Source organism: Gymnodraco acuticeps, unplaced genomic scaffold (genome assembly GCF_902827175.1).
Source record: "Gymnodraco acuticeps unplaced genomic scaffold, fGymAcu1.1, whole genome shotgun sequence".
NCBI lineage: Eukaryota > Metazoa > Chordata > Actinopteri > Perciformes > Bathydraconidae > Gymnodraco > Gymnodraco acuticeps.
This window is the reverse complement of record NW_022991180.1, coordinates 1,806,609-1,878,697: the sequence shown is the minus strand read 5'-3', so window position 1 is coordinate 1,878,697 and position 72,089 is coordinate 1,806,609. Positions and strand designations below refer to the sequence as shown.

Here is a 72,089-nt window from a genome sequence, read left to right as displayed (position 1 = left end):
GTGCCAGTGACACCTAGGAGGTCTGAGAGGCGGGTGAGGAGGATGTTGTGAGAGATGGTGTCAAATGCTGCAGAGAGGTCCAGGAGGATGAGGATGCTGAGGCGGCCAGAGTCAGCAGCAATGAGGAGATCGTTGGTGATCTTGATGAGGGCGTCTCAGTGCTGTGTTGCTGTCTGAAGCCGGATTGGAAGGGCTCATAGAGCTCATGGTTGGACATGTACAGATGGAGTTGGCCGGCGACCACTCTTTCCAGAGTTTTGCTGAGGAAGGGAAGGTTGGAGATCGGCCGGTGGTTCTGGAGGTCGTCAGGGTCCAGGCCAGGTTTTTTGAGTATGGGGGTGACTGAGGCAATTTTGAAGCTGGTGGGGACTATACCAGGAGCCAGAGAAGCGTTGATGATGACCACCATGTAGGGACAGAGGGTGGGTAGGCAGTCCTTGACCAGGGCTGTGGGCATGTGGTCCAGGGAGCAGGTGGAGGTCTTTGCCGAGCTGACCAGTTTGGCCACTTGGAGAGCATCCACAGGGGAGAAGGAGGAGAGGTTGGAGTGGGTGAGGCGCGGCGCTTGGGGTGCGTTACCAGGTGGCTGAGGTGCAGATAGGGGGCAAGGGCCAGTCACCAGGAGCTGCTGATGGATGGCTTCGACTTTCGCCTGGAAGAAGTCGAGGAATTTGGAGCACAGATCGGGAGCCCAATGATCTGTCTCAGTGGATTATTTAAGTGTGATATGAATATATTTACTTTGGTGGAAATTAACTAAGTGCATTTACTCAAGTATTATACTTAAAGGTGGGGTAGGTAATTTTGGAGAAACCAGCTCGTGTAAATACACAGCCGGAAAAATTCTGCCACTTCCTTACAGAGCCCCTCCTCCAACACACACGAACGCGCACATGACCAATGAGGGCACGAGATAAGTTTGTGCACAGATGGAAGGCTGACAGGCAGGTAGGCCATCCAGTTATTTTAGCCAGGCCGGCTCAGATGATTGGTCGTGCTTTTTACAGAACTACGGCTTCCACAGATGACGTTTTTTGTGTATTTTTTGTCAAAGCACTTGAGATATTCATTGCTATCGGGATGTTAAGAGCATTCCATGGAATATAACAACAAGTGTATCTCGAGCCGGTTTCTCAAACTTACCTACCCCACCTTTAAGTACCTCTTTTGACATATTTGTACTTTACTTTAATATTTCCATTTAATACTACTTTATATTTCTACTCCACTACATTTCAGAGGCAAATATCGTACCTTTAACACCACTACATTTATTTTGACACTCACAGTTACTTTGTGAGAGTATTTTACTTTTGATACTTGAAGTATATTTTGCTGATAATACTTCTGTACTTTATTCTGTACTTTTAGTTTTCTACTTTCAGTATATTTTGATGCTAATGCTTTTGTATATTTACTGAAGTATCATTTTGTAATCAGGACTTTTACTTGTAGTGCAGTATTTTAAGACCATATTTGTACTTTTACTTAAGTAAAGGATTTGAGTATGTATTCCCTATACACGTGCGTGCGTGCGTGCGTGCGTGCGTGCGTGCGTGCGTGCGTGCGTGCGTGCGTGCGTGCGTGCGTGCGTGCGTGCGTGCGTGCGTGCGTGCGTGTATTCAATAGCAAGTGGAGAGGTCAGGGGAAGATTCACTGTGTATCTACTGTATGTCTTTGTGTGTTTTATATTCACTTCCTGACGTAAACAACGTAAGATAAATATGTTCCCTCCAGCAACTAGCATGTTCCTCGCAGGGTTTTACGTGCACACACATATGAAACCTCAACTCTTTTAATGACGGGATGATTATCGACAAGTCAGTCATTTAGCACATTCTACACATCTGCTCTCTGTCCACCCAGGAATCTACTAGTGTGTACACACACACACACACACACACACACACACACACACACACACACACACACACACGCACACACACACACACACACACACACACACACACACACACACACACACACACGCGCACACACACACTCACACACACAGACACACACACACACACACACACACACACACACACACACACACACACACACACACACACACACACACACACACACACACACAGAGCTATAATATATATAATACTCAGAGCTACATATCTGTATGTCTACACATTGTATTTTGATGTACACATGTTGTAGAGGTGTGTGTATGCTTAATAACACCAACATTTAGTACCCTTATACAGCTTTACCACAAATCCATATTTGATTCAGATTTCACAAATGCAGTTAGACATGATAAAGTCTTGTTCCTTCTTCCCCTTTCCTTCTCATCTTTCCATTGTCCTCCTCCTTTGCCTTTTCCCTTTCTCCCTCTCCTCCCCCTTTCTCTCTGGAACTAATTTCTTCCTGTGTAGCCGGTCTGTTTAAGTTACTTCTAGATGTTCACAAGCGAAACCTGCCTTATAAACACCCGCTGGTCACAACCGTTTTAAAATCAACCTTGTAAACACACATATCTAAGTTGTGGACGGATGGTGTCGGAGGAGGATAACTTTTCATTTGCTCTGAAATGTAATTTCATCTGTCAGGCAATAGGTGTTTTTGAAATATGGACATGTTACCTGGAAAATAAATTGACAGTGTCCAAAAAAAATGAGCTTAATCATTTCTCATTAAGGGATTTGTAAATATGGCAGCAGACACACACACACATGCTGGCACACAAACAAATACACACGTCAGCTGCAGCAAAGTGAGCATGGCTTGAGATTTTGGAGAAACACAAATACACACACATCTAAATGGCTAACGTCAATGTCAGCATGAAGTGTAAAGACAAATCTGTCAGCAGCGTACACACACACACACACACACACACACACACACACACACACACACACACACACACACACACACACACACACACACACACACACAGGGAAAATTGACTCTTTGCTGTCATGTCTTTTAATGTCCAGCCAAGAGACACACAGCTAAAAACTCAGGCTGACATTTCCAGAATGTTATGGAGGGGGAGAGCAAAATAAACATAATAAATAGTGGGATTGACATCATGTGTCTACTCTGGAGCGGCAATATTAAAAAAAATAACGTGTTCACTCAGAAAGAGCTGAGAGAAACTGAACAGCACAGGAGAGAGAGTTTATTTGTACTTTATGATTCTTTACCTGCATGACCTAACCAACATTCCCACAACGACTGATTGATTTATGATTTATATGTTCACATGTTTTACTATCACTTATGTGTTATGAGCTCTTCGTGTTTCTTCTTGTTTAGTCAGTGTCATCTGGTGCCACAGGTGGCGCTCAAGACAAGTTTAGCACTCAACTCAATAAAATGTTCTCCAAACCAGACATGTACACTAGACTTAACCAGAACATCTCGGTTTCCTTTTTAAACTCTAAATATGAATGGAGAGGGTGTGTTTGTGTGTGTGTGAGGGTCTGGTGCTACAAAAACATGTTATTATCTCTTGCTCCTACAACTTAATTGATCCTCCGCTGGATTTTTATCGTCAATTTGCTTTCCGTCTTCACTTTTATGGATGCTCTTTAAATTTAAAGTATGCCTTGATGTGTGTGCGCGTGTACATGTGTGTGTATTTTTGTCTCGATGCAGAGCAAGTAGTATTTTTGTCGTAGATGAGATAGAAACTGGTTAGGCACCAACGTATAGATTTGAATCACTGGAAAACTGAAAGGAAAGTGTTTGTGTGTGAGATAGACAAAACAAGAGGAGGAAGAGGAGGGGTGAGAGAGGGAGGGGAGAACAAGGAGAGCGTTGAAAGATTCATAACAGCCAACCGAAGCCCTGAATGTTTATATTCGCTAATTATGCATATGAGCCGTAACGTGATACGCTGTGCTGTGGGAATGCCACAAAACTAATTATGGTGTAACTCAAATCCTAATTAGCCCATAAACACACACTCACTCTCACAGAAACAAAGACACACACACTCTCACACACACTTGTACACATGCAGTTAAAACTGTGTCTCCATTACAAACTGCTAAAAAGCTATTAGCATAGCTCTTACTGTTGTACACACACTAACACACACACACACCATGAGTTGCCTCATTTACGGTTTACGGCTTAAACGCAGGCTATGGTATTTGGTGTTGTCGTTAATGTGAGACTGTAAAGCTCGCGGCTGCTGTTTAGGTACGTTTAGAAGACTGGGAGCTCCTATAAGCCACAGTATGTGGACATCTGATACTTAAGTGTCTAGACGATCTTGTACTGACTGTTTTTTGTTGAGAATCCTCTAATAATGGCCCATCATGTACAGTATCAGAGGTAAAACATATGTAAATAAAAGAAAGAATGCTGTTTCTTTTATATGAGACTTTATTTTAAGTCACAGTTTTTGTATACAGTATATACTGTATACCATCAGTAAATACATCTTTAAATTATTTATCCTGCAGCTCTTATTACATATTGTTTATCATAAATGGACAAGAAAAAAGAGAACAGCCTTAAAGCCAAAGGTCATGACTTCACCTTTATAGAGAGGAACAAGAAGATTTCAATGTTTTTCAGAAAATGACCGAACATATCAGATGTTTTTGGTGGCATTTCGTGTGATTTCCCCTACAACAGTGTGCGAGACGAGCTCCACTTGAGCGTTGCAGTCCTCATGTGTCACAGTATCCTCACTTCTCCTGTTCCAGACATGGGTCCAGTGTAAACCAGCATGACAGACACTCTATACTCTGGTGTTGGGTTGCTGGCTTGGCCTGAGCTACACTCAAATGTTCAAATCACTGGTGAACCATACGCAAAGCTGATCAGGCCTTGATTTGAACAGATACAGTATATCTTTGGGTACTTGTTGTTATATATTTTCAGTTTTTTTATCTGGGAGGCTCAAGAGGTTTGGAAAGTGTGGATGCTGTAAATGACTTAATGTGGCACAGCGTAGGGTCTTGTACATCTCCAAACATCTGAAAACAGAGGTTCTGAAAGACTGATTGATTGTTGAATAATGCTTGTTTTGTATTTGCAAAGCAACATAATGTGGTATAAATGCCTTGTTGCACATGCTTATCCCAGCCGTTTCCTGTGTTATGAGAGTTTGTTTATGCTTTTAAATCAAGATAGACTGACATTTCAGCACATAATCCACTGTAAACTTTGATTAAATGTTTACAAGACTTGGTTAATTCACTTGAGCTACTGTAAAAGCATTTTAACAAATCTAATTCATTTGAGTGGATTATCTTCATCAGTTGTTATCCTATCTTAAGACCCAACGCATGTAAAGAAATATAGCACCATAAGGTTTGCAGAAAGCCAGATTGGGTTAGATTAGAGGCATGTCATTCAGAAAGGGGCACAAGGTGTGTAATTCTATCCAACCCTCGGCTCTCAGCTTCAATTTAACTGAAAACGCTGCAAGCGAAAGACCCTCCTCGCACAACCCAAACTCTGTAAGAGAATAACTCAAGTGAAACACCTTAAGCCTCTTTCAAACAAATTTGCCCCGAATCAAAGTGGCACTTATGAATAATTACACCGGGTGTTTTTAGGTTGGAATAAGAAGGAATACAACAATTAACATTGAGAGTATTCCCTCTTTTTCACCCCTCAACCTCCTCCTTGTAGGCAGTTTTGTCAGCGTGTGTGCCCTGATAGCTTGGGGAAGTATCTATTTACTTAGTGATTAGGACAATTTGACTGTCGTGGGCTAGTAAATTCAAACCATTCACTCCGGCAGATTGGCCCAGACAAGATCATCAAGCCACACACACACACACACACACACACACACACACACACACACACACACACACACACACACACACACACACACACACACACACACACACACACACACACACACACACACACACACACACACACACACACACACACACACACACACACACACACACACACACACAGGCTGAAGCCGCTTTCGACACGCATACAAGACCCTCATCTGGATTTCTGTCCGTCTGTCTTTTTTTTCTCCATGTTCCCCTCAAACTTAAATAAACCTTCACATATAATTACAGCCAATTCTGTATATTTTCACGTCCATTTTCTCGAAACACTCAAAACGATAGGCCTCTTAGAGCAGAGCAAGTGCACACGTCTTGATGAGCGAAAGCACACACATGCTTTTCAACTCTGGGGAAACTGAAAGAGCGTCTTTTATTGATTCAGAGGTAAAAAGGTAAGAGCAACATTAGCCGTTCTGTCCTTCACTCACGAAGAAGTGGACCTGTATTTAGTCTGAGCCAAACGCTGTTCATCTGATCCGGCGTTGCCACGTAGTGATGAAAACATTATCAGAGTCAATATTATGAGTGAGAAAACGGTCCTCTTACGCAGAATGTGGTATTGTGGCCACGACTCGATGTCTCACTTGTGTTCGTGCCAAAGCGGGTAAAAGGGAGACAGTGGAAAGTCAAATCAAACACTCAATCTGGAATCCAGTTTGGCGCCACGTTTGACCTTCTCACCCAAAACACCCTCACACACATGCGTAAGATTTACACACAGAGACTTAAAATCCCTTTGCTGCATGACTTTATTTACCTGAATAAAATACCTTTTTTAACTTTCGGTTGATTGTTTGAGGTCCGTATTTTGATTTAAGATGTTATATGTTATAGTGGCAGCATCCACTTCCATCTGCCAGCTACAGTAGCTCCCTGAAGTAGTCAAAAGTAAACAAGAGTTGTGTGGATAACCTTTGCTGTTTCACTTTCTGGGGCGACCAGTGCTTGAAAGGGATAGTTATTAAACATGGAAACTCTGGAAGAAGACTGATTTAATTGTTGCTGAATATTGTTGAATGGGGTTCACATTTTCATTTGATTGTGAACTGAATTTGTCTAGTTGGGTTTTGTTCTGCATTATTGAGTGATTGCTGTGCACTCGACTCAGGACAGACAGTAAAATACTGATAATATTAGAACACATTTGTACTGATTTGTTTAAAACGTATGTGGTATTTACGGTTTCTAAGAGTTTCACAGTTTGGACAGTATGATTGAAAAGAAAAACAACACCTCAGTAATGCCCCCTGTGCTTCATGCAGTTCATGATTCATGCACAAACATTAGCTTTTCAGTTTCATAAAACTCAGGATTATATCTTGATATATCTAGAGTACAATGAGGCCATTTCTGGGGACCTTTGAGCTTACAGAGAAGACCACGGAGCTTTGTAAAAATGGGAAGAAGGTGGCCTTTAACATTTCAGTCAGACTTACAGAGAGGAGGCATTTTGCCCCTGATTCTGTCCTTACTGCGTCGATCTGTCTGACTTCTTGTTCTGGCTCCGGTTGATGATTGTTAGATTGGCACTGGACTGTGTATTTTGTGTGGTGAGGGTTTGACTGGTGTTTATATCATGTGTGGGTATTTGTGTGTGTGTTTGCTGCGCGCCGTAGAGGGGGGCAGATAGCTGGACAGTGTCCCTCCCTCTGGCCAGAGAAGGGATGTAAGTACTTACCAATCTCTCCAAACCTACTTTTTCCACTATTTAAACATATGACATGCCCTCTCACAGCCACCACAGGCTGTGAACATACACAACACCCACACCACACACACCCCTCCCACCACACACAACACCCTCACACAACTCACACACCCACACCCAAGCACACCACACACAACACCCACACACACACACACCACACACCACAGCACACTCACACACACACACACACACACACCACACACACACACACACACCCACCACACACTCACACTCACACACTCACACACTACACACCACACACACACACACACACACTCACACACACACACACACACACACACACACACACACTCACACACTCACAACACACACTCACACACACACACACTCACACTCACACACACACACACACACACACACACACACACACACACACACACACAGAGAATAAGCACTTCACTGCACTTGCAAGCTGCCTGCAATTAACCAATCATCATCACCGTCATCATGGTCATCATCATCATACAAGTGAACATTACACACACACTAACACACAGAGGGTGCACGCCACAGACTCAGCTCCTCATTGAGAGTTAATTTACAGCAGTGTTGTTTTTGTTTAACTTTCACTTCATTCTCTGGAGGGTAATCTGTTTTGTAAGCTCGGTAAACTGCTGGCCGTGCAGCCCTTACCTGTCCTCCACAGTTTACTTTGTATCCCAATATTGATTGGTTTAAAGAAGTGCCACATTTAGCTTTTTTACTTTTGTGTCTTTGCCTTTTGTGTGTGTGTGTGTGTGTGTGTGTGTGTGTGTGTGTGTGTGTGTGTGTGTGTGTGTGTGTGTGTGTGTGTGTGTGTGTGTGTGTGTGTGTGTGTGTGTGTGTGTGTGTGTGTGTGTGTGAGACGTGACATGGTACGTGTGCAATTATATATGTCCATAATGTATCACACAAGGTCGCTGCAGCCTCCCAGAGAGACATTTGCTTTAGTGGATTGTTTGTCGATGATAATGTCGATGGTGTGTGTTTGAGTGTGTAACATATCTTTCTCTATACTTTAGGTTTATTTGTTGTTGCTTCCTTATTTTATCTTGGTCTGCTGTTCACTAAAACTAGGAGTTAGAGACGATTTACTATTAATTACACAGGCAAGTAAACTGGTTCATATGTGAACACAACTTCTTCACATATTCTTACAGTTTTGCATAACATTTGTTTAATTTATTCAGTTGGACAAATGCCAGAGAGGGCAACGTTGCAGACTCATACAAATGGTTGAAGTCAATTTTGAAAAAGTTTTTAATATTATTAATATTTCTCCAAATATTAAAGTTCCCATTATATGTGTTAGAGTACACAACGGATCAGATCCTATCCATTTTAAGAAAAGTGAAATAATAAAATAAAAACATTAATCCTAGGCATTGGATTTAGTTACCAAAAGAATACAACTTTAATTTATTCTAAATTAGTTTCACATCATGGAAAAACATACATTTGCATTTACTTTTTTGCATACTACTCAAGTTTTTAAATAACTTTATTGAGTAACGTAGGATAACTTATTTCAATTGTTGATACATTTTAGTCGCAACATATGATATAAAACCCTTTAATTACCATTAGCATTGTGTCACCCTCACACTGGCTGGAAACAGCAGCTGGAGCTAAAAGCAGGAGAGAGGAGCGGCTGACAGACTGCGCGCTAACGTGTGAGGCAGGAATGAGGAAGGCCAACAGGCTCTCTCTCTGCTCTGCCCACGGCCTGATAACTGATCCATCTGCACAGAGAGAGAGGATGATTAGTTTAAGAGGGCCTGAGGGCTTCATTACAATATCACAACAAACAATTGTCATGTCTCTTGAGGGATAGAAACACATTATATGGTAGATATCGTAACACACTCCGTAACAGCATGGGAACATTTTAAGCCTTACCATCAATATATCATTTATTTTAGTATCATTGTTTTCTATATTTATAAATCTTTAGTATTTTCACCGGCATGGTTTAAAAATTGTAAAAAAAGTTAAATATCAGAGCATCATAAAACGGAGGAGAGGTTTTCTGGACTTCTTTCTCTCTGGGGAAAAGCTGTGAACTCTGTATAGCTCATTAAACTTGTGAATTTTATTGTGAGTGATGAAATACATTTAACAGCATTAGCACTTTTTGTAACACTAAATATAATTATTTAACCAAAATTCAAATTATAACAATTTAATTTGAATATTTTTTCAGGTTCGGGTTTAGAGATATACAAATATACTTAAAGTTGAAACTAAAGAATGTTACAAGAAAAAAATAATCTATAATTTCTTAAATAATTGATGCTCATGTAATTTTTACAGGCAATTTGATAGGAAGATGATACTGTATACACTATTAAATAATTGCATTTGGAAAAGAGTGAATCACTGGTTTGCAGTTTGGGCTGAGCTGCTGCTCGGACAAAGAGCTGGTGTTGGGTTGCATTGCAGTGGCCTTTGTGCAACACACTCGACATGCAAACACACACACACACACACACACACACACACACACACACACACACACACACACACACACACACACACACACACACACACACACACACACCCTTTAGTAACCCTTCGCTTAGTCCCCAAGCAAAGGTTATGTCCCACACACCACTTAGCTCTCATTCGTGGGAGCCAGACTCGAACGGCTCATTCATAAATTAATGTAGCCCATACAAACCTTTGTGAATAATGTGTTTTGTCACACGTGAAGCTAAGCCAAATATATATTTAACAAATGACGAACTTTAACTGTGAATATTATTTTTTTTTAACAAAAAAAATTAAATATATATTTTTTAGATTATTTGGAATATTTGTATTTAAATGTTCAGAGTTCAGAACAGGAGACACACTCACACAAAAGTTTATATAATGGTATTGATTTCTGGCTGCAGCTACAAAGCTCTCAATCTCTGTAGACAAAAACTGTAAGAAATGAAACAGAACTTCTGCCTTTTATCATTGCCTAATGACCCATAATCACCAGAATTGATGGCATACAGAATATTTTTGATCTATCATCAGAGTACTAATTATCCACCTGACTAACAGCAGCCCGAATGTATTAAAGGTTATGAATGCGCTCATTACTCGTCAACAAAGTCCAGAGCTCTTGTCAGCCCCATGATTAATGAGCCTCTCACTTGGACAATATTGTTTTAACAGGATTTCTAATAGAGAAACTCGAACTGCCAACAACATGCAGAGGAAAATGGAGAGTAATCTTTGGATAAAACACAGAACATTGACATTTATGCAACATCAACTAAACTGCAGTGGACAAAGCGCAGACAAACCAGCTTAGTGTGTGGCACATTATTGGCTCATATCTCCATGTGACTGACATTAAATGGTGTTTTTCATTAACTGTAGGTTTTCTATATTACCACTGATCTTTTGGTATGTTTATTGAAGCCAGCTCCTAATTACTTACCAGAGTATCTTGTGTAATTAAAGTAAATAACGCTCCTTGAATTCAGTTTGACAATTTGCTTTTATTCCAGAATACAAACTTATTCTAGACACATTTTCCAACAGCAGTTTATTTTGAAAATAAAATAAGAAATAAACACACCAAATTGTTTTAACTTGTTGCTATTTCAAGAAAGATTCATGCTAAGAAACGTATTAAAAACAAACAGTTTTTTGCATTAGAAATTATTTCTAAGACAAAGACATTCTCCATGGCAACACCGTTCAGGTAACCACCAACATATAATTTAAAAAGTGCAAAACAGTGAAAATCAAAGGACTGTTTTCAAAAGCTCTTGCCAGCATTATAGACAGTGCACATGTATCTTTGTCTCTGTTTCAGCTGCAGTGAATTAACATCGACAGAGTTTCAAGGCTGAGCTGGCCTCATCCTACTTAAAATATTTCCTGGTAGTACCCTCTGCAAGTGTGTGTGTGTGTGTGTGTGTGTGTGTGTGTGTGTGTGTGTTCTCTGTCTTCTAACTAATTAAAAGAATGCATGCTTAGTTTGTCATTAATTTAGTCCTACGTGTTGATATCTATGCATCTTTTTTACATATGAACTTGTATGTAAACGATCTGGGAATGCACAGTGTGTGTTAGTGTGTGTGTGTTCCAGAGCAGTGTAGGGTGTTCAAGGCGTTGGTTGGGGGGCTCAGCAGGGACTGCACCATGGAGTCTTAATTCAATTTAAAGCTCCGTGTTTTGACAGGAGTTAAGAGTTAGCTGGGGATGGCGAAAAATCTCAGCAGTCTGCAGCGTATATAGATCAGAAACACACACTTATATATATGCATGCACCCACACGCTCGCATACAAGGGAGCACTAGTGCATCACGGTCAAACTTGTACAGTAAGTGCAACAAACTGTTGAAAAATATTTTTGAAAGAAAAATGTGTCACATGAAGTTGTACGACCATGTTTAGCATTGTCTTTGAATTGAAAGAAGTCCACATTTTTCCCACTGTATTATCAGTTAGTTCCATAACTGTGCCAGGATCTGATACCGCTTAATTTGATCCTGAGGAATAGAGTTAAATAACCGGCAGCACTCGAATTCCAATAAGCGCCTGGAGGAGAAAACAGCGATGTTGTCCAGCATAAAACGCTGACGATAAATGGTAATAAAATAACCACAAATTAATAAATTTAAACGAGACAGCTATTCTCTGTCTGGCCTCATTACACATATCTTGGATGAGGGTGTGTGGTGTGTGTGTGTGTGTGTGTGTGTGTGTGTGTGTGTGTGTGTGTGTGTGTGTGTGTGTGTGTGTGTGTGTGTGTGTGTGTGTGTGTGTGTGTGTGTGTGTGTGTGTGTGTGTGTGTGTGTGTGTGTGTGTGTGCCTCTCAAATGCACATCCAAGTATAATCATGTGTGGGAATGTGTGGCCCCCTGGAGACAGAAAGCAATATGTTTGAGATTTGCATAGAGCTGGGAGATAATATATTCTAATTGTGTATATTATTAGTCGTTCTCCCATAAGGAGTAGGTATGCATGCAGCCTGAAGGAAAGCTCTGCGTAATCTGAGTGTTTGTGTGTTGGCCTATCTGAAGCAAGGTACTGCTGTGAGAATGTTTGCGGTCAGATGCGTGTTTGTATGTGTGGTGTCTGGACTGTGTTTCAACAGAGCAGTGTGTGTGTATGAAGTGAGAAATAGATGGAGAGGGAAAGAGAAGTGATTGCGGTATCCCGGTTGGTAGGTAGGTTATGGGGCCTATCTGTTTCACGTCTTCCCTTCCCATCGTCTGGTTTCCTGCCATTGATCAGAACAACCCTCCTCCTCCTCCTCCTCTCCCTCTGCACTGATGGACAGAGAGAAACCTGATCGTGGAGGTGGGGGGGAGACAGAGCGAGGGAGGAAGGAGAAGAGAAGGGTAAAGGCATCAGTGCCGTCTGCAGCCTCCTCTTGTCAACCGTGCAGAGAACCCTGCAAAGAGCCACATCACAAATGGAGTATCTTATTCTGCCTAATTTAATTTCTCCATTCCTCTCGGCTTTACTGTAAAATGAAGAGATCATCTAACCGTGTGTGGGGGGGGGGGGAGGCGTGGAGGAGGGGACAGGCAGGGAGCTCTTTAGTGGAGAAGTGAGGGTGAGAAAGAGAGTTTTCCAGGGAACAGATGTTGGAGGAGGTGTCAGTCGTATCATGGGGACCCTGTTTGCCGTAGCACCCTCAGAGCCATAACACGGCCCCCCATCGTCCTCTGACACACAAATCCACACTCGCACACATCCACACGCTGGGATTTTGAGTGGCAGTTGCGCCACTGCTCCCGCCCGCCGGGGGGGTCATCACCCCGTCCATCTGTTCCTGATCGGCCTCCGACGTTGAAGGCAGTTGCCTCACGAAGTCCTGTCCCCTGAACACACAAAAAGAGTATAAAGTAAATCAGTGAAATCGACTCTTTTGAGACGGTTTGAAGTCTCAGAGCTTGATGTAAATGTTATACATCAGAACAGAGAAATTCAACAATGGACGGGGGTCAGATGAGCTGCACAGCGGGGAGGACTGCTGTGCAGAGCAGCACGTTGTACATCTGGTGCAACAGGTCTCTGAGCCATCAAAAATATGTGTTCCTCCTAGTGCATCTGTAGCTCCTTAAGTGTCACCAAATGCTGTGAAGGGAGAGATAAAGGATCTATGTCGGGTGCATATTTGCATTGTTAACAGAAGTATTAACTATAAGATACGTTTCTGTGAGTTGGATGGAATCAACATTTAAACACCAATTTAGATGTTACTGGGAAATCTTAAGTAATATTATTTTCAGGGAAAAAGATTCAGTTCAGTACATTGAGTCCAAATCGAATTGCCCCTATGCAGACCAATAATTAAATACATTAATATTTCTGTCCTACAAAGTGTTTTCAGACATTTCCTTTTTTTCTTGCATAGAGAATATATTTCACTCAAAGCTAATGTTAAATTGTCTACATTTCACTAATTTGGGGTATATTTTCCACTTACATGAGCAGCGTGAGCGTACCACTATGATTCTAACGTTTTATAAGGCATACAATATGTCGTTGAAAGAATACTGCATTCATTGTATTTACTAGTAATTATGGCATGGATACATTTTAAACGGCTCATCACGTTACGTGTAGAATATTCCTGCTCAACTGTCTCTTTCATCTGCAGCTTCCCTTTATGAGAGGGAAACTTGACTTATTGTATTAAACAAAGACACCATATTGCAGAAGTATATTAGATGTTTATAGATTTAGCAAATGATACTGTAAGTTATCGTTATCTGGGAATTGTTGGGTATTTATTTCAGCCACAAAGAGTCACGCACACCGTTAAAGTGCTGTTATTGTTTGACCGGCTCATGTTACTGCAGTCTGTTCCTCCATTTTTTATTGCAGTAAATATGCGTAGTCTTCCCATTTTGCTTTTAATATCAATATTCTTTCCTTATATTCAATTGAACATAAAGAATAGTATTTTACATTTTTCTCCTTACATTCCTAATCATCCTTCACACACACACAGATTTTTCTTTATTTCATGGATTTCCTTCTCATTCTGAGCTCAGCTGCGGCCAGACCTCGGGTCAATACTGCAACCTGATAGGCCCACAGTCTGGTCCCTAAACCCCTGCAGGCTCACACACTGTCACAGCCGCACCGACACATTATTCACCTCCAGTCTCCGCAGCGCAGTCACAGTACGGGAGAAAAAGGGAAAGTGGCAAAGAAGTCACATGTTGATGAGGTTAAATGAGGCATGATAAGGCTGTGTTCCTGTTCTTCAGATAAGGATTTCTCTCTGTGCTATGAAATGGTTGAGTGATTCTTATGTGGCGCCGGAAGCCGTGACAAAACAAACTCTACCTCTAAGTACTTGTTAAAAGGTGTGACTTTTAGTTTACTTTTGCTGAGGATTGTTAGTCTTTACTTGGACTGTAATGGCATATTCAAGTTTCAATTCCTAGGGCAGTGTTATTACAAGCTGTGGATTAGGAGTGTGAGTGTCAGCACCCTTAACACAGTTTCCAACTCAGAGAAATGTGAAGAAAGATCAGAATGTAACCTGTACATCAGTAATACAGTGTAAGCACGTTTCATTGTGAATACTCATAGTATTATTTAATTCTCAAACAATACAGTCCAATATCTTTGATGTATAGTTTCATAGATATTTAACTTGCAGCTGTTGGGATAAATAGACTAAGGCTAAAGTGTTCATTATAACTCCAGAGGAAATCTCCGCAGATGTGTGTGCATTTATCAAACTGAGCGATCGCCTCCTCTTGCCTGTACTTCTTGCTGAGCTGCCATTCTGTTTCTGCTCTGAGAGCTGGGAAACGCAGGCCATGAGAGGCTTTTTAGGGGATTATTGTGGGTTTTAAGGAGGTACAGGCTGGTAAAAGTAGAGATCTGGGTAAAGTGGAGATGAGTGGATGTTCAGGGGCTGAAACTGTCTCTTTGCTGTAAATCCAAGCAGGATGGGAGGATAGAGAAGATGAGCCGAGGATTGTCTGTTTCCCCTGATTTAGATGACTGTATATGTATTTATGATAAATGATCGCTGAGGGCCACAAGTGTGTGGGCGAGTGTCTGAACATATGGTGTGTTTAACTGTAGAAAACACAAAAGTCAAAATATACACTCATTTCTACCAATCAGTGTTCTTTCAAAATCCAAGCTGTTTTTAAAGTTTACAACTTTTTTGTGAGGAGCCAAAAGAATGTTATTTATAACACAAGATGGATCTTTCCCCCCCCCCCTCCTTTTTTTACTATAAATCTGCCTGACAGGACCATCTTAAAGTCATCATCTCTGTTTATAAAGAAAGACACTCAATCTGATTTCACATTGTAGCTAAAGCCACTAGTAGGGTAACTGATAGCAGACAATCTAAAGAGACTTTGTTGTGTATAAGCCGTGACAAAAAAACAAAACAAGACACTCAAATACTCAGAGCTCACAAACACATTTGCCCGAGGCATCCTGTGGTACCTCCTCTGTAGTTTATTCCCACTCTGCTGAGCTAATAGAGTCGGATAATGAATTTACTCCCAGTCACCAAAGCAGTTTTTAATAAAAGGCAAATTCCCTCTCTCCGAGAGTTATTGCCAGCAGTGTCCTTACCACCTCAGAGACAAGCAATTATACCCTAATGGCATTATGCTGTCCCGCTAACACTTATTGGCATTATACATACACTCTCATACAATCTCATACAATATATGCAAAGTTATTATTTGCAAATCTTTAGATAAACGGATGAATACATTGATGTAATGTATTTATGCTGGAGACATTTTATATTGCATGCAAGCTCTTAAAATGTATAAAAGTTAATGGCATTGAGGACTCTGCATATGTGTAAGCCAGGAACATGAAGCAGATTTATTTTAACCAATCTAATTTGCTTTAAATTAAACCCTTAACCCTTTGCCCGCATATTAACTGACTGTATAAATGGATTACAGTGCGTTCAGGCTCCTACGCTGTGTTGGTCACTGCTGGAAAAGGGGGCATTTCACTGTGTAAATAAATGATTTAATGCATTGAAAACCTTTCCCTTAATCCACCATGAGAAACCTCACAAAAAACCTGAAGTTATGTGAAGGAAATTAAATGATTTCATTTTCCGTGCCTTGAGAACAGAACAAAAAACAACAGCTGTCGTATTTGTAGGAGTTAATAAATATCATGGCCAGAAATGTAAGTGTATGCCCATGACCAGCCTCACACCCTACACACACTCTGCAGAGAATATACTGCGCTCACTGTATTCTCCGACCCTGCACACCAACAGCACTGAAAACACACCCCACTGTAAAACAAGCTGCTTCTTACATTTTACTTTGTCACTTGATGGATTTTCTTCTTGCAGTTGTAATGTAATATTGGTGCATACAGTAAGAGAGATTTAAGTTACATTGTGCATTAGTAAACTAACGTACAGATACATATACAATGATCCCATCTAAAGCAGTTTTACCTTGATTTTTTTTTGTAGTGTCTGCTATTATAAAAAAAAAACATATACAACAGCTTATACAGATGTTTCTATTATTAAGTTAAAATATGACTACATTTTTTTAACAGTTTTAATTGTCATGATTCCGTTTTGTAAAATAAATGCTGTTACATTTTTAAGTCCCTAAATTGTAACAGATCCTTTTGAAACTCTCTGTTTCCCACATTTTCAAGCTATATAAAGCAATTACAATTGTTAAGATTTTCTGAAATATATTAAATTCATCTACAGTTTGTCATTTTTATCTTTTATATTTTACACTTCTGGCTTTATATTCCTAAAAATGCCTGTGTCTCAGAACTACACACCCCTCCTGCGCCTTCCTCAAGCAAGGAAACACTCCAATAACTGATCTAATAAATACAGCCTGTAATAAATCACTAATAATTTACAGAAGATCCCTTTAACAGCTTTGGACTGTGCATCACTCAGACCCCCGGGTCCTCATCCTCCGTACCCTCTGCACTAATGCAGCGCTAATGCAGTGAACGGGGGGCTTGTTTTTATTAGCTAGTGTCCCACTGTTTGGATAATCTCTCGATTTGCCAAAGCCCCTCGTTGACAGCCCTCCTCGTCGAGCCTCGAGCTCCTACAGGTGTCCAAACATCAGCTAATGGAGCCGGCCCCATCGTTAGGCAGCAGCACACAGAGAGGAAGAGACACACACTCAGAGACATGGGCTCCATTTTGTCAATGCAAGGTTTTTCACTGCTGAGAAGCATGTGAACCAAACTTAAGCTGGTCTCAAATGCATCACTGAGATAGTTTCAGTAACAAGCCCCGACAGACATCATATTAGAGGGAAATGTCAAAACCAAAATAATATGCTAAATATGCCCCTCAGATGTTCGGGGTAAGTTCCTCTTCCAAACCGGCTGTCTAGCAATCAATGCATGTCAAACACAATAGGCATCAACTGCAGTCTGTGGATGAGTACCATGTGACTAGATATCTTGGCCAAAGAGCGTAACTGCTGCATTGACTTATGATGATAACAAAGGAAACACACTGCAAGAAGCACTGATGACATAAGTCAGTTTTGCACATGCTTTTCCATCATTCTGACTTTATGGAGATGGTTTCACAGTCAGGTACATTTCACTTGTAGAGATAGAAGTGGATTGGCTTTTGAAAGTGTTTCATACTAGAGCAATACGAAATTGCTCAGTTGTGATTAGTTTCAGAATTGTACATTTCCTAAAATTGTAAAAAATGAGGTCTTGAGTTACTCTAATACTCGTAGTGAAGCACATTGATCTCTCTAACCATAGTTCTGCCTCTCTATCAGTACCTGTTCATTCCTAAAAAGGAAACAAATCAGAAGGAAAAGAACCAAAGTATTTAAAAAGTAGTTGTACTCAAAATTGTAACTAAAGTAGTTCTTGATGAGTGTTTCCCTCCTCGCAGAGAAAGGGAGTGCAGTAGAGAGCTGTGTGTGTGTGTGTGTGTGTGTGTGTGTGTGTGTGTGTGTGTGTGTGTGTGTGTGTGTGTGTGTGTGTGTGTGTGTGTGGTGTGTGTGTGTGTGTGTGTGTGTGTGTGTGTGTGTGTGTGTGTGTGTGTCTCGTTCTGCCATGTCAGCCCATTGGAATGGTTGATGAGTTCACACCAAGAAGGCCCGGGTGATGATGGGATAGGTCTTAATGTAGACAGCCATAAACACAGCGGGCCATCTCTAATCCTGAGAGGCTCCTTTGTGTACCTCACGCTGCACAAACTGTTTTGATGAATCCCCCAACCCCTGACCCTTTGATGACGGATGGCGCTCTGAGGGGAAATGTAACCAGAAGGCAGCGCATCGCCTGGCCATCCTGTTTGGGAGATGAAATGGACTCTTGCTTCATCATCCAAGTTTTTTTGCTATGATATATTTAGTTTCAGGCCAGTGTGGCAGATGGCTTGTGGACGAAAGCAACACTGCATGTTGAGGATTTAATTTAGCCTCTTTATAAGCATGAATTACCCTTTTTAATTCCACATTAATTATTGGATAGTTTAAACAAACATGTTGAGAACGTCATAGTCTCTTCTGTGAGTGAAAACAGTAACTAAACGTGTTGAAAAAGTGCGCTCAGAATAAAAAAGGAAGTCCGATATTGAAGCGGTTAAACATCTGCGGCCCAGACAATCACTTGTCAAGAAATCTAAACTACATTTCTACCACATCTTACAAACACTCACATAGCATGACACTGAGCATCAATCATATTGTCAGTTTTGTCAATCTAAAGTAGAGAATGTTAACCACTTAAGTTATGTATTTTATTTACTAAATAAATTATTAAATTATCGAAATTAAAGTTGTATTCAGATTAAATCAACTTTTTATTGTCACTGATGAAAATATTCTTTAAAAATATATATATTTTATCAAAAACGGAATTACTGTGGAAAAATATATACATTTAAATAATAATTGAAAAAAATAGAAATTATAATATGCTGTATTCCCATACATACAGTAAGAGGAAGTACATTTTTAAGCAAAATTAGCTATACTGTTCTCGCTTACACAGACACACACACACACACACACACAGACACACACACAGATCAGGTCATGTCTCCTCGCACAGAGCCTGTTTGTGAGAGCGTTTGTGAACCTGACAGTGGAAAATGTGAGCCGCTCCCTAAGCCTCCATTTGGTTTTGGCGTTTTGATTTGTTTGACAGGGGAGAAAATTATAACAGCGGGGGAAAGAAATATGAAAATATGACTGGTGGTAATACTTTCAAAACAGATATTTTCCTTGCTGTCTGTGCAGGATTCATAGTGGGAGTCTCTGTGTGTGTGTGTGTGTGTGTGTGTGTGTGTGTGTGTGTGTGTGTGTGTGTGTGTGTGGTGTGTGTGTGTGTGTGTGTGTGTGTGTGTGTGTGTGTGTGTGTGTGTGTGTGTGTGTGTGTGTGTGTGTGTGTGTGTGTGTGTGTGTGTGTGTGTGTGTGTGTGTGTGTGTGTGTGTGTGTGTGTGTGTGTGTGTATATGTGTTTACATATACAGCGCATGTGTGTGTACAACGCTACATCCATGAATCATCTTTACTGATGACATGGTGCGCTAATGGTTTGTCTATATATTGCAGGTTTGTTTCCATATCTCGAGGGTCTTCTTGTGGTCTCCTCACCCTCTCTCTGACTTGATTTCATGATCTTCATTTCATTTATTTATTTATTTATCCAGTCTGCTTTATTGCTTTGATTCTGCGAGCCCGGGGTTATTTTGTTTTAATGAACGCCTTATACTTCTCCTTTGTTAAAGTCAGTCACTGAACTCTTCAGTGTAAACTTTCTCATTGGATATGATGGTTCAGTTGAGGAGAGGAAACACAGACTGAACTCTGATTATTCATAAATCTGGCATATTCACATAAGTAAACGCAGAGAAAATGACACCACAGGAGGAAAAATTCAACTGTCCGACGTCTTTCTTTCCTGATTTCATTCCATACGTCTTCACTGCTTATATTGCTAAACACCATTACTTTGACGAAACACACCTGATGCTTCTAAATGGACATGTTTTGCTACTGTGGACTTGGTGATCCTTTGACCTTGTGTGCGTCACTATGCCTCATTATAACCCAGCAAGGATCAACCCACATATATTAATGTAACACCGCAATTTACCGCACCACAATCGCTGCTCTTGATAAGATATAAAAGTGAATATTTGTTCAGGGTAAAACGAGTAGAGCTCTGGTTTAGCCGTGTTTGTGTTTGAATCCAGACTAATCAGTCATCAGTCGCTGTGTACAGTATGTGCTACGGCTACTGCGTAACAACTCACCTCCCCAGAGAGTGTCAAGATACAGACAGCTTCAAAGAACCACAGACGCTGTCTAATTGGCTAGCAGCTATAACACAACATCTACTTTCAGTCAGCCGGGCACAGAGCCGAGTCAGCATGTAACTGTCACTGTGTTATTCGCTGCGGTAAAACTCCAGCCCTGAATACAAAGTAAATGTTGTTTTGACACAAAAAACGTCTAATGATTTTTTTCAAAATAATCTTTTTTTAGTGGAAACCTTGGGACATGAATAATGAATAAACCTTTGTCTTGTCATGGAAACCCAGGCCAGAAATGTGTGTTCTTGCTGCGACTGTATGTTTCACACACTCAGTGGATGCAGTCTTTATTGGATGAGAGGCAGCACTAGCTAATATATCAGACAGGTCTGTGGTGCCACGAGTTGCAAAGATTAAATGACTGTTCAGTGTTTGAGTTGCAAGGGCAGAGTGTTGGCCATCACTCCGGTGCCAAAACTGAACCTAAATCAAACAGAGGCAAAAAACAGACGCAGAAAACACTGATGCTATTGTGCGGTGTGTGCAAACCCAGTGAGGCTGTGGTGGTTGAAAAAGGAGGTAAGGAAAGAGGAGGAAGACAGATTATTGTGAAAAAAGAGAGGCAGGAAAGGGGTAATTAAATGAAACAAAGGAGGTGTGAATGAAATGCAAGAAAAGCATGGAAGAACATAAAGGAGAAAAAGAGAGACAGAAAAAAAGACAAACGGGAAGAAAGTGAGTGAATGAGAGGGGGTTTGAGGAGAATCGATGCGGAGTCTCTCCGTTGGGAGCGAGCTAGCAGCGCAGCAGAGCGTGGATCTCAGGTGTCCAGTTGATGGCTGATGCATTAGGCTGCTGATATCCGCTGCTTTGGGTTCAAACACACATTTTCATAATACAACATGAGCCCATTTCCCCCCCTCATTAATCATGTAACCTGATTAGGGCTGGAGGTCTGGCCTGTTCTGAACCCTGCTCCGCTGCCACCTTTCATTCTGTCAGGCTTCTCATCACACACATGCACCGATACACATGTGAATGCAGACATATTGTTAACCCATAGTTTTCCAGATGTTTTAAAGGTAGATATGTAAACAGAATTGAATTGACTCACGGGGTGGAGTGAGCTAGTATCCCTGTACTCAAGTGATCATTTTGAGAAAATCTATATTTAGCCAGGAGTCTTTACCATTAAGAGATCTTGCAATGTGAAATCTCAGTACAAGGTGCACTAAAGGCAAATCTATGCATTACATGTAGCAACCTGAATGCTCACGTGATTGTCCTGAATGCCCCTTTGGTATTGTACACAGTACATTTCTCTGAGTAAAATTGACTCAAATTGAAGAAAATTTTACTCTAAAAATATTACATTTGGTCCCAACCTATATAGAGTAAAATGTACTCTTTGTTCAGAGTTGTATTTTTAGAGTTCATTTTACTCTATTATGTGCTTAGATTTGACTCTGCTTAATGGTTATTTAAAACAACTCTACTGCCATTTTACTCCCAATCGAACGTAATTTCACTCCAACTAGAAGGTCATTTTACTCCCAATCGAACATCATTTCACTCCAAATAGAAGGTAATTTTACTCCAACTAGAAGGTAATTTTACTCCAACTAGAAGGTAATTTTACTCCCAATAGAAGGTAATTTTATTCAGAATAGAATAAATGAACCATAATGATCTTTATAATAAAAAAGGTCAATAAACCAAAGTGCTTAAGTAACACGAGTGGGCGTGTGTGAAGCTGACCATTGAGCGGCCCGACCAAGCAAGGAGGCAGAGAGTTAAAATACAACCCGGTGTGGGCATTTATTCATCGCTGTGGTTCATGATACACAGCCTCAATATGACTGTCTCACGTGAACACAGTCACCAGCAACAAGGACCTCACACACACTAACAGGAAAACAGAACCTAAATACACACAGGACTAATCAAACCAACAAGACACAGGTGAGGAGGGAGGAGAAAACACAGGGGCACCAGGTGAACACAATCACCAGCAACAGACAAGATGGGAGGGGGAACACTTTTCAAACTACAACAGGAAACAGAGACAGACAAACTAAAACATAGACAGATCGTGACAAATAGATGCATAAATGACATAGATTCACATGCTTCCTGTGCAATGTTTTAGCGTGGAACAAAGTAATATACTTCGCCAATAATGAAGCTATATAATATAAGAGACCGAGATCTACGCCCCCAGAGATCACCTCCGTTACAGCGTGGTCATGGTTTGACTCCAATAGAATTGACTCTGCATTTTTGATCGCACTCTAGAAGCTATGAGTAATAAATACCCTCCAAAATGATTAAATATCACTATTTCAGAGCAAAATAGTAATTACTCTGGAAAAAATACTCGCCAATATTTCCTGTGTATTTTTTACTTTGTCAACAATCCCATGAAATAGAGAAACAACACAAACAATACGTTTGTGGAATCTCAGGTCTGTGTGTGGCTCTCAGCCTAAATGTCATTCAATTCTTCTAAACATGACATTTTTTTAAAGCAGGTCTTATACAGAAAATAACAACATAATTACTTGGCTTTGGGACACAATGATGTTATTTACTTTACTATACAACATGAGTATATTTTACATTGGTAGCTAAATATTTCCAGCCTTGAATTTGGTCCGCTGGTGTGTATTTACTGAAACGGCTGTATATGATTTATGGGTGTTGTATGGGACTCTCCCAAACTAAACTACAGTGCTCATGTAAATCATAATGAAAGAACATATTACCCAGTGCATTGGTGTAGCTTACTGATGTGTTTTTAATAGTTTTTGGAATCAATGGAGGTATACGGCAGAGCAGTATTAACTTCATTAGGCAATGAGTTGGATCAATTAATTGTTGCTTGTGGTCTTTTTATGGGATTACTTTGGGGAAACAGCTATCAGTCACTCTTTAAGACAAAACCATGTATTTTTCCACATGCCTCTTTAATAGTCTGTGCACATTGCTACACCAGTATACACTTACAGAAGTATGCATGGCTACACATTTATACAGACATAATTACACGGCACACTTAACATTGAGGAAACAGCACTGTGGTGTCATATCTGTACGAGGCAGAGTTGTCTATTTCTTTTCAAAGTGAGCTGGAGACACGTCAGTGTTATGATTCTGACTAATTTCAGCCGCTCATCAGGGCACCGAGTGTGAAAGACATGCTGACACACCGGGTTCAACAGAATACCACGGAACTGAAAACCACTCTGGTATTCGTAGACAAATGACAAGTCCAATCATTGATATGCTCAGGTTCAGTTAAGGAGAACTGTGACAGATAACCTGACCTGAGTTTCATGTTTCCTTTCTCTGATTTCCACATCCACGTCTCTGTACCACATTCACATGAACAGACACTACGGTAAACGTTCACATGCACAGTTTGCATTCTCTGTTTCTCCTGGTCCTTCTCTCTCTATTTATATCTGCCCTGCTTTTACCCATGGAAACCCACGCATGCAGGGATTATGAATTTACAGAAAGATCACCCAAAACCATCACTTTAATACCACACATAATTATCATGTCATGTGTAAACATACACACTTTTGCCCAAAAACAAATATGTCATTATACTTCCTAAACTGAAGTTATTCCAGGACAGACACAGATGTGTCTTTATTTCAGATGAGAGCACGTGTCAGATGTTCCACTATGATTTCATGTTTCTGCTGCTTTTACCTCAGAGGTTGGAAATACTGTTCAGTGCGTCCAATTAAACTTCCTCTGACTTTGCTCATAGATCCTCATACAGGTTGCTTATGTTTTTATGACACACACAAACTATCACAGCTGTCAATGTGCAAGAACCCAAATACATATCTAAGTTTTAATTTCTGCCGTTAACTTACATTTACCTGAAATTGTAATACATTTCCTTTTAAAAAAACTAAGAAAGGGCACTCTGCACTAAAGTATAAACGATTATCTGATAGATTCAGATCTGATGGTGTGCAGTAAACTCCACTTTTCTTTATTTATTTATTTTCCCCTTTAAACTGTGGGTTTTCTCTGGAAGTGTTTCCTTGTACGATGTGAGGGTCTAAGGATGTCGTTTTTCTCATACTGATATTCTGAACAGTCTGTGCTGTTGTATTTGCTGTAAAGTGTCTCTACTGTAGGCTATTTTTTATTATATGTACAGCACTTTGGCTCCACCAAAAATCGTTTATAAATGTGCTATATAAATAACATTTGATTTGATTTGATTTGATTTATGCATGATTTTATGTCTCTCAGTTGTGCACTTACTCACAACACTTACTTTGAAAACATTTTATGTTGAAATAGCGTTTAGCCGGATAGGGAAAAGGGGTTTGAATGGATATCATTTAGAAATAAAGAGGAAGTTTAGTGATGATGAGGGAGGGCCAGAGGAGTCGGATTGTTCTTTTCAGTAATGAGTTTGTTTTTCTCAAAGTGTTACATATTTCTATGATTGATTATGTAAAATGACATTAATGCGACTAAAGGGATGAAGTAGGCTTAGTTTGGACAACTTTCTGGTGCTGATAACTGGTCACCCGAAGCATCATATCAGTGAATCAGCAGCGGTCTGCCTGTCAGAAATTCTCAAACAGTGTGAGAACGCAGGAAGCGCCAAAAAACTGAGAAACAAGAGCTGTGTGTGTGTGTGTGTGTGTGTGTGTGTGTGTGTGTGTGTGTGTGTGTGTGTGTGTGTGTGTGTGTGTGTGTGTGTGTGTGTGTGTGTGTGTGTGTGTGTGTGTGTGTGTGTGTGTGTGTGTGTGTGTGTGTGTGTGTGTGTGTGTGTGTGTGTGTGTGTGTGTGTGTGTGTGTGTGTGTGTGTGTGTGTGTGTGTGTGTGTGTGTGTGCACTGAGGGACCTGGAGGGCCCTAGCAGAGCAGGTCAGGCTGGGTTTACATGGCTGACACACTGTCACAGATACCCCCGCTGCGTCCGTCACTCAGCACATACACACAGAGACCCAGACAGTGACATACAAATACACACATATGCACACACTCAAACACCACAACTGTCCGATCATTATCTGTCAGTAAAAACACAATGACATTAATCAGAAACATGTTGTGGACCCTTCAGAGTTGTGGTTCTTTAAATTAACAAATAATCACCCAACTTTGATGCTTTTTATGAGAAAATGCTATTCTCTTCGCATGCTGTACAGTATAATTCATATTAATGACCACAGAGATGTGACTTGTGTACAAATCGGTTTATTTCAGCTGAAATATTATCATGTAAATTCATGTTTTTGATAATGTATACCATTTCCATCCCTTAGCTGAAATACTAATTCAATAGTGTCTTTGGGTTCACATATTCTTTATTAAAAAGAATATAGTGAGGTCGACAGTGTTGAGTAAACAAATTACTATTTCATCATGGTTGTTCAAATTTAGACGAATCACAGATGTGATTACAGGAATCTGAGAGTTACTGTTTTTCTATACAATGGCACAAAGATTCACATATGTCACTACCGCTTCTGTCTGCCATTTTCAATCACACATACTCACACACACAAGGATGCATTTCTGTCTTTACAGTAAACAGCGTTTGAGCGGCTGTCTGTGTGGTTTCCTGCTAGGGATTCATCCTTCAGCTATTGCTATGACTCTGATACAAGATAACTATCCTCACATGAACATTACATACATTACATTCAGCCCTTTGCCCCGTAAAACTTGCATGTGAGAGCCAACACACCAGAGATACTCTGCCCATAATTTAAGAGATGGACAGTTTAACAGCCGAAGACATGAGGCAGCTTTTCTAGAATATATAGTTTCCCAGTTAGAAGGCCCAAAAGACCTTTAGAGTAAAAAGTACTGTGACTCTTGTTATGCAGAAATTGAGTGGTAGAAGAGATTTAAGGTGACAAATGATATTAACGTAAGTAGATTGGCATAAAAACATCAGACATGTATGCCATGCTCCCCCATTGTTGTCATGTCTAGGAAACTAATAGTGAAAGTGTATTCTTTATGTTAGTTTTGTCATGTCCCTTTGCCCTGTGCTTTATGTTTATTCCCTTAATTAATCATCCCTCTCATTTCAGGCCTCCACGCTCCCCGCCCCCTTCTGTCTCCTGCGTCCTTGATTGTTTTCCCCGCCCTGATTGTTTCCACCTGTGTCCCCTTTACCTGTGTATATATTGTGGTAGCTTCCTCCTGTTCATTGTCAGTTCGTTGTCTTACTATGACCCACGTTCCTGATTACCTCACGGACTTCCCACGGATCTACCTCATTGATCATTTGCTAGTTTTCCTCGAAAGAGTATATTTGTTTTCCTTGTTTTGATTACTGTGCAAAATTCCAGTAAAGTCTTTATTTTTTGAGAACACTATCTGTGTCGTGCAATTGAGTTCATGCCTCAGAGTCTCTCCTTGACAGTACGAACTGACCATTAAAATGAACTCAGCCGACTCAGACCAGCTAAAGAACGCCATCCGCTCTCAGGGCCAACGTCTTGGGCAACAAGAAGAGCAGATGGCCGCCATACAGCACGGAGTGCAGCACCTATCCAACAGCCACGGGGAACTACAATCATCGGTGACAACCCAGGTGAATCTGCTGGCAGCTGAGGTCCAGCGTGTGCTCACTCACCTGAAGGCTGCTTCTCCTCCCACGACTCCCCCGGTTCCGGCGGCGACCGGTTCTGATCCCAACCGGTCTACTGAGCCGCACAGTACTTCCATGCGTCTGGCTCCACCCGAAAGATACTCCGGAGACCGTCAGCGTCGATTAAAGGAGGGTCTGTGCTTCTACTGCGGGCAGCGCGGACATCCACAAGCGGCTTGTCCGGTAAAAGAGGAGGCTCACCAATAAAGAGGAGTACGTTGGTGAGCCGGATCTCTTCCTCTGACTTTCCTCCTCGCACCCTGACCCGCATCCAGGTAAACATCAGAGACAATGTGGTTACTCATGGTGCACTCATTGACTCAGGGGCAGACGAAAGTCTGATGGATTGGGGTTTAGTTAAAAAACTGGACATAAAAACTAAACCTCTACCCCAGCCTCTTGAAGCGAGTGCTCTCGATGGGCGGCTGTTGTTTAAAGTGACTCACCAAACAGAGCCTTTAGAAATAAGATGTGATGATAACCATCACGAGACAATGTCATTTCACTTGTTTAATTCAGCCCAACATCCACTCATTTTGGGGTTTCCCTGGTTGAAACTTCATAACCCTCACATTGATTGGCAATCTGGGAGGGTGGAGGGGTGGGGAAAGAATTGCAGAGATCACTGTGTTAAGCAGGTAGTGGAGATTGACAGAAGAGGTAACACTGGGAGGGTTAGGCAGGGAACTATCCCAGAAATATATTTTCCTGATGCTCTTTCAGTCCCTTCCTGCTACCACGATTTAAGTGAAGTATTCAGTAAATCCAAGGCTCTGACTCTTCCGCCTCACCGCCCCTATGACTGTGCTATCGACCTGATTGCTGGGTCTACAATTCCTAAGGGTCGACTATATGCTATTTCAGGACCTGAGAAAGAGGCCATGAAGGACTATATTGATGCCTCCCTCAAAACAGGCCTTATTCGCCCTTCCTCATCACCAGCAGGAGCGGGGTTTTTTTTTGTTGGGAAAAAGGATGGGTCTCTTAGGCCCTGTATTGACTACTCGCATCTCAATGACATTACGGTTAAAAACCAGTACCCCCTTCCTCTCATCTCGTCAGCCTTCGAGCAGCTTCAGGGAGCCAAGGTTTTCACCAAGTTAGACCTGCGTAATGCTTATCATTTAGTCAGGATCAGGGAGGGTCATGAATGGAAGACGGGTTTCAACACCCCTTCAGGCCACTATGAATACCGTGTAATGCCATTTGGATTATCAAACGCTCCTGCTGTGTTCCAGGCTATGATCAACGACGTGTTGAGGGAGTTTCTGAACCGTTTCGTTTTTGTATATCTGGACGACATTCTGATCTACTCCCCTGACCTTGACACCCATAAACAACATGTCCGCCAGGTTCTACAAGAGCTGCTCAAGAATAGGTTGTTTGTCAAAGCAGAAAAATGCAAATTCCATGTAGAGACAGTCACTTTCTTGGGCTTCATCATTTCGCCAGGTCAGGTTAGGATGGACCCAGAGAAGGTTAGCGCAGTAGCTTGTTGGCCTACCCCTGACTCTCGTAAGAAAGTGCAGCAGTTTTTAGGCTTTGCAAATTTTTACAGACGTTTTGTGCGGAGGTTCAGTGCTATTGCAGCCCCTCTTCATGTCCTCACGTCCCCTCAAGTGCCTTTTTTGTGGTCTCCTCAGGCTGAGGAGGCTTTTTCTCGGCTTAAAGGAATGTTCACCTCTGCTCCCATACTCACCTTGCCGGACACCACTCGTCAGTTTGTGGTAGAAGTGGATGCCTCCAACGAAGGGGTGGGAGCGGTCCTCTCCCAGCGACTACAGAAGGACAACAAACTTCACCCCTGCGCTTTCCTGTCCAGGAAGCTCTCCCCAGCAGAGAGAAATTACGGCGTGGGAAACCGTGAGTTGCTGGCCGTGAAGCTGGCACTGGAAGAGTGGAGGCATTGGTTGGAGGGAGCCGAGCATCCTTTCGTGGTTTGGACCGATCACAAAAACTTGGAATATATAAGAAAGGCCAAAAGACTGAACTCCCGCCAGGCTAGGTGGACCTTGTTTTTCAATCGTTTTGACTTTGTTCTTTCCTTCAGGCCGGGGTCTCAGAATGTCAAGCCTGACGCTCTGTCCCGTCTTTTTGACCCTGTGCCTGCAGTCAAGGAGCCGGAACCCATCATCCCATTAAACCGGGTGGTAGGAGCGCTGACTTGGTCAGTAGAGAAGGAGGTAATACGAGCCAATGCTGGAGCTCCTGCACCAAGGGGTTGCCCGCCTAACCGGCTTTTCGTTCAGGAGGCCGAGCGACCACAGGTGATCCACTGGGCTCACACTTCGCTGCTCACCTGTCACCCTGGAGTCAAGAGAACTATGTTCATCATAAAACAACGTTTCTGGTGGACATCCATGGAGAAGGAGGTGAAGGAGTATGTGGAGGCGTGCCCTGTCTGCGCTCGAAACAAGACCTCTTCCAGGGCGCGAATAGGACTATTACAACCACTCCCTATTCCCAACAGACCCTGGTCAGAGATCTCCATGGACTTCGTCACTGGCCTGCCCCTCTCTAGAGGTAAAACCACAGTTCTTACGGTAGTGGACCGTTTTTCTAAAATGACACATTTCATTGCTTTGCCCAAGATGCCCTCAGCGAAGGAAACGGCTGAGGTCATGATGCATAATGTGTTTCGGCTTCATGGTTTCCCAAAGGATATTGTCTCCGACCGGGGTCTCCAGTTTGTGTCACGCTTCTGGAAGGAGTTCTGCCGCCTCATCGGTGCCACGGTCAGTCTCTCGTCAGGATACCATCCGGAGTCTAACGGCCAGACAGAGCGCCTAAATCAAGAACTGGAGACCTGTTTGCGCTGCTTGGTGTCCCAGAATCCATCCTCCTGGAGCGAGCACCTCACCTGGGTTGAGTATGCGCACAACATCCTCCCTACTTCTGCCACGGGCCTGTCCCCATTTCACTGTGTTTATGGCTACCAGCCGCCACTGTTCCCAGCCACGGAGAGGGAGGTCATGGTCCCGTCTGCCCACGCGCTGGTCAGGCGTTGTCGGTGCGTGTGGGCTGCGGCTAGGAAGATCCTCTGCAGGAATTCACAACTGGTGAAAAGAGCAGCAGACCGAAAACGCCGACCAGCTCCTGTATACCAGCCAGGCCAAAAAGTCTGGCTTTCTACACGAGACCTTCCCCTCCACGTACTCTCCCGTAAATTGGCTCCCCGGTTTGTGGGTCCTTTTCCCGTCACCAAGGTCATCAACCCAGTTTCAGTGAGACTACGGCTTCCCAGGTCCATGAAGGTACATCCCACCTTCCATGTAGGGAAACTAAAACCCTTGAAGGAGAGCGCTATGGTTCCCACCGCCAAACCCCCCCCCGCCCCCCCGGATGATTGATGGAGATCCGGTTTACACCGTCAAGAAGATATTGGCTAGTCGGAAAAGGGGTACAGGGCGACAGCTACTGGTTGACTGGAAGGGTTATGGTCCTGAGGAGCGGATATGGATTCCTTCCCGCTTCGTCATAGATAAAAGCCTCATTGAGGATTTTGACCGCCTCAACTCAGAGGAGCCTGGGCCGTCAGGAGCCGTCCCTAGAAGGGAGGGTACTGTCATGTCTAGGAAACTAATAGTGAAAGTGTATTCTTTATGTTAGTTTTGTCATGTCCCTTTGCCCTGTGCTTTATGTTTATTCCCTTAATTAATCATCCCTCTCATTTCAGGCCTCCACGCTCCCCGCCCCCTTCTGTCTCCTGCGTCCTTGATTGTTTTCCCCGCCCTGATTGTTTCCACCTGTGTCCCCTTTACCTGTGTATATATTGTGGTAGCTTCCTCCTGTTCATTGTCAGTTCGTTGTCTTACTATGACCCACATTCCTGATTACCTCACGGACTTCCCACGGATCTACCTCATTGATCACTTGCTAGTTTTCCTCGAAAGAGTATATTTGTTTTCCTTGTTTTGATTACTGTGCAAAATTCCAGTAAAGTCTTTATTTTTTGAGAACACTATCTGTGTCGTGCAATTGAGTTCATGCCTCAGAGTCTCTCCTTGACAATTGTCTACAGATCAATAAAGTGTTAAGTGGCCCTTAGAAAATAAAATCATAGTGTTAAGTTGGTCTGTCAAGCATACAGTCCACAGGCTTGGCAGCAGCACTTCAATTTAAGAGCTGCCATCTTGTTAACATGGATTTACTCATCAGCGGGTTAAGACAAAGGGTCTCACTCAAGATTCTACTCTTCTTGGATCTTATTCAGACAGTATCAACACATGGACACACATTCACATACCCATTAAAAACTACTCATTTTGATTTGGTTTGGTATTAAAAGTATATTCTAGATGAAATATAGAGCTCTGACTAGTGAATAGTGTTAATGAAACCATATCAGTTTGGTAGGAATGAAGGAGGAAGAAGGAAACTCCTAGAAGAAGACACTATGATAGTAATGGCCTCAGACAGTAATTATTATTTAAGATAAAGGGTTCTGGACATAGCACTGAAATTACCCAACATTAAAATGCATAATATAGACTAGAGCAAAGAAAACAATTAACAACTGGAAATGTCTCTGCCTTGTTTTATTAACTGAATCAGACCTCTCTTCCTCCTCCTATCCCACCTTTACCCAAACCAACTCCATCTTTCCAAAGAGCCTCACTCTGTCTACCACCCACAGCCTAGCAACACACACACACACACAAACTTTGAGGGGCGAGCTAGCGAATTCCTAAGGGCTATCGGGTTTCGGTTGCCTTGGCAACCGAGCACGGAGGCAGATCCATTAATCATTGAGAGCGGTTCACTCCAGAGTGGAGGTCAGACTGATTGCTGTGGATAGGGTATCATCCCAAAACACACACACAAAACACACACACACACACAGACTGAATGTGGACCTTGATTTAAATAAAAAAATACATGTCTGCCTCCCCTTTCCCAACACCACGTTTATTTAAAATACACAGCGTACAGTAGGCATACAATCAAACAGACACATGCAAATAGGACATATAAACAACATGCAAACAGAGCATCAGTTAACACCCGCTCTTGTGTACTGTCTTGTTGCTTTCTCTTTCTTTTACTCTCTCAGTCCCAAAGACACACACACACACACACACATACCATGTATACATCACTTCAGGGGACATTACATTGACTTACATGCATTTCCTGGAGACTTATCCTAACTGTAACCATAACCAACACATGCCTAACCCTTGCTCTTACCCTTAACCTTACCCTAACCCTAAACCTAACCAAGTCTTCACCCTAAAATGAATGATTCCCCTCATGGGGACCTCCATTTTGTCCCCCTAAGGGAGGCGAGTCCCCACACGTGACTGTGTAAACAGATGTAGGTAGGTCCCCACAAGTATAGTAATGCTAGGACACACACACACATACACACACCTACACATACACACCTACACACATACACACACACACACACACACACACACACACACACACACACACACACACCTACACACACACACCTACACACATACACACACACATACACACACAAAACAAATGTTCCCTCCAATGTTGTCTGGGCATCAGGGCGGCCGTGGCGGTGTCATGTGACATGGCTGCGTGGAGCCGAGTGGATTAAGAGATTGGAGCTCCGCATTCATTTTTCAGGGACTTGGCTGAAACACTAGACCTGCACAGGTGTCTAGGAAAACTGAGAGACAGAAAGAGATGCAGAAAGAGCAGGGTTACAGTATATACAATAAGATGTAATTTTCCTCCTTCTGCATATTATTTTTTTCTGTCTTCATATTTCCGCCTTGTGTTTTGCTTACTTGAATTGCTGCATTTGTTATTAAGTGTCATACATGCCTTGTGATATCATAATGACTACATAGGGATGCTAATGCAAATAGGTGTACATTGAAATTAAATTCATTGCTTAAAAGAAGCATTTTAATACATTAGTATACTGGGAAAGAACATATCTTCCAAATCAGCATTCAGGTTAAGATTATGGAGGATGAGCGGTGCAGGTGAAGAGTGGTTATGGGGAGGATGTAGATAACGTAGTTCAAGTTGCAGTTTGATGGAGCCAAGCAAAGGTCAAATGGTCATTAAACCACAGTAACCATATGTCCTTGCTGGAGTGCAGTTGAGCAAGACAATGAACTTCAAACTTGGTAAAAAAAAATAGGCCTCTTGGTGTGTGGATGAAGATTAATTGCAGAGCCTCTTGATTTGTTTTTAGAATTAGATCAAATCACGGCTATAATTGTTAGAACAATTATTGCTGAACTGACCTGAGTTTCTGTGACTGTGTTGGGTTGCTTAACTTTCATGTTGTTGTTGATGGGCGTTCACGAACCGCCACCTGACACTTTGTTCACTTAAAGCTTTAGCAAATTGCTTGTTTAGCTAGGAGTGCGATATCTCAAAACTAAGAGCGGGCTTTTGCGCTGTGGTGTTCAGAGCTATATGGAGCTGCAGTATCAATGTCTAGAAAGTGAGGCAGAAGGTTTTGGTGGTGCTATAACTCCTGTATGACTTGGCCTTGAAGGGTTATGGAGGGATGTATGGAAAGGATCAAGTCACCAGTCTAAAATTGGTCGTGGCCCCTGAGTCACAAAGCTAGTCAAAAAGGGTATGGTGACAAAAACTACAGGTTCTGCTCCTTGTGTTGTGTTTGTGTTAAGTCTTCTAGACTTACATGGACCACAAAGAATACATGTGATATGTATTTTGCACATTTTACATTATGGAGCTAATACTTTTTCACTAGCTAGTAAGTGTCATTATATGCTTGCAATGCAGATTTAAGATTTGTGGCGAAAAAGTTTGAACTGTTCACTGAATTTTAAATTTTCCATTTTTTTTAAAGTGTCCAAACATTTTTAGGCCAGCAAATCAGTCATTTTACATACATACAAAGGACTCATACAAGTTTATTCACACACCTCATACATGAACACATGCATGCGTATCTATCTGTGATTCAGTTTGTCCAGCATAATTTACAGCGTCTTTGGGAAACCTTAATGTAGACGGTCACAAATCAGTGTGACTATGAAATAGAGAGCCACATGAACATTTACACACACACGTGCACACTCCAAATCTAAGCATATTTTGTCACACAGGCTCAGCCAGGACACTTTTAAGCACACTTGAAAACACACACACTCACACAGGCACGTGCACATGCACACATGAAATATAGTTGCAGCCACTGCACCGCTGAACAAGCTCCCTAAGGTGCTCACTAAATTTACTGGCTCCTCCAGCCACTTCAAACGCTCTCCATAACTTAGAGGCCAGACGATTTTATTGTTTCATGGAAGAAAGGAGGGTGAAAAAAGAGAGCGAAGGAGTGAAAGATAGATGCCCTGGGAAAAAATGAAATCCTCCTTTGTCTCAGACAATTAAAATTCTTCTGGTTTTGAGGCACGGGCAAAAACACATTGTAAATGCATGTACATCTTATGATAAGAACTTGAAGTTTAGTTATTTTCTTATGCCTCAGATGTATTTTATCCATGGACACAAGAATATAATAATGTGTGGTCCCTACCTGTCTTCGTCTCTATTTCTGTGTGTGAACCACCCTTTGAGTTTATATTAGTTTAGCTAGTTAAAGCTAATGATGTCGACACCCCTCTCCTGCGGGTTATGAGGCAGTGAGCTGGTAGCAGAACTTGTTAATGTCCACTCCAATAGTAAAACCTTTCCTCCTGGCTCTGGACTAATGATAAGCAAAAGTGACATGTCATAGACCCTCCAGCTTTAAAAAAGGACTGGTTGGATGGAGTTTTTATAAACTGGTATACGTTTCAGTTACTGTTTTCGAAGTACATTCAGGATATATGGAGGTTTCTACTAAACTCTTGTGCTGGCCCCCCACCAGGGGATTATTTTGCAGATTTTGAATTGTAAATCCTGTAGTGCTAAAAACAGCTATAGAGTATTGAGCAATAGCTTGCACTGGCTGTGTTTGAGACTATAAAACGTTGCCTCTATGTTTTATATTTGTGAAATCACGTTTGATCAAGGAACATCTCTTGACTGAATCATCCGTCATGTGTGTTCTTTCGTACGATTCAAATATTGAAAATCTGTTAAATGTGTTTTTATGGCTATTCTGTCCGGCGTTCTGTTAAATCAGAAAGATTGAAATCTTCTTGTGTACGCCAAGCATAAAGATATATGAGAGGTTGTTTTTACAGATGTCTGTGCAATCTACTAAAACAATCCCAGCTTGCATGTTTTGCGCTTCTTTCTTCCTCATAGTGTTTGTCGTTTAACATTGTCAGTAATCAAATACTTTTGCACCTCGGTTGTTCAGGTAAATGTCAAACCAACACACACACACACATGCACGCACGCACGCACGCACGCACGCACGCACACACACACACACACACACACACACACACACACACACACACACACACACACACACACACACACACACACACACACACACACACACACACACACACACACACACAGGGACTGGTTAGATGATACTTTGTATTTAGCAAATTGAGCTTCCTGGCAGGTGGTCCACCAAATGTTATCTTATTGAACTCTGTCCTCGTACACACACACACGCACACACACACACGCACAAACCAATTCAGTAGTGAGTGGAGGGGATCATGATGTGATAAGGAGGCCTCTGACATTAGGACGAGGATATACATGATTAAATCAACCTGAAGGAGAACAAAGACCCTAAGCAGACAGACACACACAAAGACACACACAAAGACACACATTCACTAAACATAAGGCTTTACGATATAGTACTTTTTTCCACCATTTTCCAACTGCTTTGTTTTTGTGCTAAGTTTCATGGGATAAATTGTTGATTGGAAAACAACATTTTTCATATACTGTATATATATATATTTGTGTGTGTGTGTGTGTGTGTGTGTGTTAGTGTCACGAGTGGTACCATCTGCTTGTTCTGATGTGTAGGGAAAACTCTGCATACAGTTGGTGGTCTCAGCTTCAGCAACCCCACAGATTATCTATCTGTGTTTGTATATGGATGTGTGTGTTTATCTGTGCGTGTGTGTGATTTTCAGCTCCTTCTTAAACATGTGTGTTGTTGTATGCACGCTGCAGCCCACCAAGTCAGAAAACCCAGATGGGACGAGGGATCATATTCTTGATTAAAAATTACAGAGGGAGTGCTGAATTCTTCTGTGTGTGTGTGTGTGGTGTGTACATATGATTATGTGTGAACACACACCACACACTCCCATATGTTGGTTTTGTACCTGCTCACACACTGAGTTAGGTAAAGCTTGGTTCTCATTTCCTGAACAAGTTGATAAATTCCAGATATCCTTCACACAGATGTGGCAGTGAGTGGATGGAGAGAGAAATGTGGAGTGTTCGCGGGAGGTGCGTACTTATTCTACGCAATTAACCTTTAATTAAGCAGGCAGAGGCAGAGGTGAGGCTGCAACGAGCCACAGAGGAACAATGCGCTGTCTGTTCATTTACTCAACTGTTATTGCCCTGGAGTTGGTTCATAGATAAGCTTGGGATGGATTGGTTCAGAGAATTTTGGAATGAAAGAATACTTCTCTGATCTGAGAGGACTGTTCGCTTTGGCTTGGTTATAATAGTGATCAGCATAAGCAATAAAAGCCACTGCAAACATCCCTGTCTTCTATATAGGATATTATTCAGTAATGAACACGCCACGGATGCCTTTTCATCTTGATCTCTAGGGTTGATAATAAGGTCTTGAGAAAACAGAATTGACAACAACAGCGCAAGGTCATTTTAAGCTTACTAAACATAATCGTTCAAGCTTTGGATATTTGTGGTTATATCTTACAATGTTTGGTCACTCTCAGACCTTTTCCTTTGGTGCCACAATCCTTTCAAAATGTCTTCTTGTACACAAGAAGTACAGGTCCTGGCCATGGGCATATTTTCATCAATCCCACTACTTAATGTGCATTATCTCATCTTTATGTTATTTTAAATGACTCCCATTGCGCTTTCTAAAATACCACCCTTTTTTCTACATATTTATCCCGAGTATTACATTTTTTTCATTCAAGCTGAAATACTCATATCATCCTTGAACATGGCAGCCTCTATTTATTTCTGAAATGAACATTAACTTTTCGTCATAGTTGCGTCTATGAAATAAAGAATGGTGTGTTTTTACTCGCTATAATTTTGCAATATTGAGACCATCCTTACTTATTTACTACATATTTTCAATGAGGGGGGTTCAATAAGTGCATTATTCAAGCAGTGGTTTAAGTAAATTCTGCTTAGCAATTATTACTGACACTATCTATTGTCTTGGCATTGAGGACAATCATAGGATTTTAATGAAGTACTTTTAATGAAGGAAGTGGATTTTCACATTAAAACATTAACCATTAACCAACACCTAGCTCCTGGAAGAAAATGACTAATTAAACGTAACTAAATATGTTTACTATTGGCTCATGTTGGTCCCATTAGGTAAAATACATGAAGCAAACTTTAAACATTTATTCAGGATACAGTATTAAAGAGGACTCAATATTATCATAAACGATTGTGAAAAACCTTTTTAAAAAGACACATTCTCAGAATGTTTTGCTGAATGAGGTCTCTGTTACATTGTGCTTATGTGCCCACCTCTGCATTGCTAGTTATTAGGATATACTCTCATACTGCTAAATACATATTGCACACAAAACATGATTCATTTCTGCTCTGGTTAGATTGATGTGTTCTTCCCAGGTCCAAGAGTCTCAATGTTTGGGTGAAAAACGTAACTTCAAATCAAACTCTTGGCTCCAAAATTTCAAAATGAATTCTGATACTCTGAGCGTATGTGATTTATGTCCTGTAGTAAATTCTCTGTCCATGTGCAACCTATTTTTGAGACAGTAGCTGGCAAATCAAATTATGTGTGCCGTAGACACCTCACATACTTTCTCTTTATTTATCTCTGTATTTTTTCTAAAACCAACTTCTCTCTGATCTGCAGGTTTAACTTTTTACAGCAGGTAGCATGGAGAGGCGATTTGCTCTTTTCCTGTCAGATATATCTTTGCCCTGCGCTGCCCTGCGCAACGCTGCACACACTCCTTTGACTATTTATGGCAGCAGTTAACTCCCAGCGCTCTGGTAAAGAGCTTCAGCAGCAGGTGAAGTCCGAGATACAGAACCATATCCCAGATACAGCGCATAAACTTACAGGGATGAAAAATAGCAGGGGCCAGGCGCACAGGGTTAAAGATTAAAATGTGTGTTTGTGTGTGTTTTAGGACTAGTAGTGAAATAGCAGATTGATTCCAGACCGGTGTTTCTGTGATTTTTTTAGAAAGGCAATACGCCCTGCCCTCCTTTCGCTGTAGCGCTGCCCCTATATCCATTCAACTGATGGATGGAGCCCGAGAGAGTCACAAACACACTGCAATGTCAGGAGGGAGGAGAGGACAGAAGAGAAAGGAAAAGAGGACAAAGGAAGAATAGAGATCTCGAAAAATTGCTACAGCCAGCCACTTCTCTGCTGTACTTTATTCTCTTTCTCTATTCTTTTGTGACACGCAGCTAAGTGTCCATTTTCTCTTCCTCATTCCAACAGAGGGATCCGACCCTCAGGCCTCGGACCGATTCAAAACAGCCTTCATTGTAGCACGATGTTTCTTTTGATTACAGAAGGTTCTCACTTTACCCCCAATACTCCGTGGCTCAGCATATCGAATTATCCCTGTGGTATGTAAGTGTGTGCATCTTTGAGTCAATATACAAGTGTGTGCAGATATGTAATCTACATGCGTGGTTCAAAGGGAGGTTTTGTCTTTCCAAAGTCAAGCTGCATTAGTTGTTGTTTTATTTCGCCCATTATCCTTGCTATGATGTTAGAAGCATCTGTTGTTGTGTATCAGTACATGTCAGGGGGTTAAAACGTGTATCTAAGAGGCTGGGGAATCGTTGATTTAAGGGGTGTACACTTGTATTCAATCACCCTTATTTTAAGTAATCATACTACACATGCTATTTTGAAAACAAAGCAGTGAGAAGAACAGCATTTATCGCCAAAAGTGGCCTCAGAGAAGACTGAAAAATCTTCCATATCCATGTCTAAATGCATATCATAACCACATTTGGGACTCAAGCGCAGAGAATAGAGTTGCATAGTGTTTAATAAATTGAGTCTGACTGGCCAATAAAAATGCAGTCTGCTTCAGAGGGGACATTCAGGGGTCAAGGGCCCAGCCCCTGATCCACACAGGCAGCAGTGATTCTGTGTTTTCCGCAAAACACAAACGGGTGAAATTCATACTTCAGCAATGTCAACTTCCCTCTGCAGCGCTGTCACTTACAGCACAGGCCTCAGAGAGAGAGAGAGAGAGAGAGAGAGAGAGAGAGAGAGAGAGAGAGAGAGAGAGAGATCCTGTATCATTTCCTGTTCTTCCAAGCAGTGTCTTTCTGACCTTGTTCATGATATGCCTCCATGCTTCTCAGTATCCTCCTGCCTGGCGCTTAATACGTGGTTCCGTCTGCCTGTCTTACTCTCTGATGCTGCTTCTATCTGTCTCCCTGTCTCTTCCTCTCGACCTGTTTCCCTCCATCCTTAACTCTCTCTTCTCCTCCCACGTACCCACTGCCTGCAGCTGGCACATCACTCCCCCTTTCTCTCCGGGCGACACGCCATATGCCGCCTCTCCTTCTACACCCATTTCTGACCACACGGTTTAGAGAGAGTGTTTTCTGTTGCTCTTGGACTGCGTTTTCAAAAAGGCTTTCCTTCGCCCTGTCTGTCCGAAACTCAGACCCCTTTTTTCCAACTACAAGTGCTAGTTCTGGCATCGTAATAACCGGCCCTACACACACACACACACACACACACACACACACACACACACACACACACACACACACACACACCACACACACACACACACACACACACACACACACACACACACACACACACACACACACACACACACACACACACACACACACACACACACACACACACACCACACCCCAACCCCCTCACTGAAACACCAAATATTTCATTTTCTAGGCAGGGACGAGGAGGCGAGGGATGAAGGGGAAAAAAGATACAGTGTATTTATGAAAACAAACTGACGGGTGCTTTGACGAGTGCAGCTTAGATGGTGGATATATACCAACAGGAGAGGTGAGAGGCAGGTAAATGTAAACTTTCATCGCATTACCATCGACGGCTTGGCCTCTGATCGCGTTCCCTGGTTTCTTAAAAGCTCTCCTCTGACCAAAGTCTAGCTTCTTCTAATTCCACACAGAGCTCTGGGAATTTATTCAATTACCTAAAATGATCACATAAGAAAAAGGCCTTCAGAATCTGCTGAGGTGCACAGGATAAGCTTTCAGAGCTATCTACAGAATCTCTTTAATTCACCAAAAGTGTGTGTGTTTTAAAATGTCAAAGTGCCTCAGAGTAGCTTTTTTTTGCTGAGTCCATTAAAATCTCCCACATCCTTCTTTGTGTAAATAGGAAAATTATTTGAGAGAACCAGTGTGCGTACATGTGGAAACTGAAGGAAATATTGATTTTTATTTTCATGGCTTTTGTATTTCTTCTTACATTTACAACCGTTTTTGTGAGGTCTATCCTAGAAATTATATAGTATTATATAAAAGCTAGCTTTGTTAGAACATAAAACTTTTCAAACATATTATTAAAAAATTCCTAAAAATGTATAATGTCCATATGATACCAACTCATATTTAAATTAAAATGTATTCTTCTAATTTGGTAACATAATAAATGACTAAAAGTTTCTTCAGTGACAAGTGTAAAATAATTTTGATTCACTTTGCATCTCCTCATCCTACACACAAAAAAGATATGTTACGTTACGAAATTAAAGCATTTATTTTTGCTGTTCAGCATAATATATAGGTTGCTAAATTTAGCGATGCAACAAACAATAATCTTCATATTAAGTTAGTCTGAGAGTTATTTGATTAGCACTAACAAGTCAGAATGTTGACAATCACAGCTCCTAAAGCCCAAGGTCACATCTTTAATGAATTTGTTTAGCCTGAATTAAACTCCAAAACACTCAAAACCTGAATATATTCATCACTAATGAGACACAAACACAAACGAGACAAAGAAAATCAGCAAAACACTTCACTTTGAGAAGCTGGAAATACAGGCTGTTTGCCGTTTTTGCTTGGAAAATCGACTACTGATTGATACTGTATACATTTTAATGGTTTAAGAACTATTTTTTATAGTAATTTATATGAGAGTTTGCATTAAATAACTAATGTTTTACTGACTTACACCTTCAAACAATTATTAATTTCCCAGATCCCATATCTGTGAGACAATACAAAATGTGAAACTCATATTGTCTGTACTCCTGCAGAGTTTTAAGGATTGCTCTAAATTGAGGTTAAAGAGTATCTTTTCAGCCTTTTATAAGACTTGGCGTTAGCATGGAAACACCACCCAGACAGCTACACACATGCACACACACACATTAAACATGTAGGCGTGCACACACTCAAACACAGAGTGCTGTGTTAATGAGAGTGTAGTCTCCTTCTGTTTCACTTCTTTTCTGCCCCAGCAGGGAATATAAAGTTTAACTGCCGTTTTGCTATCAGTGACCCTAAAGAGGAAACACACTCACCACAGAGAAAGACTACTAATTACCCAAAACTCTGTGGGTGTCTGTCCTTCTGTGTTATGTGTGTGTGTGTGTGTGTGTGTGTGTGTGTGTGTGTGTGTGTGTGTGTGTGTGTGTGGTGTGTGTGTGTGTGTGTGTGTGTGTGTGTGTGTGTGTGTGTGTGTGTGTGTGTGTGTGTGTGTGTTTGTGTGTGTGTGTGTGTGTTTGAGTGTGTGTGTGTGTGTGTGTGTGTGTGTGTGTTGTGTGTGTGTGTGGGTGTGTGTGTGTGTGTGTGTGTGTGTGTGTGTGTGTGTGTGTGTGTGTGTGTGTGTGTGTGTGTGTTTTAGAAAAACTTTAGGTGGTGGTCAGGTTTTAGATTGGTAGGTGTGTTGGGGGTGCAGGCTAATTTATGTCAGCACTATAGTGAGCTCCTAGATTTATTGACGGTAAGGCAATACGGAGAGATCTGCTTCTTCAAAAACGCTCTGTAGTTCTCCCTTTGCTCCACACACACACACACACACACACACACACACACACACACACACACACACACACACACACACACACACACACACACAACTTATTGCCCTCCACCTCCCACCTCCTATTATACAACATGTCTGTCTTTCACACCGAACCCGACTGTAACTGTAGAGGCCGTGCTGCTGCTGTGCTGACGCAAAGGACATATGGTCCCGAAAGAAACCATTAGAAGTATTGGGGGGTGGGGGGTGCACTCTCTCTCACTCACTCACTGACACACACACACACTTGCACTGTACATGGCCCATTCCCCCCTTTAGCCATCCCTATAAAATGACAGAATTCTTGAAATGTGTAGAGGGATTAGAGCAAAAATTGTACTTTTAGAGGGAAAGTGAATTTACCAGCAGAGATGGGACAATGATTTGCAAATGGTTCGGATGGGAGTATCAAGACAAGGAAGGAAATGGCTTATAAATTGTTGGGAGCAATGTCTGTTTCTCTGCATCAAAAATCCCACAGCTGTATAATGTACTACATCTGTTCAAAGTTTAAACGGTCATTTATGTGCAGAGTACAGTGGGATGTATTATCTTAGAGATCAGAATACCTGTTAAGATCCTCTGTTGGGCTGCCCAAATCCATTTTAATTCTATCTCATGTTATATTTTCTAACAATATTAAAGTCTCGAAGGTTTTATCTTAAAGCCAGAATTTTTATATATGCGATGTTGGGGTTGCATCTGAAGTTCTTGTGATTTATTTTTACCTTTAAGACTCCTTTTGCTTTATAAAGTGCCACCCACATGTGTATACTTGTTCACAACTATATATTTCAGTTTTAATAGAGGCATGTATCTGTAGTGGCCCTGAGTGTCTCTTCTGTTGAGATCAAGCAGAAAGAACTTCAAAGTCTTGTCTCAGAAAGTCTTTTTATATGCAGGCCTGCGTTTTCTCCCAGTCGTTGTCGTTTCAGAAGAGCTGAAGGCTTATAAAAGCCATGTTAGGGTTATTATGAACATCCTATCTGCTACAGCCTTCACTGACGTGTGTATGTGTATGTGTATGTGTGTGTGTGTGTGTGTGTGTGTGTGTGTGTGTGTGTGTGTGTGTGTGTGTGCGTGCGTGCGTGCGTGCGTGCGTGCGTGCGTGCGTGCGTGCGTGCGTGCGTGCGTGCGTGCGTGCGTGCGTGCGTGCGTGCGTGCGTGCGTGTTTGCGTGCGTGTGTGTGCGTGCATGTGTGTGCGTGCGTGTGTGTGTGTGTGTGTGGTCATTAGGCAGGGCTACAGTGGAATCCGTTTATCTCAATAATTTTGAAGATCGCTTTTTGTGAGCCTGTGAGGAGGAATTAACATCCTGAGTATATTGGCCATTAGAGAGAGCTAGACCAGTGTGTGTGTGTGTGTGTGTGTGTGTGTGTGTGTGTGTGTGTGTGTGTGTGTGTGTGTGTGTGTGTGTGTGTGTGTGTGTGTGTGTATGTGTGTGTGTATGTGTGTGTGTATGTGTGTGTGTGTGTGTGCAAGTATACATGTGTGTTTGTGCTTATAAGTGAGTGTGTGCTAGATGAGTGTGTATGTCAGGAGAGCTAGTTTGTTTGGCTAAGTGAGGCAATTTTGGTCTTTAAGTATCTCATGTCACTTCCCCTCAAAAAGGGGCAAGTGATACAAGCGCTCCATTCTTAGCAACACACTCACTTACAAACATCTGTATGGGCAGGTACACATACTCATGCATACAATTCAGGCTCCAATTTAGAAATATGTGTTTGTATTTAAATACTTAGTACTTAAGTATAATTAGGAAGTATTAATATGAGTTTTATACTTCATGTAGGTACCTCTAATTCCTCTTCCCACTCACACACTCACTATTGTTTTGTGTGCATTCCCATGTCCTGCAAAGCCCAAATTAAACTAATCAAATGACTAATCACTGATATAATTGAAATCAAAGTATTTAATCCCTAAAACAGACTCAGTGACATGCTCACAGAACAGATAGAACAAATATAAAACAGAAGAATGTAAATAGTTGCTCGTCAAAAGCAGCCTAATTCCTTTAAGTCAAGTAAGATGTTACCTGATTGGTTCTCCACGGTGGTCCTCTGATTAACCTGACCAGCCAGAAACCCACAGACTTTGATCAGTGATTGGTGAGGTCACTCGATGAGGTCAGCCGGCGTCTGCCGTGAAACTGAGAGGGCCGGTGATGAAGTATTTGAAGAGCATCGTTCCAAAATGACACGTGACACCTAATTGTACCCAAAAAGTAAAAGAGGTGATTACTGGCATGCATGAGGGTAGAACTCGTATTGATTCAGATTGACTTCATCAACCATACACACTCCGTCACTTAGAAAATCACGCAGGTTTTTAACAACCACAGGTATGTTTGAACCGTCAAGAAAATCTATTATATTGGATATAAGACTGTTTGATATAGCTGAAATCAAGAGTACCATTTGAATATGTTCTTATTGAGTGCCTCATGAGGTGGCATACGCAAATCACATAAGAAGTGAAGTGACCTGAGTTCCATTGCAAAGTAGATTTGACTTTCTAGTTACGACATTCATGTTGAGTGTTTTTTACAATTCAAAAATTATGACATGTTATCATTCAAGATACCATTTCACCAACAACAAGAAGTTGAATCACAAAAATGTGAGCTTAAATGTTAAGGCAGTTAATCCGTTTATCAGAAAATTGACTGGGAACGATTTTGTCATCTTCAAGCATAAATACCAAACATTCAATTCAACAATTGTTTCCGGCCGGTGAGAGTATTATTAGACTCTAGTTAATATTTGTAAGTTTTGGACATAACAAAACCTTTGAAGACATCATGTTGAACTTTAGTTATTGTGACATTTTGTTGTACTTGTTTCTGTACTTCTACTTCTCCTTTTTGTTGCAGCCATTTTTATTTTATATAACTATATGGCATATTTTGAATATGCGTCACCCGAGTCCCTCTCTGTCCTCTTTTCTTCCTAATTGGCTTTTCCCCCCTCCCCACTGTCTCTTTCATTGTCCCTGCTTTAACATCTCTCTTCGCCCCCCCGCTGCTTCAGAGGAAGATGAACTCTGAACAGCTGGTGCTCCCTGCATGCCGTGAGTTATGGTGCGCTGCTGTCCTCTTGGCTTTTATCGATAATATTACACTGGCTGATGTAAATATGACTCTGGCTGCAACAACTCTGCTTGTCCTCTCCATCAACCAGATACAAAGCTGTGTGTGTGTGTGTGTGTGTGTGTGTGTGTGTGTGTGTGTGTGTGTGTGTGTGTGTGTGTGTGTGTGTGTGTGTGTGTGTGTGTGTGTGTGTGTGTGTGTGTGTGTGTGTGTGTGTGTGCGTGCGTGTGTGCGCGTGTGCGCGTGTGCGTGCGTGTATTCAATAGCAAGTGGAGAGGTCAGGGGAAGATTCACTGTGTATCTACTGTATGTCTTTGCGTGTTTTATATTCACTTCCTGACCCCTAGACACTCCTTCCCAAGGTAGAAGCACAGCGTTAGGGTACATGCACTTTGCAGAGATCCAACATGACAAACGGCTCTGAGTTTTAAGCTGGCTAAAAGAAGATCCTGCCCTCGTGCGTCCATATATTTTCCGTCTGTCTATGCAGGGCTGCGACTTCCCGCAGTGCTGTAAATAATATGTCTCTTCACGGGTCAGTGTCTCCATGCACAGAAACATGACTGGATTTTACTGCCACATTGAGTTTTATGGATGTCGTTTGTCTTTACATTCCTCCATTTTTGCCTGAATTAGAGGTGGTATTCATTATCATTACTGCAAAGACAAGAGGTAGAGAGAAATAGACACAGATCAAGTAAAGTGTTGCTAAAACAAGACTACACACACACACACACACACACACACACACACACACACACACACACACACACACACACACACACACACACACACTTTGAGCCATCATCTGCATTGTATGTGCTGATTAGGTTTGTTGGTGCTCTGACCTGAAGGTGTAAATTCTACATTAATGCCTTGTCAATTAACCTAAGTGAACTCTACTGCTCTAGCTATTAAAGATACTACGCACACACACACAAGCACGCACACACACACACACACACACACACACACACACACACACACACACACACACACACACACACACACACACCTAGACATGGGCATACTTACAAATACATAGTCAGAAAAGCTCATCGAGCTGCAGCTGCTACACACCCACACACTCGAACCAAGTCAGTCCATCCACACACACACACACACACACACACACACACACACACACACACACACACACACACACGTACACACACTGTACCACATTCACTGCATTCTGCCATTCCTCTAACACAGGCAGGCAGGAAGCAAATGTGTCATTTATTGGGGCCTGTTTCCAATCTGTGCTGATGATGAATATCTCCGATCCCCCCCATGCTGCTCCTGAATATTCTGAGACAAAGGCCTCTTATGAAATTATACTGTCATTAGAATGACTGCTCTGATTAGATACTGGGACCGGATTAGCCATCTGCTTGGCTCTTGCGCAGAGGAATGATATGATCTGAACGAATTACCATGTATGTATTGGAGGGTTTAGTTTCAAAATATGATATGCTGTATTCATTTTGAGAGGCTAAAAAAATTCCCTGTGTGGTGGAATTCTTTAAGGCACGACTCTTCACTACGGCAGGGTACTGTGATGTTGATAACACTATATCGGTCATTTTGTTTAAAATAAATGGTCATTATAAGATAAAAAAACAACACTAATTATCACAATAATTCTGAACTAAAGGGGAATAAATCAGATTCTAAAATATTTAAGACCAAATTTGAGTTTCAAATACTAAAACATAAAGAATTCAACTTGTTTATCTTGGCTCCTTAAAAACGACCGATTCACGAATAGATATACCATGTTTACAAAAATACTTAGCCTGATAGCACATATTAAGCTAATGAAACAGCTCTATGTTTTGGACAACCCTATCCAAGTAAATATTTTACATTTTCAATGCCTCTTACAGTTTAGGTCGTTGCACTTGCTTCCACATGTCACGCAGCATAAAGAATGGAGATGGTTGTAGGCAGCGTGCCGGTGGAGTTGCCACTGTGGAATGGACATATGCAGCAATTTATCACTTGTCTCTCAGCACATGTGTGGGTGGCCCGGCAGCGGGTATTATTGCAATTTGTGAGCAATTGACAGTAATCCCCCTCTTTCTGCTTGTGTGAAAGCTCATCATCCCCCCGCTCGCCGACAGGCACGTCTTCACTAGAGATGACCTCCTGAGCTTTGTGTTGCAGCTCGTACTGTATATCATTATGAGATTGTCTCAAAGTTGCTGTTGGTGGTCTGGAGAGGCCTCTCGAAGTAAACAACTACACTCAGAGAAACTAAGCTCAAATGAATCCTTGCAGATGTGGACTATATGAAGGGCTATTCAACTACTTTCATGACAGAGGAAACACTGATGCATTTGCTTTAGTCTTTACACCAACGTATTGTATTGGGGTGAATCGAGATGACCCACAAAACATACTTTAAATTCGGAGGTCATTCTTTCACCTGTGGCAGGTTTGAGTAGTGCCTGAAAACTTCTTCTGAATGTCCTCAGTTGTTGAGGATCTAGGAGGAAGTTAAGGGTTGTGCCGCTGCTCCACTGTCTGACTTTAGTTTACTTGCAATGCCTTATTCAATCCAGGAAGCATGATGTGTAGCCACTGTGAAGAAGTTAAGAGGAGGAGGTCAGGGTGGATATTTTGGCGTTCACAGTACAGACTCTGACACCAGAGACAGAGTTTTGCGTCCCACATGCTGTTTGGTTTAGGCTACTAAAGCACTTGGTTAAAATCAAGGGAAAATTGCGGCTTTGGTAAGAAATTTAAGTCAACACTTCCTGTTTCATGCTTCGAGTCAGTATTGACTTTTTTAATATTTAACCAAGTCCACGATCTTTCCTTAACTTTATCCAAGTTTTTCTGAGTAGCCAAGAGTGAATTTTGTAGGCAAAGCAAATAAAAAGTGAATGTTTTGTTGGTCGGTTTCATTTGAATATTCCTTCATTATGTTGATCCTGCTTTTGGCCACACTGTTTACCAAACGTATTTGCCGTTAAAATGTAGTTTTTTTTTATAGACAGTGTCATGCTGGCTCAATTGACACTATAATCTATAGAGTTCATTGACAAGATCATCATTTATGGATAAAACAATTACAGTAAAACCATTGGCTAGATTTCCATAGTTTAATAATGTTAGATATAGTGTGTTCCCAAACCTGCAAAAAAAAGATCTACATGCTATGAGAGCTTATTAATCTGTAGTTACTTAATGTATAGAAGCTGAACGGGGTTCGATAGGGACCAGCAAGATAAATATAGACAGGAAGTTGTATGTAAGTTTATGTTTAACTTTCATGTCAATAAGCTGCTCCGACCTTCTTCATTTACATTAAATATATATCTGAATGTATTTATTTTTGTATTAATACTCAAGATGTCATGTGAGGTGAGTTTAAGGAGTACCAGCTTAGACTATGCAGTAACAAGTTTTGAATTAATGTATACTATTGTAGTTATGTGTTTCTCTATATAGTTTGCTGTAAAAAGGAAGTGTTACATTATGATTTATAGTCTGGCTTGAAGATGAATCACTGGTGCAAACAGCAACAGTGTATGGAGAAACTAAACCTCAGTAAAGTGTAATGATGCATTACGAGGCAGTTCCTCCGCATAAGCCCCATCTCTCAAATAGCTGTGGTTGCCATATGTTCAGATTGACTATAATTGTTAGTTTCCTGTACCAAGTGTTCAGAGGTTTGCAAGCATTTCATATACCCTACAGGCAGAATTAAAAAGCAATCATGAAATTCAATTCTTCCAAATAAAAACAAATGAGCGACACGCCGTGCCACATGCCTATTTACAAAGCAAACACTTCCTTCATCTTACGCGATGCCCAAATGAGACCAGAGCACAGCAACAAGTGTGATGGATGGTTTGGTTTAATGAGAGAGAAGTCATTTAGAAGATGAAAGTAGATACATTATTAATGGGAATTCTTGGAGGCCACAGCATGGAAATGGGATTTGCAAAGCTTCCACAACTAATACATTAAACACTTAGCAAACTGTGAAGATATAAAAGTAGGAGCTACTGTGAAGACGGGGCAACAATACCAACACTTATGATTGACTGATTAAATCAAAGTGTTCCTTGGAAACAAAGTTCAGCTGATTGAGAACATCTGTTTTCTTCATGCATCTGTCGTTGTATTAACATTATTAGTGTTACATTTGCTATCAGCATGACTGAGATCGGCAATGTTGGATTGTCGGTAGGCCCACTACATTGATCCAAACGGAAAAACTATTTGATGGATTGCCATGAGACTGTTTACAGATGTTCATGGTGCTCAGAGGATACTTCATTCTGAATTAGGTGATTCTGGGATTCCTTGAGCACCACCAGCATGTACACATTTCGTTTTTTTGCCTGGAACATTCAATGTAGTGGATTGATTACAAGTACATTCATGGTTCCTAGAGGATGAATCCTAATGATTTTTGGTCATCCTTTTGACTGAATGCCACATGCAGGTTAACGTTTGTTCTCATCCTGTGAAATACTGGATTGGCACCACATTTTTTACAGACATTCATGGGTCCCAATTCATGTATCGTAATGACTTGTGATTTGGGTGGTGCCAGGCATTGGCTTTTAACTCAAGCAGCTCTTTGTACAGCATGGACTCTCTTGATTCCTTAGTTTGTTGATATCATCAAATGACCGCTGAAACTGCTTTTTACCTTGCTAAACATATTTATAGGTGGGATCTTAGTTAGAATGTCCATTGAATCTTCTGTGAAGTTGCTCATGCTAGAGCAAACATACTGTGTATATATTATTTTCAAAATTCAAGTTTTCAACACCAATGGAAATCCTTTACATGACATTAAACCATCAATGTCTTGTCATAATACCATCACAGTGACAAATGAAATTCTCTATATTAAATATATAAACTTGTGCAGCTGTCCTCAACCCACCCACAGAGGCTACAAAAAGTATAACTATTCTATCCAATGTATCAGGACACAGTAAAACAAAGCACCAATCACATAACCAAAACTTCATGTCAATCCTCTTCATGCCATAAAAACACCATGTAGTATGATATATAACAAGACGTGTCTCTCCGGTACAGTATCACTACAACCCCTGACTCTATCATGGAACTATTTACTGCCCATATGGCTGGTGACACGGGGTCAAGCCTGTGTTTCAAGTGAAAGTGTTGTAAAAACCCTGCATACAGGAATGGAGACAAATTCAAGCATTAGCACATTGCTAATTACTGCGGGTCGCTTTTAATAAATTCTTTCCTGACATACGAGTTCCAGCACTGTAAAAAGGGAAGAATGCTGCATGAGGGAAAAACATTAAGTGATGCTGCAGACTTAGCTATAAGTGGAAGGCGTGGGTTGTATGTTAAGAAATACTATACTGGAATATCTCTAACATTCACACAGGACACTGAAGATTTTAAGAATACTCACTTATAATATCTTGAATACAAATAGAATCCTTGCCAATCATAGTAAATAAAGTCAGTTGTGAAAGCTGCGCTGCAGAGCTCTCTGTGACTAATTTGATATTATGTTGTTTTGTGTCACTGTGCTTTCTTTGCTGTTTTAGTAAAACAAATTTCCAAAATAAATAAGGATCCCGGCTCTGGCCTTTTTTCACACTGACATAACATTGTGGTTTCATAGTTGAGTCTTCTTTTTTAGTTGTTGCTAGGGTGGGGTAGACTTTGCCTCGTGTTTCTAGCCAAAAAGGCATTTATTTGCTTTTCCACGAGTTACATGATCAGAAGCAATTCTGGTTATCTGATATTATTAAATGTCCCAGCCTTATGTCTCCTTTGATCCAGAACGCACTGAGGTTTATCTGACATATTGGTCCCATGGCAGTTTCTTAGTTGCTTGCCGTATCAAAATACTCCAAAGGAGCAGGTTAAGCTCGGTTTGCAAGTCATTGCCAATATGCTTAACAAACTGAATTGATTACACATGAAAATCCATACAAACTGCTTTAGTTTGACACTAGTTGGTCAATTTAAAATGATCAAGGATAAAATAAAAAGTCAAACGTGCTATACTTTGCAAGTCTACCAGGTTTAATTAACAAAGAAAATCACAGTAAAAGCACACCTATACGTCTGCCCGAAAGGAAGTGGATTCATGGAGGGGCTGCACACTTTGCCCTCTGCACACTTTGCCAAATTCTAGACGATAATAATACATAATTCCAAACTGGAGTGTGTTTGCAGTCATTTAGAACAAGCCCACAGCGTTGACATAAATCAGGGGTGCGTGAAGCTCATATACCTGCATGTCTGCACACTGTGGGTTTGACGAGAGACAGGTCTGAGGGGATTTCACCGTAAAGGTTAGGAAGCGTGAAATATCTGAGAAGTGCTGGAGCCCTTCTCCTCTCCAAATTATAGCCCAATGCATGCAATACGGTCTTAGTGGTTGAGGGGAAACGCCTTGGCAGCGCATAAAGGGCTCAGTGTGCGGCTGAAATGACCGTGCGACTCCTGAAAATAAACAGGAATCAAATGGAGTGATTGATCGAATAAATTAACCATAGCAGTGAGCGCCACTCTCACTCTCTCCCCATGCTCACACTCTCCCTTTCACACACACACACACACACACACACACACACACACACACACACACACACACACACACACACACACACACACACACACACACTGCTACTGATCAGCTCCAATGACCAGCCTTGTAGAAAAACAGACACTTGTTGCTGTTTGCTCCAGTGCTCAGGCCAGCTGCAATTTCGGTGTAAATGTGTTCCACAGCAGTTTGGTGGTGGCGGGCAGTGGGGTATTGGTGTGTTAGGGTTTATTTAACATTCAGTAATCACTGTAGCTGCATGAGGGCACATTACAGGGCTTTTTAATGTACCGTCTTCCCCCCAGAATGTTCTGATTGCAATAAAGTGGAAGGTAAATGCACCAAAGGGCATTCTGACGTTGCTGAAACAGCTAGTTGTACGTGGATATAGAGGTTTGTATTTCTGTTCATTAATGACTTTTGGTCATCTTCGGATATTGCCATGGTATTATAGTCTTTGACTGATTTTGTGAATAATACTTAATATTGTTAATGCATACTTGTGTTTGTTTCGCTTTGTCACATTGCACTATTAACCCTGAATGTTATGAATTACATATGTTTATCATTGTAGTCAAAGTGTTGCATTGGGAGCTTTTTTCCTTTGAACTTGAGTATAATGATGTGTTAACACTGGATGTGTTGCTTGACATGTGTGGTTTCTGTGGAGTTGTAGATATAGGGTAATCAGAAAGATCAGATAGTGAGTCTATGCATCAGATTAGAATTTAGCAGAAATCTTCAATTGAAGTTGTTCAGTTGTGTTTGTAGTTCATTCAAACTGTGTGAGTATAACATTTACACGGAAACTTCCAAACGAATGCATTGAGTGGATGCAATAAGTAGGCTGCAGGTAGAAAAGCTGTGTGAAGAAAAGAAGCAGAAATTATTCTCTTTTCTACCTGATTTTGTTTGTGTTGGTGTTTGCCCGTGATGAACATGAAGGTGATGCTTGACTCATCTTTTAACTGCCTGTGAAATTGCTGTGTTTTGTGCAGGCCTATATAGACTAGAGTGGGCTTGAAATGTAAACCGTCCAATCTGATGAACCTGCCGACCGGTCAGAGCCTTCTGGAAATGAAGACAAGACTCTCACACACACACACACACACACACACACACACACACACACACACACACACACACACACACACACACACCCCTCCCTGCTGCTTGCCTTTGCGGTTTATTGAAATCCCCTCCTTGCTCTATAGGATAGCCCCGGCCTCTGGGGTAACAAGATAGATGTAAACAACCAATTATTGGATAGGCCCTCATTCATATCCCTTTAACCGGTATAGACACAGAGGCTCTGGCTTTAATAATTTCTCTCTCTCATGCCCAACATTGGGATGTCTGTCTGAAAGAATGTTACTCATCAACCCCTTGTTGCGCTCGTCTCAGGTCAGTCCTGTAGAATAAAAAGCCACGTCCCCTCCCTTGTACCCCAACCACAACACATAGGCTTTGCAACACACACCAAAACACACATCTTGCAATAATCAGCTCAATTAGTGCAGGTCGTGGTGGAGAGCGGCCGAGGTGAGCGGTGGGAGGTTGTGAAAATAGGGGGTTGTCTATTAGGGGAAACGCGATCTCCATTCATCAGCGGCCGTAATAATTACCGTTTGAGAGCCAGAGCCCTCTGATCAAACTGATCCGTGGAAACAAGTGGTTTACAAACACTGTCACGGGCCAGTCAGGGGACTCACCCCGGCACTGTGCACACCCGGAGGTTCTTAGCATGAGTGCAACCAAGAGGATTTGTATTTGTATTCCCATTGTAATTGACTACTTTATTTTTGTATTTGCTCTCATATATCCTTTCTGAGGAAGTGACTTGTTGCTCCCCAATCAGATGCAGAATTAAGAGCTTATAGGAGAACAAAAACAAAGACAAAGTGAGCAGGTGTTGAATGAGACATGTCAACAGGATGAGTTTCTTCAAGTTTTCAAACGTTTTCATGTCAAAGATTTTTTTTAAATCCCTATATTTAATCAATTTTAACTCTATTCTGACTTAATGTTGCCATATCTGAATGCCTGTCATAGAGCAAGGTGGGATGACACACTGAACAAAATTAAACGTTGACTTTAATGAAATGTATTAGGTCAACAGATTCCACATAACTGTATCAGGTTAGTTGAAAGGAATAATATTACGTTTAAATGAAAAACATTTTTTTTTTTTATTCAAGTCAACTTTTCAGTGTAGCTGCCTGTTATTCTCATGTATTATTACATTACATGTTAGACGCTTTTATCCAAAGCGACTTACTTGTGGGCAATCCCCACAGGAGCAATTTGGGGTGAAGTGTCTTTCCCAGGGACACAACACCATGCTGACTGCAGTGGGGTTTGAACCTGTGACCCCTTGATCCCAACACCAAGGCTCTATCCACTGCGCCACATGCCTTATCTCATCCGAATAGCATGAATAAGACCCGGATGGAGCTCTTATAAGCAGACCCTATTTTGGTTACATCTGCCCTCATCATGCCCCATAATAGTCCAAATGACTAAGGACAGAGTAAGCTAGGGATGAGCTATATAGGCCTTTATGCAACCACTGCTGACACAGAGACACATGGCACAGGGAGGCAACATAATAGTGCCAACAGTCAAAGCTTAGACTAAAAAATTAAATTAAATACAGTAGTATATGTATATTTAGATTCCTGTTTCTCTAAACAGCCTGGTAAATTATTAGGCCTTAAAACGCACATCTGAACGTCCTTGGATGTAAAAAGAGACGATACACACCCTCAGTGGGAAATAAAGTGACCACTGTGAGTGTAGCAGCACCTCTTTCACCAGGGTGAGTGTGTGTGTGTGTTTTGGGCTCATTTACTAGACCTTTCAGTGTGTGTGTAAGATGGATGGAGATGATAAGTTTTTATCTGAGATCGGTTTTAACAGTCACGTCTGTCAAACAGTGTTTATAGGCAGCAGGCGCTCATTTTCACTCATCAGTTTCTCCGATGTTCATCAGCTGACTGAATCAAAGTCAACAGAGTAAAGGCAAGTGATTTAATGTCGCGTCTGATATATTGTGATTTATGACGCTGTATTTGTATGGATTATTATTATCTCTTATTAAATTAGGGAATACAACTCATTCATAATTAATGAAGATATATATTTTTTTCGTGTATGCATTGTATGTATAAATCGCTTCCTTGTTTTCCTCGCTATCCATTGCAGTGGAGCCCCCGGTCCCCTGACGATTACCATCAGTCAGCTTAATGCCGTAATACTCTCTGAACTGCGCTTCAGGCGAAACCCAAGTCAATGTATTAAACAAAGGGGGAACACAACACGGAAACAGGGATCAGGCTCCTCTTACGGACTCCTCATCTCTTGTGATAAACTAACTTCATAATTACACTATAACTCATTTTCAGCAGTCCGACTCGGATGGTATAGCCCATCGGAATAGAAGGTGGCTACATTTAATTTAAAACCCCGGAAAACGTAGGCCTATATGATTTTAAATATTCTGCTGATATTTACATGCAAATGTATAGAGGCTTTATAGAATAGAGGGCTGCAAATATATCAAATTACGCCTTTCAAATATGAAATACCATGCATTATAATCATAACCATAATTATAAAGAATAACAATAATCAAAATATGAATAATACAAATGATGTTATTTTCACATGTATGTTATTATTGGTATTCTTAGTAGCATTGTAATATTTACTTTATTTTTATTTTTCACACTGCCTACCTTTCATTTAATTAACAAGCGTGTTGTGTGAGTGTATGCACGTGTGTGTCCGTGTGTCTGTGTGTGTAGTTGGAGGCAGCAGTCTCGAGTGATGTGATACTGTGTGTGGGTGTAGCTGACAATCGTATCTCTAATGAAGAGGTCCCATGGTGAAGCGATAGAAATCTACCAACTGGTCAATCTGTGGCCCAACAGTCAATAACACACATGCCCGTCCGCGTGACACACGTCCCCATACACCTGACAACACCAACATAACATTTATGACACTGTTTTCATTATGCTGCTGCCAATTTTGAGGATTTGCATCGAGACAAAACAACCTCTTCATTTTTCATCAACAAGTATCATTTTCTCCTCTGAATTATAAAACCTATACATTCGCCTTTTCCCCGCGTCATGTTATCTTAATCATCACATTGAAATGATTGCTCTGCTCTTCAAACCCTATCTCCTAATCCTGCTGTGATTATGATATCTGACTTCCATCTCCCACTATACTGCACCGAACCGTGTTAGCCAGACGACTCAAATACAGTGGTGTAAATAGTACATTTACTCAAGTGCAATTCTGAGAGACTTGCACTTTCAATGTGTTGCTACTTTGCTACCTAATTCAGAGGTGAATTGTGTTATTTTACTCCAATACATTTATGTAATACCTTTAATTACTTTGGACAATTGGATTAATAATGTGAAAATATTAACAACACTTGTTAGCTACCCTGTATACAAAGTCATTCAAACTAGCTGCACCTTTACTACTTTGATAACACTTTAATGCACCAATAATTATAATCAAAATATATATTATTCTGGAATAGGCCAATCTGCATAATAAGTACTTTTACTTTTGGTACTTTAAGTATATTGTGATGCTAATACTTGTGTACTTTTACTTGAGTAACATTTGAATGCAGGACTTTTAATTTGTAACAGAGTATTAGTACTTCTACTATTAGTTATCTGAGTTCTCCTCCCAGCTCTGATGATATCTGACTTCCATCTTCCTGCACTGTTGCACTGAACCGTGTTAGCCAGACGACTTAAATACAGATTGAATTGTTTGGCTCACCGGTGCTGCTGCCGCTCGGTTTCCTCTCCACTGTTCCCCAACACACTCTCCCTCTCTCCCTCTCTCCCTCTCTGCTCTCCCTCTCTGCAGCACCGCGAGCTGCTGCACACCTTCACATTGTCTCAGCCCTCACTGGCTCACCCCTCATTTAGATGTAAATAATAAACAGTAGCACGGTCCTACTTTACTGAATTATGGAGCAACATGTCTTCTTACAAATATATAATATCGCTTTAGGATCAGAGAAATACACCACACTATATTTATTCCGTATCTGATTAAACAAATAGAAAAGTTAAATTAGTTATAAAGTTAATATAAACGAAGTGACAGACTTAATTTCCTTTGGGAATATCCTAACGCATGTCTTTATACATGAAATGTTAGCACATATTTTCCATATATTTCTTACTAAAATAATACATTTTCAAACGTCTAACGTTATGTTTCTTATGATATTATTATTTAAAACGTAAAAAATCATAGAAAATGTTTCTAAATACAGTTATGTTCACCATGTATCTCCGTAAGCCATCTGTAAACCCACTTTACCCAAATGACGTTTACATCTTCATGTGAGCTGAAAACAAATGTATCTAACTTGTTTGGGGGTGAGAAAACTTAAACCTCTACCTGACATCTGACATAGTTAGTCTAATTGAAATTATGTATTGCTTGCCATAAGTTGGTCAGGTATTTTAGGGGGAACTTTTCCTTAATTTACTTGTTATCGCTAGACAGCTGACAGTCATTTGTCGTGTATGAAAATATAAAGTGACTGACTTTAAAGTTCCAGGTGTTGGAAATGTTGATTGATTTGTGAGAGCCGCTGGAGGCTGGAAGACAAACTGCAGCAGACTGCGCGCTCTGGCGCCATCCTTCCCCCAGCTGCGGGACCTCTCTCCCTCTCCACACCCCCTCTCCTACAGCTCCGCGCTCTTTGGCTGCCCGAGGTGTCTGTCAAAGTAAAGGGAAAGAAAAAAAGTGTTTTAAGAGGAAAAATCTGAGCAATATTTCTATTGGTAGGCGGGCTGGTCGTGAAGGGAACAATCGTGTTGACTTTGCCAGGGAGCCACCTCAAAGCATATCAGGTTACTTTGAGTGACAGCGTAACCATGGCAAATAATTTGACGAAGGCTATTGTCTTATCCTCGCCATCCCCGGGTCAGATAACCGACCAATCAGATTTCATATAATCGCTTGTCTTGCCAGCTTAGAATAATATTATTAAAACGAGCCAGCGAGCCCGGTCTCCGGGAGTAGGTTATGTTGAAACGGCATAGAAAAGGTGGAGGAGGACGGTGGAAGGAGTAGCAACTTTCTCTCTTTCTCACCAACTATATGAGGATTTGTCGCCTGGGGTTTTGCACGGCTGAATGGACTTGAGTTTATGCCATAATACGCAGTTGGATATTACTACCTAACCTTGGGCTGTTTTAAGTTTGAAGTTGCTCTTTTGGGGACCTTTTGTCGCTTATGGACTTAATGCGTTTTGATTTAATGTGAGACTGAGAGGGGAGACGTGGAAGTAAGGCACAATATAATCTGTATTGGTTTACGTTGTCGCCATGTCCATGCTTCCGACGTTTGGTTTTACGCAGGAGCAAGTTGCGTGTGTTTGCGAAGTTCTCCAACAAGGGGGGAACATCGAGCGGCTCGGGCGCTTCCTCTGGTCCCTCCCGGCGTGTGAGCACCTCCACAAAAATGAGAGCGTCCTCAAAGCGAAAGCCGTGGTCGCTTTCCACCGGGGGAACTTCCGAGAGCTCTACAAAATCCTCGAGAGCCACCAGTTTTCTCCGCACAACCACCCGAAGCTGCAGCAGCTGTGGCTCAAAGCGCACTACATCGAGGCGGAGAAGCTGAGAGGCCGTCCGCTCGGCGCCGTGGGGAAGTACCGCGTCCGGAGAAAGTTCCCCCTACCTCGCTCCATCTGGGACGGAGAAGAGACAAGCTACTGCTTCAAGGAGAAGAGCAGGAGCGTCCTGCGGGAGTGGTACACCCACAATCCTTACCCATCCCCGCGGGAGAAAAGAGAGCTGGCCGAGGGCACGGGACTCACCACCACGCAGGTCAGCAACTGGTTCAAAAACCGACGGCAGCGAGACCGAGCAGCGGAGGCGAAGGAAAGGTAGGAGTACCACAAATATTTTTCAGAAAAGGGGAATCTTGTGTTTTGTTATGCTTGTGACATTAATTAAAAAAAGACAGAAAACTAATTTTAACCAGGCAAAAAACAGCTGATGCTCCTATATGATTTGACCTACATCTGGCAATGTATTGCATTGCGCAAATGTTCATATATTTTCGGTTCAACTTCTTACCTAATACAGTTTAGTTTTCTGCACGCATCTGTTTCTTTAGGACAATTATATTAAAAGCAGTGACTTTTCCTTACTTTGTGTTCAGTTAACTCACGTCCTGTACTGTTGTTTTTCATGTGTGTGATAATTATGCAGGCCGTGCGTAAAAGTTGAAAGGCAGAAAATTAAAGAGTTTTTGTCAGGTAAATTACAAGGTTATAAAAGTTGCATTTACCTCACTTTTATGTTTTAATCACACTTATTATAACATTAAATTAGACTTTCACGTAAGGATCAGAGATAAAAAAAAGTTTGAAACCTCTAGATAGTCCACTGGATTGGACACAGATATATAAGAAAACATCCCAGAACACGTTTAAAAGTTGTTTGCGGTGTAATTGATGTGGCACGCTGTGTAGACTCCACACAAGCAGGTTGACATTTCATTAGGAGTCGTTTGTACATTTCAACGTTTTTAAATTACATCGTGTGGAGAGGTTTTAGTCAGGTGTTCACTTTGTCGGTGTCTTCTTTCGCCCTGTGGCCACTAATTCGGGCTGAAAGCTCCACGTAAATCATGTCTTCCCACTGAGAAAGCCTTACTCACCACTGCAAACACATGAACTACGCCATAGGCAACAAGCACACGTTCAGCAATATTTAGAGCTGTCAATTATTCAGACGTACCAAAGAGCTAGCCCACTTTGATAGGCGTGTTTACCCACAGGTCACTCTGGTTAAGTTAATGTGCCTTAAACAAAGACGCTTAATGCAGGTTCAATAGTCTGATAGATGTATTGTCTCCAGTCACTGCTCTATAATGCAGCCATTTAACTTTCTGCAGTACTGTAGTGAAATGAGCCAAGGCCTCTAATTATTTCAATGACTTAGGCCTACTTATTGCCTGCATCCTGGCACATGTAGCCTACTGATTGATGCTTTAATAAATCATTAGATTAAGCATTTGATCATTTATACATATTAATGATGCTATTATGGCTTCAGTAAATATAGCTTGGCCTAATATACAACATTAGCATTGTGTATGTTGTGTGTGTGTGTGTGTGTTTCAGCGTGTGTGTGTGTGTGTGTGTGTGTGTGTGCGCGTGCGTGCGTGCGTGTGTGTATTTTCTTCTTCTGTGTGTGTTTGTGTGTATAGGCCCATAGTTGTTAGTTATTTCAGAATAAAGTTTATTTTGTTTTTTCAACGTTAAAAATATTTATTGCAGATATTACATTTGCATTATTAAAGTACTTTAGTTTATATTCTGTGAAAACACTGTAGCTAGTTTAAAAATAAGTCACAGTTTGATGTAATATCTTTACAAGAGTTTGGTTGCACATGGACCACAATAATGTGTGATTTTGTTGTGTTGTTATCAGGGAAAACAACGAGAACTCCAACAGCAATAGTCACAACCCATTGAGTTCTTCCATGAATGGAAATAAATCTCTCCTGGGGAGCTCGGACGACGATAAAACACCCATGGGGACACCGGATCACACGTCCCACAGCCCGACTCTGCTCCTCGGCTCCGGTTTACAGTCCCTGCACGGCCTTGCGCCCCCGCCTGGACCCAGCGCCATCCCGGTTCTCAGCGGTGTAGACTCGGTGCACCATCACCACTCAATGCACCACGACTCCATACTGAACCCTATGTCTTCTAATCTAGTGGACCTTGGCTCTTAAAAAACTGGCACAGAAGGGGGATGAAGAGCAACCATTTTTTGGAAAAGTTATTTACGAGTTGGAGTGAGGCAAACTTCGAGCACTTGTGGCAAAGTGCAAAGCAGACGGACTGGAACACTGCGAAAAAACAGCCACTGCAACAAATCATTTATCCCATAATCAAACTTTTAAACAAGTGGAAATCTGCCTGAGGGTGCACCTAGGCCTATCTCTAAAACAAAGTTCCACTTGTTTTGTTTTTTTAGAGCAAGCACTTAAGACATTTCGGAAATGTGCTTAATGCAGGTAGGCTACAATTATTTTTCTCTTAAATTCGTTTAAGAGAAATGTAATTCTAAAGATAAATAGAGATGATGACTTGTTAAACGGATCATGTTTGCAGTGCTGGTGCAGACAAAAGGTGAGGTGGTTCTAGGTCGTTTAGGTAAAAAAGAAAAAAGAAAAAAAATAGAAAAAAGTATTTTACCGGAATGTACGTAACATGCTATATTGTTGAAAACAATAACAATAAAATGTCTTAATTCTTGTTACTATTACCGTTGTTATTTTAGGGGTTTAGATTTATCAGCAGACTCTGAAGGCACCGAGTTAAAGGTATACCCCATCGCCTTTTTGTTTACACGGGGTTTTCCAAGAGAAAGGGGTGGGGGGGTTGATGGGGTATAGTATTCTCTCTGTGTCTTATATAAGAGCCGTGATAAGAGGAAATGTCCTACCTATATCCTTTGATATTATTACTATCATTTGCATTTTCATTTGGAAAGAGACTGCATGTAAACTTTGCGATAAATAATGAAACATAAAACGATTCACCTATAGTTTCATACCCTTTACAATAAAAGAAAAAATAAATACATGGATTAAAACTCGAGGATTTCTTTGATTCAGAATGACTCCTGGCATGTTTGCAGAGGTTTCTCTCCTTTATTTTCAATGTTCAAACCATTCAAGCTGGGTGACATTTTAGGAATATTTAAACAAAAATATTCCCACACTGGAACAGCTGCAGGAAAATATCAATCTTTAGTCAGTCATAGGGTTTGTGGAATGTGTGTGTTTTATTTTTTATAATTGATTTGCATTGGTTATTGAGGATGTTTTAATGTTTAGGTTACATTCAGTTTTCACGAATCTCACTTGGTTGCAGGAATGGAAAAAAAACTGGTATTGTTTGGTTCTAAGCAAGTCCATGCTTCCCTATGTCCTCTGGCCTTTTGAAGGCACTGATCTACCAGTGAATGTTAGGGGGAAAGTCAAATTAGAGAGCAGTACGTAAACATCAAGAGCTCTTAGCCTCTGTGCTTTAAGAAACTGCATATTATCATATGTGTGGGCAGTCTGCAGGTTTGCACGGGTCGATATCCCGGGATTATCTATATTTATCATAAATGCTGCGCAGGAAGTTTTTTCTCCCCATTTCAAGACATTTTAAAGCTTGTGCCCTCGGCTTCTGCAGGTAAAATACGTTCTAAACTTGCAGTATGGCCTTTTTTATGGGATATTATATGATTAAAATCGATGTATAATATGAGATAGTTAAACATACAAAAGTTAATTATAATTTCATAATTTTTTTATATTCACGGTGTTTTGATCGTCGAATTGAAGGTCAAAGTTCAGTTAAATCATCATTGCCGATGTTACAATTACAAAACTGAAGAGGGTCTTAATATGCTGCTTTGTTAAAACAACACGAGTCAAGAGACTGTGGCATGTGGCCATGGGCAAAGCTGGGCGAAATCTGTACGTGCTTTTCCAACCGGGGAACCTTGATGTTGAAGTGATGACACCTTATCTCTCCGCGCTCGACTGAGGAGAACAAAAGTGCCGTAGTGTTTGGCGCAGAGAAAAAAAAAAGAAAACACAGAACTGGAAACGGGCGCTGAAAGAAGACACTTTGTTTGAACAGCTTCAGTCGTGCAACACCTTCAGCTCCCCCCAATACTCTGCTGCCCGAGAATAAACCTAAAACAACATATTTTATTCTGTTCTTACTTTCATTACAGTATTTCCCTATTATATAGGCTACATGTGCTGGTGCTGCGAGAGTGCTCTCGATGTTGGTATTTTTATACACCCCATTGTCCCATATTAAAGTTATTATGGCATATTTTATCAGAATCGGTTTTTACTAAGTAGGTTTACACATGAGAGGAATTTGCTTTGGTGCACATTAAAGAACGATGCAAAACATGTTACTATTATGAAAACGTTTTTTAAAATGAATTATGCCATATTTGTAACCTTAACATATATTATTTACCCAACAGCTGATGTATGTATACTTTGATGATATTATCGGATTGTTTTGGGGAAAATAGAAATGATGCATAATTACTTTTTTTTAAATCACACTAATGAGGGCTTCAGAAATTGTATAGCTTAAAGCTCATTAGATGTTTATTGGCTTCCAGGTAGATTTTTGTATTCTTAAAGCGTACGTAAACGGCAAAATAATATTATGGTGCAGGGATTATCTGATAGGAGCCAGAGCGTCTGTAATGGGAGTGTAAAAAAGAGAAGCACACAAAGAGTGTGTGAAGTGTCTCCCTCCTGTCTGCAAAGGCGAGGGATCAGTCGCTCCTGGTTGGGTACAGCTGCTGCTGCATGAAGGTCAATTACACATGCAGCTTAAAGCCCACAAGTTATAATTAACGAGGACTTGAGTGCATATGGGTCTGCTCAAAACAAGCCTATTACAGCGGTTTGTAAGGAGACAAAACACGGAATAGTTGCTCTCTCCCCAAACCAACTCTAACCCCAATAACGATGTGATTTTCGTCTTCTCTTATTTTCTCTCTCCCATAAGGCTTCACATGTGAACTTAAACTGGCATAGTGAGTGCGCCATGTGTGCCCTCGAAGAGGGAGGCTAGTAAATGTTTGTTGGGCAAAAGATGCAAGCATTGCAACAAGGCCTAATAAGGCAAGCTGGTTATAAAAGCCGATGTTGTTCTGCTAGCATGGCTTTTGGAAAAAGGGATCTGGATAAACAGACAGACAGACACGTGTGAACTAGTCCTGATTTCTCGTAAATAATAATCTGCTGTTTTTTTCATTCACCTTGGGGTGAGGATGTTGAGGAGATTAAGTGTTTAACAACTTTAGAAAAACAATCTTGTGGAAATTGGGAAACAAAAAAATGACACAATCTGCAGAGATTGTGTAAATCAAATCCATTCACTTTTACCTGATGTCTGTTTTATTTCAGGTCTAAACAAATAAGGGGATTATTATTGTCATGATAATAAGATCAACGTGAATTCACTAGCACCCAATGCATATTGCACATACATTTTTGAAGTTTTTAATTTGTTCTTTATTGATTTAAATTCGGTAATTGCACAACATGAAATAATACGGAGGATTTTTATAAAAAACTATTATTTGAAACCTGCTGCTGTGGATTGCTTCTAAAAAATGTTGCATTGTTTTATCGTATCAATTAGCAACGAACGACATTCTTCCAGGCTTATTTAGTGTGTCAGGTAAGGCAGGTTAAAGTTAGTTGCGAATAACTTGCTCAAATTAATCAATACAAAATGAACAATGACGGACATCGTATTTACAACAGCCTTTTCCCCATTTATTTTGTTATGTTGCAGCATTTGTTTGAACTGGACTATTTAAGTTTCGTTTTTAGCAGGGAAACACATTTAGAAGGAGGTAAAGCCACACGAAAGCTATATGATTATATATTGTAGCATTTTGAATTGTGTAAGACTATACGGTTATAATGTTCACATAATTAACAAAAACGTGCATTCAATTTTTTTTCTTCTTCTAATCAATCGATATATTGCGCTGGGTTTAGATGAAGTGTTCGCTTGATATCCTTGGCCAATTTCAAATGTATTCTTAAAATCTGAGATGTTACAATGGGATACCTGTTTGTGTGTGCATTCATTGATGCTATGAGGTACATTTGGTTAATCGATTGTTTGAAAAAATATCATCACATGATAATAATTGATCACACTGACAGTCACTTAGAAATCAAACGATGTATTAATGTTGTCACGTTAAAAAAACGATCTCCAAAATATATTTTTCTTTTTTGGAAAGTACAACAACTACATTGTTTAATGCTAATCATAATGCATTTACTTGCATTATCCCACATTATGTTGAGCTGTGTCCCACTCTGTTGATGTACATGCCATTATTTATCTTATGTATTGAAAACAAATCTGATGCTTTATCAAACAGCAGGATGATAAGCATCAGATTCTCATTTAACCTGAACTTTTTAAGTGATGTTAACGCTTTGGTAGAAATGTCAAGTACAGTGATGATTGTTATAATTTGACACATCATTGGTCCCAGTGGGAAAATTGTCTTTCCACTTAGACCCCCTTCAGGGAGGTCAGAGGTCAAACTTTTATAGCAGCAGCAGCCTCAGAGCTGGAAGACATTCACCGGTTTGCTCAAGAAAACCTCAGCAGAAGAGAGAAGCTGCTTTGTGCCGGTTAAAAATGATTTCCACTGCATAATATAACAGAAAAAATGTGTAGAAACTAGAAAGTGTCAATGCTTTGATTCCAGGCACTTTCCCAGTTCATTTTCACAACATTTGAGCGCTGTGAGGATGATACAGTACACACAAAATGTATGATAAGGACTAATCACACTTGCCTAGAGTGGTTAGTGGTTGTACTATCAAGGGTGTAAAGCAGCTGGGATTTACATAACTGATACACTGAATGCAACTGAATGCAAAGTGGAAACTGAGTCAGACAACAGAGAGGAGTGTCCACTTGTTGCACTGTCGCCAGCATGTATGCTCACTTTTTACAGCAGGCTTCCAGAGCAACACAGAAAGGTGTGTACCACTTTATTTCACCCTTTATATCAGGGGTGTCAAACTCATTTTCATCTCGGGCCACATTAGCATTATGGTTGCACTCAAAGGGCCGGTTGTAACTTTAAGACTATATAAAAATACATTTATAAATGTTTAATATATATAAAATAATGTACTATATTACAATAACTTCATAATTAACTACGTCTGAAAGCAGAAGTCTAGGGCAAAACATGCAAGTGTCCTCAGTGAGAATGTCACAAAATGATTTAAAAAGAAATGCAAAATTCTGGAAAAAAAGTCAAAAACAAAACAAAAAAAAGTAAGATTTTGAAAAAAAGTAAAACAAATTGGAAAAATGTCAGATTCTGAGAAAAATGTCAAATTTGAGATGCATTGTGGGACATGTAGTTTATGGGCAACGTGCTTCTGTAAATCTGCATGTAACCGTATAATAAACATATTATATTCTTTGCAAGCTGTTGTGGGGCCACATGCAATGAAGTCACGGGCTGGATTTGGCCCCCGGGCCTTGAGTTTGACACCCCTGCTTTATATGATCAAGTATTCAATTACATGCATGCCCTTTTACTATTATGGCACCATTGTATCTTGCAAATAACCCTGAATGTGTCTCTTTTATCACATGTACTGATTTGAACTGCGTCATCCTCAGTTGGTGAAAAGACAAACTCTTCCCTCTCCTCTCGTTGCGGCAGAATGCTCATCAACACAGATGAAATGATGCAGATTACATGCAGAATTCTTAAAATCCATTGTAGTATCTTAAAACCATAACTGGATTGTGAAAGATCTGCTGGGAAGTTAACATCATGATCTAACAGGTAGCAAAAAAAACTGAATTCACAAACTGTACTTTTTGCCATAGATCATTTTACCAGAAAAGGTTATATTTCTGTATCAAACAGTATAGTATATTTTTTGTTTAAATTGTGGATTCCTATGAAGTATTTGGAATAGTTTCAGTAGTTCTAGTATGAAATTAACCCCCAATATATGGTGTAGAAGGCCAACTGTTTTAACATGGATTATCATATAAATGAAAAGTATTCTCAGCCTTGCTGACAGGCAGCACGGGGTCACTGCTTTCCGGCATAGATTAAAGGATGTACAAAGAGCCAGAACACCCACACAGACACAGGAATAATATAACATGTCATCTGTATATGAAGGTGGCTTGAATTACAGGATCCCTCTTTTTTAAGGCCTCGCCCAAAGGCAAAAAGAAAAACTCAAACACAAGCTGACCTGTAAACATTAAACACAATCCGATGTTAAAACACACAAGCTGTTATCCCTTTATACTCATAGAGCACTGTTTGTCCAAAGCGATCTCTGTAACCAAAGCAGTCTATTTTTATGACAAACAAAATGTTTTTAATTATTCAATTAGGGAAAATACCTGTAGTTCAAATGGGTCTCATATCAAATTTGTCCTGATAAGCCTAACTAACCATTATTAAATGATTAAAAAGTAACTATTTTGCCATTTTAAATATAGATAAGACATTTCACTTTCTCAACACGTAAAGCAGATTTTTCTGGTCTTTATTTATTTTTACAACGCTCTGAGGTGGTGTGTTTATAGACGAGCACATTGATTTCCTTAGCCATTATGCATTTTTGGTGTATCAGGTGTGTCCCATAAAACAGGATAAAACAGGGGGGGTTGGGTAGTGAGGAGGAGGAGGAGGAGGGGGGGGGCGCCAGGGGGGGGGGAACGGTGTAGAGTTACGGTCAAAAAAGAGAGAGAGGGATGGCCAGGGGAGTACGAGCATTAATGCACTCCCTGTGCGCTGGACGCGTACTGTTACAAAACATACACTCTCACAAATACATAAGCACACTGCGGGTGACCTCTGCCTGAGTGAAAGGTCGCCTGGCAGACCCCGTACGGACCTCCATCGCTGCGGCCCACTCCCGAGACAAGGAGAGACATTAGAATTAAACATTAAACTCCTTTAGCTTCTTTATTTTAAACAGTGCTACTTTGAGTCGCCTATAAACGGTACACAAACATTAATAACTGGTCATACGGACATGTTCAAGTTGTGTTTATGTAGTGTTAGTGTACAGTATTGGTTAGCACTCATATAAATCAACTTATGAAGAAGTATTTCATATCATTAAAAGTATATATATCTCAAATTATCTATTTACAAACCAGCGTCCACTTATGACTGCCCTCTAGAGGAGTTATGGTCAATAACAAATGCATCATGCAACACTTATGTCTTCTTAAAACTGCATTCATTTAAAGATAAGATGTACTTTATTGATACCAATTTGCTAAATATTTTTATCACAGACAGCAGCATCTTAAAACAAGGCATTGCACATCATTTGAAAATGCAAAAGGTTATAAAATATACAAAACATAAAATATAAACATCAACAACTAAAAATACAAAAAATAACTAAACTAAAAAGTAATATACATTATAGTGTTTAATATAAACGTTCTATATGTTTATGTACTGCTTTTGAATGCTAAAAAGAGGGACAAACAGTAACGTGTGTGTGTGTGTGTGTGTGTGTGTGTGTGTGTGTGTGTGTGTGTGTGTGTGTGTGTGTGTGTGTGTGTGTGTGTGTGTGTGTGTGTGTGTGTGTGTGTGTGTGTGTGTGTGTGTGTGTGTGTGTGTGTGTGTGTGTGTGTGTGTGTGTGTGTGTGTGTGTGTGTGTGTGTGTGTGTGTGTGTGTGTGTGTGTGTGTGTGTGTGTGTACTTGGGGTTAGGAAAGGCTCACCTGGGCTTTTTCCCGTACTGTAAATCTCTCTCTGGGAGACAGACACTGTTCTGATCGCATTAGGTTCACTCAGATGGCTTTTCCAGCTATTGTCACTTGACACCGTTCCATTAAATCTGTCCAGCGTAAGATTAACTGCTCCATTCTTTATGCTTTCACTGGGTGTTCACTCCAAAGGGCAAGTTAAATCTTGCACAAGATGTTCATAGTGCGCAGTATTTTACGTTTGGCCTATCTAGATTTTTACTTGATGCTATATCAACTCGCCGTACAGAGTGTCACTCAGATAAATTATGGTGAAACTAGTCCATTCATCAGTTTAGTACCCCTTTTATTTTCGTTAGCAGTCTGATATTATGAACACATATAAAAATGAAGATACTAAATGTTTTATATATATTTCTAAACATGTATCTTCTTATTATATTGTTGTTATCATGACTATATATTTTGGACATGTTATGTACAGTTGTTATGTTGGAAAAGAGCTCCTCTTCGTGATGATGGGATTCAAATGACAGGGATTTAAAGTATACAGCCAATATTCATATTATCATAATATGATCAATTAAACATCCTAGTGCTCAGTTTAGGTTCCTTTTATAGTTTGTATGTTGACTGAACAAACAGAAGAGATTCTGGGTCTAATATAAGTAGATTGAGGTGCATTTGAGCTGTTACATTAATGGTCACTATTTTAACTATGACATTTGTATTTATAGTTTGCGGTTCGATTGATTTGGTTTAGCAGCACGTCCCACATTTCTGACGCTCAGCTGATGTTTGTTTTGTTTACTTCCTCGTTTAGGACCTGAGAAATGCCAAGTCATCATTAGAAAGGTTCTGCATGCTATTACAATACATTCACCAGGTAGGAGGTTTGGTTATCGACTGTCAGACAAACAGCCAGGAGATATTACAACTTTTATTACTTTTCTGCATAAATGATATCCAGCTTTTTACACCTTGTGTATTTGCTTCAACTACGCACTTTATTCCAACACCATGTGGCATTTTATTCTGTCCCATTTTAGTTTAATGATATAAATATAATCTGTATACTATTTTTAGCATTTGTTTGTATGGTGTAATGTCATTCATTACATTACCCCATGTGAACTTCATTTAGTTGTTTTCTTTTCTAAATTCTTCACAAGAACATTCACACCTACAAAATAAACTTAATTCACATCTATATATAGCTTTAAATAATTAAAGGATATCCAACCCTCTCACATCCTGCTCTCATTTGGGTTGTGTGTTCCAGTTTGGACTCAGATGAAGAGAAGTTTACTGATTCTGTTCAATCGGTAAAGATGATGTTGATTGTGCACACTAGTCCTGTGTGTGAGTGTGTACAGTTCAGGTTCAACTGTTTCCAGCTAAACACACCAACGGGTTCAATCTGCCAGAGAAGTTTACTCTAATTCTGATCAATCGGTAAAGATTATGTTGATTGTGCACACTAGTCCTGTGTGTGAGTGTGTACAGTTCAGGTCCAACTGTTTCCAGCTAAACACACCAACGGGTTCAACCTGCCAGACGGTTGTGTGTGAAAGTTGGCACTGTGCAACAAGATAAGGTTGTGCTGTTTTAAAGACTACTGTAGACTAACTTTGCATGCAACAAGCATTTATGTTATAATTTAAATACCCCTCAATGGCCACTCAATCAGGTCTGAATACCATCTTTTTTTTTTTTGTCATGCCCTTACCCATCTCAAATAAATGTTCACAGGTTTGTGGTGTGTTGCCCCTGATGTGCAAAGGTTATAACCATAGCAACAGATGTGCAAAGGTTATAACCATAGCAACAGATCTGCAAATGTAGGATAAAGGGGAGATGAGGTGAGTATAAATGAAGGTATACATTTATAAACATGAATATGATCCTTTGACACCAATAAACACACAGTGATCCGATGCACATCCCACTCCTCCACTGTACACTGTAACTCTGTGTTCTCTCCACTTAGTGCTGTGTAGATTTGTTTGAAGAAAAATAACATCTCAGAATAGACGTGATGAAAGGTAACCATTTGGTTTTCTTCACAATTAAGAGGGAAAGCAGTGGAGTTCTGTGGAAAAGGGTGAACAATTGAACACTGATTCCCCCTAGTGATCAGAAAGTGTAACTGCATCAACCTGATAACACTATATGATAAAAACACAACAGAAGTACACACAGCCTAGATACGATACTTTAGTTGGTGCACATATGAGCAAAGTCGTGGTTCTGTGGTGTTATATACATTTAAAAAATGTAAAAGAGTATTAGGGTTCGTAAAACACACTACATCTACACACCTTTATCCGGTTCATACAGAGAGATAATGATTCTAATAGCAGGACATGTGTGTATGTATTCACTCTTTATTTCTATAAGGATGTGCAATATGTGTTATTTTACTCTTATTGTAAGTGCTATTTAAACACAGGACAGCAAACACGTTACAAAACAAACATTAAGACACATATTATACAGAAAACCACATCTAAGATAAAAAGGTAAACATCATAAAATAAACAATACATATTCAAATAAGGACGGGGTGAGTCTGGTTGACGTTTACGAACATTTGCAATTGCAAAAAATTGCATTATGTTGCTTGTTTGCATATGGTGAATATTATTGCATATCTCAAGATTAAAGAGGTGATTTGTAAATTAGATATGATGTTTGACAAAATGTATTTTTAGGTTTTTCATGAAATGTTGACTGCTAGTCTTTATTTTGCTTTTAGTAAAGGAAGCTGATCAAGGCTTACTTGCACGAATACTATCTAATATCTTCAGTATGTGGATGCTTCTTAGCAGCAAGATTATGTAGCCAATTATTTGACATAAAAAGACAGACCCAGATACACATGTTGACTAAACATCAAATCAAGATACAGATATACAGTTCATATACTACAATTGCTGGTAGATACTTTGTCAGTAGAGTCAAACATGTCCTTCAAATCCACATTATTTTGAATTCCTCAGGTTGATTCACCATGAATATATTACCCAAAAATGCTCCATCTCTCTCCATCCTTCCTTGTGTTTCCCATCCCTCCCCCTCCGTCTTGTTTTCCTCCTGATAACTTACACTAGACTGGTTTCCAAGCTGCGGACTCCTTGTTGTTATTTTTCACCCACAGCAGTGGCAGCTGCTTGAAGTCTCTTTTGCTTTGTTGCCGTTCACTTGCTGCTTGATTAGCTTCTCCACTGCACTTCAAAGGCTCCTGGGTTTCAGCCAAAGCAATTTTGTAGTGAGAAATGCAGAAAAACATGCCACGGGTATAATTTCACTACACAATGAGAGGTAGGAATAGGGGGGAGCGATATGTGTCAGTGACCTCAAAGCTTCAGTATACACCATTTGTAATTTATTGTACACTTGACTTGACACACACACATGCAACTACTGGAATGGATCTGGAAGCCATGAATGCCATTAGCATCTTGCATATAGACAACAGGAGAGGCTGAGTGTTCTTCAGAGAGAACAAGTGAATATGTTTCCATGTAATGTATTCTGAGTGAACGCGGCCAGATGCTGTTGCT

The 72,089-nt window shown here is 40.7% G+C and overlaps 1 protein-coding gene and 1 long non-coding RNA gene across 2 annotated transcripts; one reads left to right on the top strand and one right to left on the bottom strand.

Moving 5' to 3' along the window:
- Window positions 1-32,866: 32,866 nt before the first annotated feature.
- LOC117560767 lies at window positions 32,867-57,043 on the bottom strand. Its single transcript, XR_004571241.1, has 4 exons — window positions 56,980-57,043; window positions 47,484-47,568; window positions 44,544-44,715; window positions 32,867-33,050 (listed from the first exon to the last, which is right to left on the bottom strand). It is a non-coding gene; the product is annotated as an uncharacterized LOC117560767 (long non-coding RNA).
- Window positions 57,044-58,028: 985 nt separating this feature from the next.
- On the top strand, window positions 58,029-61,825 carry six2a (SIX homeobox 2a). The gene is made up of 2 exons (XM_034237687.1): window positions 58,029-59,107; window positions 60,663-61,825. The coding sequence occupies exons 1-2, from the start codon at window positions 58,548-58,550 to the stop codon at window positions 60,967-60,969; spliced, it is 867 nt and encodes a 288-aa protein (XP_034093578.1). The 5' UTR covers window positions 58,029-58,547; the 3' UTR covers window positions 60,970-61,825.
- The last annotated feature ends 10,264 nt before the right edge of the window (window positions 61,826-72,089 follow it).

Excerpts from the sequence above, each read along its gene's own strand:
- six2a (XM_034237687.1), top strand. The coding sequence starts at position 58,548 with ATGTCCATGCTTCCGACGTTTGGTTTTACGCAGGAGCAAGTTGCGTGT. Across the intron at positions 59,108-60,662 it reads GCAGCGGAGGCGAAGGAAAG|GGAAAACAACGAGAACTCCA; the intron begins GTAGGAGTACCA and ends TGTTGTTATCAG.